The sequence below is a fragment of the Apodemus sylvaticus genome, chromosome 9 (genome assembly GCF_947179515.1).
Source record: "Apodemus sylvaticus chromosome 9, mApoSyl1.1, whole genome shotgun sequence".
Lineage (NCBI taxonomy): Eukaryota > Metazoa > Chordata > Mammalia > Rodentia > Muridae > Apodemus > Apodemus sylvaticus.
In genome coordinates this window covers 38,156,921-38,226,553 of record NC_067480.1, presented here as the reverse complement: position 1 = coordinate 38,226,553, position 69,633 = coordinate 38,156,921, and the positions used below count along the sequence as shown (strand labels likewise).

The following is a 69,633-nucleotide window of genomic DNA, read 5'->3' as shown; positions in this document are numbered from 1 at the left end:
GGCCAACAGTAGCCATGTCAGCCTTCCAGAGCTGTGTGACATCTTACAGTTTAGGCTCCTTACACATATGGTGAATTGAAAGAGAAGGACCCCACTGGTCCTTGGTGCTGTCCGTGGTGCTGATCCAGGGCTGGGTCCACAATCCCAATTTTTAGACTTTTTTTTTTTTTTTTTTTTTTTTTTTTTTTTTTTTTTTTTTGGCTCAGAAGTGATGCCACTGCCACCCACCCAAGAGTTTATTCATACATCCTGTGGCGGGGGCAGTAGGTGTTTCAAGCAACCACACTTTGGTTGGGGCTTGGAGCTAGGCGGCAGGAGATGGGGTGGGTGGGGAAGTGGGCTGTGCTCACCGCACAGAGCACTGGCCTGAAGGACAGCAATTGGTTGCTGTGGTGGCCGCTGCTTCCGCTCCAGGCACTCCAGCAAGGATAGTCTCCCTTCTCTAGAATGAACTGCTGTCCCTGGAAGTCGGGGTACTCGAAGGCCACCCATCTGAAAAAAGCGAAGAGGAACTGAGAGGCTCACTCTCCCTCTCCTCCATCATCACCTTGTTTGCTATGGTTGGAAAGACCCAGGGACCCAAACTATTTCTCCATCGCTAGACCATTCCCTAGATACACCAGCTCCTCTGGAAACTGAAAGCCCCAACCCTGGTGTCTCTGAGATTATTAGAAAGGCCCAGGATTCCCAGTTATGGCCAGCAGTTAGAAGGAATGTTTCAGGAATGTTACAAAAATCACCGGACCAAGGACTTTCTTCTGGGTTTTATGTGACTGCACACGGGAGGCAGCCAACCGTTCTCCGTCCTGCTATAGCGGTGAAGGAGCCTCCGCTATCTTCAGGACCCCAAGCTGGCTTCTAGGAAACCCAGACGGGCACAGCACAAAGGATCCAGTCTCCGCAAAGCCACCTGACTTTGCACAAAGAAAACGTTGAGGTTTCAGGGCGGGCCCCGTGATTGCTTCTTGTCTGTGTCTTGGGGAAGGTTGGGAGTACTGGAGAGGACAAGGATTTCTCTCCTTGATGAGTCTGTCTATGGCACAATGGCGTGTAGGTCGAAGTCCGGGCTAGGATGGCTAGGGTGGGAGGGAGAGAAGAAAAAAACCCCTAAATTGGCCCATCAGCCACAGGAGGATCACTCACGCGCCGTTTTCCACCTTGACTGAGCGCACCCTGCGCAGGGCTCCCCTCTCACAGACGTTGGCACAGTCGCTCAGTAGCCGGCAGCGGCGACCCTGGAAGTCCTCCTCGTCCCAGAGCGTAAGGCAAGCGGGCGCCGGGCCCGGCGCGGGGGCGCTACTCATGGTCGCTGCAGATAGGAAGGGCAGGATCACCGGATAAATTCTCGGGAACCCTCTACTTTAGCCTAACCTGTCCATCCCCAGTAGGGTATGAGAAATCTAGGGGCTGGATCCGGCCTGACTCTGGGCATAGGCTCCCTGCTGTGCGGGGCGGGCGTGAGGGGAGGTTCCCTGGTTACTCCCTCGGTCTCTCCCCAGTACTCACCGATTGAGTGAGCACCGCACCTACGGAAAATGGAGAGGCTGCGCGCGAGCCTGGTGCTAGCCGCTTTATAGCCATGTCTGGCTGCCTCTCCCTGTGGAATCCGGGCGGGGTGTGCGAGCTGAGTCAGCTGGCAGGCTTTGGTCAGCTCTGGTCTGCATAGGCAGGGGAGTCACCGATCTGGTCCCAGCCCGCATGGATGACAACGGAAAGTGCTGAGGCGCACATCGCGTGTCTGCCGGACACGCTGTCTGACTCTGCGCTTTCTTTCAATGTGGCCTAAGCCTGGTAGAGACTCCTAGCCTAGGGGCAGGACAAGCGTTCCCTGGCACAGACCCTCAGGCGTGACCCTAAGCCTAAGGTTTAGCCTTTTCTAAGACCACGTAAGCTTGGCCCAGCACAGTTCTTCCCAAAGTCAAAACTCTGTAGGTGAAGATCTTTCTTTTGGGAGACACTAGGGAGGAGGAAGAGAAGATCCTTCTCTAAGGACGCTGCACCCAGCCCCTCAGGGCCTCTGATCTGTCTGCTGCTACCCTTTTCTCTTCCTGAGCGGGGCTTCCCAACCAGAGTTCTCAGGCTCTGAGGTCGAGATCAGACCTCGCCGCTAGGTGGCACTCGACACAGAAAAGCCCCCGGGAGCACAGAGTTTGCATGGGTTTTAAGACTACAAGTGTCAAGGGGTGGGGGTGGGGGTGGGGGAGTAGGACCTGGGTAGAAGCGGCCTCTCAATCTTCCCCCACCACTCTGAGAGACTACCGAGGCTCTCTGAGCACCAGAATCCGCAGCAGTGGGCACGTGGGGAGATGGAGATGGGACAGAAAAGGCTCTGAACCTCAAAGGAGGTCTCCTTGCCCTTTTAGCTGTCATCTGGAAGGCAAGCTGATTGCAGATCCTCACTGATGAGAGAGGCTAACCCAGGAGGAGAGGGAGGGAGGTGGGTGGGAACTATTTTGTTACTCCTGTTTGCCAAGTGCCTCCTCTATAGGCTCAACGGCCTGGTGGGTTCAGTTTGCACACACACAAACATAAAAATGGAAACTCAGCCGGGTGTGGGGCCGTCTTCCAACTCATAGCTAGCCCGTTTCAGAGTTAAGAACATCCAGGAGGCTTGTTCTGTTGCCCGACCCCCACCCCGACTCCTGGAAGCTAACCCTGGCACATTCTTTCTCCCAATCCGCTAAGCCCGCTGGCAGCCGAGAGCCTTTACATTTGCCCTTCGAAATCCCTGGGGTGTTTTAAGCACAGACTCGGTGTGACTAGTTCCTCTGCCACTCTGTGGATGATATCAGTCACAAACGACCACCCATTTAGCATCTGTTACTCTCAAGATCTCCTAGTTTGTGACTTCACCGTGCCTTCTTTACTAGACTGTGAGCCCCACATAGTGGGGTGGGGATGACGGTTTACCCACCCACTAATTCCTTTTCTGATGTTTGCGGCTTCTGGGCCAGGGTTGGGGCTGGGATTTGGGAGGCAGTGTGAGTTCCTCCCTCAGGCCTCGCCCTTTACCCGTGAGACATGGCTGTTGGGATTCACATCTACAAACTTGACTAGAGTCTATAACCCAAGCTGGGGGCACAAGGGTGGAAAAATGGGACAAACCTGAGAAGGTTTGATTAAGGGAGGAGGCAGAATTAGCTTTTAGCCGCTTGACTCTATCCTAGAGAGAGCTAGCCAAAAACAAAAGGGCTGTAATTTTTCCCCCCAAAACGTAGGGGAAAGCCAAGACTCTATACAGGGCAACAGTTAATCTTGGATGCTTAGTATTCTAGCTTCTGCTGTGCCTCTCAAGTCCGGGCTGAAACAGAAGTGAGGATTATCGGTCCCCCCCCGCCCCCCCCCCAAAAAGTCCCTTCTCCCTCCATCGGACAATTATAGAGGTGGCCACTAGGGGGCAGGGCCAGTCTGCGCTAACCAGAAAGCCAGTGTCGTGTGTGTGTGTGTGTGTGTGTGTGTGTGTGTGTGTCTGTGTGTGTGTGTGTGTGTGTGTGTGTGTGAGAGAGAGAGAGAGAGAGAGAGAGAGAGAGAGAGAGAGAGAGAGAGAGAGAGAGAGAGAGAGAGAGAGAGAGAGAGGTTGATTAGGAGAGGCTGTGGTGTTGACAAGTTGACAACAAGCTGTACATCTGTGCTGTTGGTGGCTGTGGGGCTGAGCCTGAGGTAGGGAGGGGGCAACTTCCAGTCTATGTGTTGGCCAGGATTCGGCAGAGATGTGTGTTCACTCCAGGCAGAGGGAAAGTGAGAGACTCCTTAAAATTAGGTGTCCCCTGGGTTTAGGGTGGTGATTTATACAAGAAGCTTACCCTTCCCAGTTGGAAATCCTCGTGGCAGCACCCAGCCTCTCCCCTCTGTCTGCACCTGCGTTTCCTCATCAGGAAAAATATATATATAGGTCTCACTACCCATGCATGGCTTTTAGTTCTCTCTGCAACCAGCTAAAGGGCGGATATGTCTACACCTGTCTACCACTACACCTGCTGCTACCTACCACCTACAGCAACTGAGGCCCATGTCCCAACCCCACCCCACCGCACCCCGCCCCAAGCCTCAGAGATCAGGGAAGGGAAGACACTAATAAAGGGCAAAGGTCAAGAGACACGCAGGCAGCCCCTGCACCCTGATGTGCCAGAACAGGACTAAGAGATTCTTCTTCTGGGCTGGATACCCACTCCTTCCATTAGCTCCCTTCCCCACCAGGCTGGTTTGATTCCAGCCCCTGGTCTCCCCTCCTGCCCCTCCTGCCCCCTCCTGCCCCCTCCTGCCCCCAGCAGCTGTTCCTGTTTGCTTTCCCAGATCAGTTGCGCTTAGAGCTTCCTGAAGGAGGGATGCCCGCCCAGGTGGCTTTGTTTGCCCGCTTGGTACCATCCGTTTCACCTCCTCCACATCCACAGAGTTGACGTTCAGGCAACAGGCGGGGCGGGGGGGGGGCAGCAACCTCAGGCCTATACCCCCAAGTTACCTGGAGACCTCACAAGGATCGCATCATAACAATCTCCACCGTGGCCCCCCACTGAGGTAATCATCTCATCTAGGGTGATCTTTGAGAGGTACAAACCGCAGAAGTCCAAAGACCTTATCCGCATCTCTACCCCATTCGACCCTGTCAGCCCCACCCTCTGATTTTAAGAAAATACTCATTCCACGTTGACCCTTGGAGCCGCAAGAAACCCCCAGGCTTCTGTCAGGATCTCACTCTTCACCCATGTGGGGACCAGTGGAGTCTGCAGATAAATAAATGCCCAACCCTGAGTTTCCACTCACATCTCCCTCTCAGGAAAGGTCCAGAGAAGACCTAGGGAAAGGTCACATCCCCTGAATAAAGTCCCACTCTATGAAGAACTGTACTTCTCTGTACTTGCGGACAGTAATGGGAGGTCCTCTCCCCAAAGTAGTCTGACCCCACCTCTTCCCCTCATTTCACAGGGAAATTCTCCAGGGCCTTCTGGGCTGAAAATGCAAATTTGGCATGTGCCCTCATCCACCCCAGCCCCACGGCCAGCCTTTCCTGTGCAGCCCTCTGGTCCCCGCCCTATTCCAGGTCTGGAACAGGCTGGTGAGCTCCTTCCCTGGGGCTGTACAAGCCTGGTCTCCCAGGAGACAGAGATAACTCGGTTCATCACGCAGATGGGAGCCCCACCCACATAGACCCATTATCCTACCATCTTTTCTGTCCCTCAGTAAGGCTGGAGAACCGATAGATTCCCCCCATCCAGAGAGGTGAGAGGCAGCTCTCACGTGTACTCACCTAGACACAAGGCTGCTGCTGGACTCTTCTAGGGTGGTGGGGAGAGGACACACGCACACAGGTTCACAGCCAAGTGTGGGTAGAGTCATCCTCAGTAACAGGTACATGGGCACGATCCCACAGACTTGATATGTTAACTGCCCTGTCTCGGGACTCAATCGACATCTCGTTTGTGAAGAGACACTTGTCCAGTCACTTACAGTGCCAAGCATCGGGGAGGGCTCACCCTGGAGCACAGCTTCACGAGCTTTCATGTGCACACATGGCCCCTCTGCAGTTACCCAGAGAGGCATCACTTGGGTACTGCAGGCTAGGTGGGCTCTAGAGCCACACTGCTGCCTGAGAACAGATCCCTGCTTAAAAGTGGGGCTAAGTCTCCATTTTCCCTTTGCATTTTCTTCTCTATAAAATGGGAATCATTGTCTTGACTACAGCGAAGATTTAAATGTATGCAAAACACAGGACCACCCTGCCATATACACTCGACAAATGGTGGCAGTTACTGTGGGTCTTCTTTCAGGTCCTGGGTGTCTCCATCTGGGGGTTCCCTGCACTTCCTCTGCCATGGGGTGGGGTTGGCTTGGGAGGGGTCAAGGCAGAAAGCACAGCCCTGGGATCCTTAGCCTCTTTTTCTAACCTGATCCTGGTTCCCGGGAAGCCAGGAGAACACTTAGCAGGGAGCAAGTGTTCCATTTGTGGACCACTGCCTCCCAGGAGCCCCTCAGTTTGACAGGGTCAGGGGAGGTGACCCTGTCAGGGTCAGGGGTGGTTCCTCTGATTTTCTTTGCTCCAGAAATGGCCTCTGCCTGCCCTTACCTCACCCTATCTGCTGCTGCTTCGGGCCTCAGTTTTGATTGTTTGTTTTAACCTGTCAACTAAGCTGGTTGCTGGAGGAGGCCTCTCAGCCATGCGTGTCTTTGACCCTGCTGTGTCTGAGGAGGCCTCTCAGCCTCCCCAGCCTGCTGGTGTCTTGCCCCACCTGCCCTGCCACCTAGCTACCCACCCACCTGGCCTGGGTCGAGTGAGGGGGCGAGCTGCCCTGTCACCATGGGGATTAATCTCCAAGAAGGTCACCAAGGCCCTGGCACTGCCCTGGCTGCAGAGGGATTAGCACCTGCATGTGAGCCCCCACTCCCATGTCTCTCCATTCTCACACAGACCCTGAGAGGCCCAGAGGTTCCAAGGCTGAGCCAGATGCTTCGAGCAGAGCGGGTGGGGGCAGGGCAGCTGCTCAGGCGGGCAGTGACCTGACAGGGAAAGATGGCGTCAAGCCCATCCCTGTTTAGGGACTGCAGGTGTGAGCACTGTCTGTGTGAGCCCACCTTCTGACTTTTTAGGGGAGGAGAGTGTTCGCTGGGGTCTGCCATTTGTGGCCCCCTCTATCCTCCCTTGAGGTCGTTTTCCCACCCAACCCACACTTTCTTCTCCCTCCACTGCTCACTGGATCCCTAACGCCCATCTCCTGTTCTTTCACAAGGCGTCCCCCGTGCCCCGGGTGTGCGTGCGTGCGTGCGTGCGTGTGCACGTGTGTGTGTGTGTGTGTGTGTGTGTGTGTGCGCGCACGTGTGTGTCTGGTTTCTCTGTCTCTGTCTCTGGTTCTCCTAGGTCTTGCCTCTCCTCTGTCTGCCTCTTCTGTTGCTTCCTCTGCCCTCTCTGAGTGGCTCCCCTCTGCTCTGGACCTGACTGAGGAGGCTCTGAGCTACACTATCTGCCTTTTGCCGGGTTTTCCTCTTTTTCAGCCTTCCCCCTAGCCTTTTCTCCTCTGCTGTCCCCCAGCCCCCATCTCTTCCCCCAGGGCAGCACTTAACTGATCATCCTTTCTTTTCCCCCCCTACCTGTTCCCTCCCCTTACCAGGAGTGCTGACAGGGAAGACAGGAAGCAGGCTCTGGCTTGGAGCAGGAAGGGGGAGGGACAGCCCGCACACCAGCTGCTCAGTACCCCGCTTCTGTCCCAGCACCTGCAGGCTTGCCAGGCGCCTACAGACTCCACCTCAGCCTGACGGGGGAGGAGGGACCCAGAGGAGAGGCCAGATGCCCCTCGATGGCCCTGAAAAGGGAATCTTGGAAATGGTTAGGGGCTGGGGGATCTGGGGAAGGAGGCTTGAGGAAGTGGCACCAGACCAGACCCTCAGCCCACTGCATGGCCTCTCTGTTGCTACCCTACTTCCAAGGGCTGCTTTTGTATGTTCTGGGACCATTCCAAGGACAGGCTTCAGTTGTGAAGACTCAGGATCTGAACCCACAAGGCGTGCCACCTCCACACGCCATGTCTGGGGAACTGGGAGGTGTGCTGTCAAAGACACAGGAAAGGAGATCCAACTAACCGGGTTGATGCCAACAGGGGCAAAGGGGACAGACTGTGCCATAGGAAGAACCTGGTCATGGAGACCAGGATAGGAGCTACATCCATCTGAGGACACCTGGATCTAGCCTGGCCTTGGGACTAGTTCAGTCAAGAACCCACCCTCTCATCAGATCTGCTTTGCAAACATTCCTCAGGAGCTCCGCAGATCCTGGGGGGTGGCGGTGGGGGGCGGCTCCTGGGAACTAAGGGTTTGGGCAATGAGACAAGATAGCAGCTCTAGGAAAATTTGATTTATGATCGTACTTTCCGTCTCCGTGGCATTGCCCCGTCTTAGTGTGTGGGTGACTGCTCTCCACTATCGCTTCTTTACCCTAATGGGAAGCCAGCCAGGGGCTCCTTGCTGCTGTGTGAGGAGCAGTTGTCTACCCTTTGTCACGAAGGGGAATGGAAGGCACACATTAGACTCACAGGACAGACTCACTTACCCCTGGCCTAGCCTCCCAGCCAGGCCCTCAACTGAAATGGGGGTGGCCCATTCCAGATCTAGGTTGTGGCTAATGGGAACTCTGGCTGTGCTGTGTGCTACCTAGACCCCAGCTAGCCTAGCTGACTGGGCTGCAGAGGTTTTTGAGGAAGGTGGTGAGTTCTTTCCTGCGCCTGAAGACCCTGTTAGTCCTTTCTGGTGTCTGCTGATCCCAGCTATGATTGGACTGGAAGACAGCCCCGAGAGGCGGGGGGGAAATGAAAGTGGGGCAGAGAGACCCTGAGGGGTGGATTTGAGTCTGCCCAGAAGACATCAGCTCTCCACTCCCAGGTTTTCCACACCTCACAGCTCTGGCACAGAAGTTAAAGGGTTAAAGGGACTCGGCAGAGTGGCTAGGGGCCCAAGGAACCAGAAACAAGACTGACTGCCTCATTTTGCAAATGGGAGAACCAAGACGCGTTGATAACACTCCCCCCAACGCCACAGAATTCTCTGGGACAGAGCAGGCCTAGAATCCCAGTTGCCACCTTCAGGAGGGGATCTGTTCCAGACCTCAGTCCATTCCGGCCAGGCCACCCGGCTGGAGCCTGCTCAGCCCGCATTACCCTGCAGCGAGCTATGCCTGGCAGCTCAGAGTCTGCGGGCAGGGCAGGCGGGGCCTGATGGGAGCCGCTTGTCCCCCCTGGAGGGACCGTGCCCAATCTCTGCGACCCATATGGTGGCGGTGGCGACGTCGGCGGGCCGCTGTTTGCTTGGTGATCTGGCCGGCCCCGGGGCTGATGTTGAGAAGCCGCCCCTGCCTCACGCGAGCCGAACGAACAAAACGCTCAGGTCCGGTTTGTGCGAGGGGCTCGTCGCGGGGCCGGAGCGGAGGACCCGGGGCCCGGCGGCAGTCGGCGGAGTCTGCTGGTTGAGCTTCCTCGAGTGCGGCGAGCGCCGCACCGCGCTCCCGCTAGCCGCCGCTCTCACCTGCGCACCGCTGTGGCTGACACGTCGGCGGCGGCGGACGCCACAGGTGCACACCTGGCCGGCCCCTCCCTCCCGGGCCACCCGCCACAGCGGTCCTGCCCCTCCGCCCAAACCAGCCAGGCTTGGCTTCGTCCCCAGCCCACGCCCGAAGCTTGTGCCCGAGCCAGGGCTCAGAGCACTCTTATACTGCCAGTTCAGTCCCCGCCCCTACACACACACACACACACACACACACATACACCTGTCCAGGCGCCCGTTTGCTCGGGGCAAATATTGACTCATGGAGGCGGAGCCCCCGTCTCCCTCCCCCCCCCCCCAGAGCCAGCCTTTGCAAGAGGCCTTGGCAGCGGGGAGGGTGGGGAGGGGGGAGGAAAGGGACAGGGGTGCAGGGGAGGGTGCCAGGACCAGGAGCGCCTCTGGAACAACACCAGATGTCACTTTTCCACCCACCTGGCTTTGCGCTCAGGGAGGAGCAGAAGACAGGCTGCCCTGCAGGGCTTAGGGAGAAGACAGAGGCGGACGCCTAGCGAAGGCAGACCATCTCTGGGTCTCAGGAGTGGTTTGTAATGAATGTTATTTAGTAACATCGCAGCCTTTGAAGAGAACCCAGATCATAATTCTGGCCTCTATGGTGTGCCTTTTTTTTTTTTTTTACTTATTTGTTTGTTTTGGTTTTTTGGGTTTGGTTTTTTTTCGAGACAGGGCTTCTCTGTATAGCCCTGGCTGTCCTGGAACTCACTCTGTAGACCAGACTGGCCTCCAACTCAGAAATCCTCCTGCCTCTGCCTCCCAGAGTGCTGGGATTACAGGCGTGCACCACCGCTGCCAGGCTTGTTTGCTTGTTTCGAGACCGGGGTTTCCTTTTGTAGCTATGATGGCCTACAACTAGGTGTAGACCAGGCTGGACTCAACAGAGATATGCTTGCCTCTGCCTCCTGGGGTGCTGAGATTAAAAGTTTGCTTGCGCCACCACTGCCCAGGTCGTTTTAACCTGTTAGTATAGTTGGGGAACCAGTTTGGCCCTGGAGGTGCTGGTGAATACATGTGGGAAGATTCCATTTCCATGGCCACCTATTCAGCCCACCAGGCCTAGGGATCCTTTTTTTTCCCAACCAGGTTACACTGTAGCAAAGATCAGCTATGCCTCTCCTGAAGCGCCCTCCACTGGCCAGGCTAAGAACAACACCTCACTGCAAGTATAAAGAACTCTCCTGTCAGGAGGAAATGAACCTTTCCATTTCTAAATGGATGGGTCTCTGCGGTCCGCACCAACAGCTCTCACCTTCCACATGTCTAAACATATTTCTTTCTCCAGGCAGGAGGAAATAAAATCCAGGTAGATTGGGGGTGTGGAACTAAATGGTTTACTTGCAGAACAGTAAAAAAGGGACCAGGGGCAATTTAGGCAGTCATGTAAGAGGGGCTGGATGCTGACACCAGCAAACAGTCAGGATGCTGCATCCCAGAGCAGAGCACTTCCCCTTGTGACATCTGCAAGAGGGTGTCTGTCCTGCAAAAGAGAGAGCCGAGAGGAGGAAGGAGGGTGAGGCTTCTTTCAACCATCGCGTCTGAAGGCCTCTCCTGGCTTTCACTACTCCGACCAATGAGGGTAACCCCAAGCGCCCCCCGACCTGTGCATGCTGACTGGTGGTAGGGCAATGATGCGGGGCCTCGAGGTGAGCACCACCTCTCCACGGCTCGCCTCTACCAATATGTTCTGGATCATGTTCTCGAGTATGGCTTCCTGCAGGTTGGCGAAAGCCGGGAGCCTGGGAGGGAGGACCAAGGTTACAGACCTGCATGTCACCTCCCCACGTGGCTGTGTGCAAGTGTACCATGCAGCAGGCATTTCCATGGAAATGCAGATTCCCATGGAAGACTCTGGGGTGGGGGGCATCCTGTGGCGACTTCACGGGTGCCAGGTGTGTGGCTAAGGTTCAAACCTAGGTGATGGAGTTGCAATCCCAGAGCTAGGTTTGGAGGATGGGAGGATCAAGAAGCAGCTATGTGGGGCCAATGAATCCCAAAAGGACAGAATGCATGCCCCCCCCCCCGCCCCAAAGAGGCCCCAGGGGACAGTGGTATCAGAAGAAGTGGTACTTGTTCTCTGGTCCTAATTGTCCACTGAAGAGACTTTGAAGCCGACCACTGCACGCCCCGTGGTGCTGTGCTGGTAAACGCTATCAATAAGGAACCACACACTACCCAAAGCTGGGTTCTGCTCTTCTGAAAATCCCCCCACCCAAATCTTGCACTACACCAAGAGTTTGCCACTAGAACCCGAGTTAAGAAGAGAGTCACGCACAAGTCGGGGCCAGCCTCGGTGTCAGCTCCTCGGCAGGTCCCCTCTGCTCACCTCCCAATGGCTTCCTTCTCATCATTTTCCATCTCTTCCTTTACTATGGTTTTCAGGTCCTGCTGCCATTGCCACTGCAGAGACTGCTGGGAGGGCTCGGTGGCCTTTATCCCCGACCAGGTCAGCTTTGCCTCCTTGTCTATGTCTTCCTCCTCCTTGCTCATCTCCTCGTCTATCTCCTCCTCTTCCTCTTCTGCCTCCTCCTCCTCCTCTTCCTCTTCGTCATCCTCTTGGCCCCCTGCCATCTTCCCATAAAGGTCCTCCTCTTGCTCTTTGCCCTTGCCGTCCGCATAGCTGGACGGCAGGGACAGGATCGGTACTAAGTACAAGCTGCTCTTCTGGGCTAGGAACCTGGCTGACTGCTCGTTCCAGAACTGGCAGAAGTAAGGCACCTGTTCCACCAGGCTCTGGTCCACAGCGTCATGGAAATTCTTGTCTTCCAGCAGACCCCTGGGCAGGAACAAAGAAAGATGAAATCTAATGAAAGGGCCTACAGCCAGGCCAACTTTGGTCTCCCTGTTGCCGCCGGGAGACAGTTCTGGCTCCTGTTTTTTACTGTCAAGTGCTGAGTCAGGGAGTACAGTCCTTGGAACAAGGAAGGCGTCTTTGAGCCCTGTGGCACCTTAGAGGTGAACGGGATGGGATGCAGGCAGGGCCAGCGTGCCAGAACCACCCAGATAAAGGGCAAGTCTCCTGTAGACATCCTCAAGCCTGCCTCAGAAAGTGATAGGAATCAGGATTCAGGCCTGAAGGCCTCCCTAACCAGGTCTATTAGACCTGGTCTGTCCCAAGTGTCTCCCAGTCAAGGGATCTTGCAAAGGAATTCTCTTTTTTTTTCTCCCTCAGGGAGAGAAGTGCCAGGGCTTCTGAAACTTGGGCTAGCGCAGCTGGAGAAATGGGACAGTGAGAAGGAAGATGCGTGGAACAGTAGGTACCTGATGATGGTGGTGAGGCAGTCAACCAGAAGCTGCTTCTTCTGCCTAGAGACAGGGCCCTCTATGTCAGGCAGTTCCTCCTGAGACGATTTTGGCTCTTCCTTGGAGGGTTTCTTTTTTGGCAGTTCCCTGGGACAGAACATTGATATCCTGAGTGAACTTGGAAAACTGCTAGGCTGTGGCAATGGGGGTACACGACATGATGGTGGGTGCCGGGGCATAAGGGCATAAATAGGTCAGGTGCACTCTCAGTCTTAACCGAATGTAGTTACTGTACCCAGAGAGCCACACCCAACTCTTAGGTGAGAGCAGGACCCAGTGGCTCCAAGTTGGCAGAAGGAGACAATGGGAAGCCATGGTGGGTTCCTCAGGGGCCTCTCTGTTACTCTCTTCAAAAGGACCTGAGCAGTAATGGTGATCCCGTGGGCCCAGAGTGCCCAATGACTCTCATCGGGCCTGTTCTAGTTTCAACCCTACTTCCTAAAGGCTGAGTGCGGACATCTGCTGCTCTGCAGAGTGATGGGGGGGGGGACTAAGAGGAGAGGAAGGTGGCCCGAGCCTCCCCAGGCGGTCACCGGTACAGGAAGTGGCAGGGAAACTCAGAGAAGAAGTTGGCCAGGTAGTGATCGGTGGCATGGGCCCTTGCGGTGAGGCCTAGACAGAGCAGGCCTGGCACAGGGGGTTGAGGACACGGCCACGATGTCTCCTTCTTTGCCAACTTCAGGTTCCAGGTGGCGGGGCGGCTGGGAGATGCTTGGTTTGTGATGGGAGGCAGCGTCTTTGGGAAGACGGAGGCATGGTGGTAGGCTAGACGACTATAATCCCACTGTCAGTGGGTCCCCCCCCGGCCCAGCTCTTTAGGGTTGTGGACCTAGTGGTGTTTTCCTCCCTTCCATCTAGGAGGCTGGCTCAGGGCTTGGGGGTATCTCTGGGGACATGCGAGAACCTTCTCAGGTATCCTGAGGGTGTCCTGGGGCGTTCCGGCTCACCTTGTACTTCTTTGCCGGTTCACGGGCTGCACAGTGTGCTCTCCTCTGTAAGAGAGAGTCCAGCTTAGGACGTGACGGCCCCAGCCATGTCCCTTTCCATCTCTCTGAATAACCAGACCTGGCCTTCCCCTCTTGGCTTTGCCCCACCTCCCAGTGCTACCCTCTTCTAGAACCTTCCCTAGGTAAGTGCCGCTTGGCAAGAGACAAGGAAAATCTGCTCAGTCAAGTGAAGGATGGAGAGGGGAAGGCGGTCAAATGTAGGGAGGCTGGCCTCAGAGTTGCTTCCCCTTGGGACCCTGAGTCTTTGGGATCAGAGAGACAAGGGGACGGCCTGAGTTCTGAGAGCAGCTAGAAAGCCGCCCCTAGATGATGCTCTACCAATCAGATCGGTAGATCTGATCTACCCACAGAGGGCCAAGCATCAGGGAGAGCAGACCCTCTGGGAGTGCACTGTGTGGTGGCTGCAGGCAAGACCGAGGGATAAAGCCGTGCATGTTGGTTGGCAGGCGGTGGAACGAGGAGCAGGCATGTTTTGTGATTACCATTTTGTCTCCCTGCAGATAGACAGCAGGCCTGTGTTTCAGAAGCGGCCGCTGGAGACTGGGCTTAGCTATAGGCACACTGTGGTGTATCCTAATGCTCAGAGCAGTAACTCCCAAGTGGAGAGTTCACAAGCACTAGGACGTTTTTCAAAACATTTATTGGTGACTGGCTATAGGGCCCCATGCCCAGAACTTTGAAGAGGCTAAGACAAGAAGAGTTTGACTCTGTTAAAAAAAAAATAACTGAACCCCACCCCCACCCCATATTATGTATATGAAATGGGAGCAAATTCTGCGAAGTCCCATTGTTCGGTCACTATTAATAACTCATGGCTAGTCCTGTCACATCTCCTGCGGATTATCTTGAAGAAAATCCCTTGTTTATGATATGCTCATTTTATAGTCGAGGGATTAAGAGAGTAGGTCCCATACTTAGCAAAGGTTGAAAGTAAAAATCAAATCTAAGGCTCTCTCCAGATCTTGGCCAATGCCCTTCATCAGGTGGTGAGCCCTGTGTTGTTCCCTTGTGTTTTCAATGCTTGGCACATGCCAGGCACCCATGAACCCCTCCTGTGTGGAACAGGGAGTTGCCAGCCAGCCCTGCTCACACTGGATGGTTCAGGACGGCTGTGAAGCCTCCCCGCCAAGTCTGGTGAGTAGAATCTAATCTCTAAGCGCAGGTTGGCCAGTTTCACGTGGAAGGCTATCTCAGGGCATCACATCTGTCTCCTCGGGTAAAGCCAGTGGGGTCTGGGAATGCGAGGTCCACTCAGTCTTTCTCACCTTTACTTTCCGATCTGTGATGGTGAACTCCACCTCCTGCCGAGCCTTCTCCTCATCCCATTCCTGTAGCTCCTTGTGATACTGCCGCATGAGTTCCTGCTGGTATACCTGGGCCCAGCACAAGACGAGAGAGGGCCTAGGTCTGGAGGGTCTTAGCTGGCTCCTGCCTTTCTCTGAGGGTTTGGAGGCCTCAGAATCCTCCCCTGTCCTGCTAACTGGGAGCTGTGTCTCGGGCCCATGTGTTTCTCTGTAGCCCGGCCTCACCTTGCATATCAGGTCTATGCTGTAGAAGCTGGCGTGAACCGAGGCCTTCAGGGTCACTAGGATCGGGGCTCCCTCTTCAGGACCCACTTCTCCTTCCATGGGACTCACAGATACCTGGTGATTTAGGGAAAGAGCCTGTGGGTTTGGGAGGAAGGATGCCAGAGGATAGGATGAGGCAAGGTGGTCCAGATGAGGATGCAATGGACAGGACAGGATGGGATGGGGTGGGAGGGCACAGGGAAGGAGAGGATGGGATTGGATAGTATGGGTAAGATAGGGCAAGACGGGATGTGATCGGATAGGCTGGGCTGGGTGGGACAGGATATGATGGGGTGAGACGGGGCTGTTCAGAATGAGGCTGGGGCCTAGCCCTAAGTTCTGGTTCTGGGAGCAGATGTGGACCCTCACCTCTCCAAAGTCTAGGGGCCTTGGCTGCCAGGTGAAGACAATTGTCTCGTTCTTGGAGATGTTGTTGAGAAAGAGCAGGCGGCTACACTTACTCTGCACCGGGATGTTTCCCAGGGAGATGTGAGACTGGGACAGGAAGACATTCTGTTGGAGAAGACAACATAGCATCAGCTTTGGGGTCATGAAGAGGAAGCCATGGAAGCACTGCCGGCTCCAACCGGCCAATTATTACGTTAGGAGATGTCCACCCATCTGACCTTTACATTGGCCCTCTACAGCAAGCCTAGTTGTTCTCTTGTGCTGGGTATACTGATAAGGTTCAGGGGGCACAGGCAAGTTTTCCAAATTCTTCTCACATTCAGAGTTAGGATAACTCCCTAAAGCCTTACCCCAAAGCCTATTGTGCTTTGACTGTTCATCTTGAATTAGGGATCTAGTGGAAAAAGTATGTAGTGTAGTGATTGTGCGTGGGTCCATGGGTAGATAGTTGTACAGATGAATGCATAGATTAATAAGTGATGTGTGGTTCAGTGGGTGTATGGGAAATTGCATATTTGAGTAGCTGAACAGACGGATGGCTAGCTGAATGGACCAGATCTCTCGACAATAAGCAATGTATGGACTAAAGGTAGTATTGGTGACCACTAATATCTTGAGCAAAATCTACTGGAACCCAGGAGAGGACTGTTCCATATGCAGACAGTACCTAGAATAGGATGATTTCTTTATAAAATTTGCATTATCCCTTAGCCCTATACTCCCAGAGAAAGCTGGGATCAAGTCACCTGAAATGGGTGGATTTCCATTTCAGTGTCCCGAGCAGGGATGCTAGGCATTAGGTGACAGGGTAAGCCTCTTACAGAGCTGGTGCTCTTTGAAGTTGGAGCCAGACTAATTCCCTCTACCTCCTTAACTGATCTCCTCTGCTCCGCAGCGCCCCTAGCCCTTGGTACTGGCCACCCTTGACTCTAAGGCCCTTCACTGCCTCTGGCTGCCCCAGTTCCCTTTCTCCCACCTGCCCAGGAACCATCAGCCTAGAAGATATGGAACTGCTGTCCCACGAAGAGATGCTGTGGAAAGGGGCGGTGTCCCCCATGATGTAGGGGTCATAGCCCACTCCTTGAAAGCAGATGACAGCAGAGTTCCATCCGATGATGTGTATGGGCACCTCCACCTGGGAAGTCACAGAGGTGGGAAAGGAACTGGTGAAATCAGCAGCAAGGAAGTCACAGCTCTGAGTCTCCCCCCTCACCCCCCATATTCTCTAGGCCTCTGCTCACTGTGTAGGTCTTGGCCTCGATGGGCGAGAAGACCCACAGGATCCGAGCAGTAGTACCCGGCTCAATCTCCCCTTTGGGGTTCAGGCAGCAGAAAATAGGATGGTCAAAATTTTTTTCTTGAACCTTTGACAGAACGCTGACCTGGACCTCGTATATCACAGGTACAGAGCCACCATTGTATAGCTCATAAATCTGCAAGGGTAGGGATGGGGAAATCGTTAATTGTAGAGCAGACAGCCTAGGACTCTGTCCATTTGGGAGGGTAGGCCATCCCCACTAGAACTCTGAAGGTCTCTGAGCCCCTGGCCCCATCCCTATGACTCAGCGCATGGATATTCCCCTTGTAACCCGTTAGGATAATCAACGACCCTGTAAAGCAGCAGCCTGCTTTGCTGGCTCTCAGTTGACACTTGTCAGGCTTATAAAAGACCCTAGTGTAAGTATCCTTCACACTGGGATTTGGGGAACTGCCTATATACCATTCAGACCCTTTATCACCCAAGACTTTCAATCTAGTCCACCATGAAGACACCGTCACATGTTATTAGAAAAAATTCTCTTTAAGGAGAGTACAGAAGGAACATACCGAAGACTGCCTCCAAAGGATGTCTTGGGGGAAAAAAGGAGATCTGTTCTGGTCTAACACTTCTTTGCAGAACTAAGAATACTAAAACCAGGGCTGGAGAGATTGTTCAGTGGGTAAGAGCAGTGACTGCAGTGGTTAAGAGCAGTGGTTAAGTCCAGAGGTCCCGGGTTCAATACCCAGCAACCACATGGTGGCTCACAACCATCTGTAATGGGATCTGATGCCCTCTTCTGGTGTGTCTGAAGACAGCCACAGTGTACTCATAAATGAAATAAATAAATCTTAGAAAAAAAAAGAGAAAAGAATACTAAAACCAGAGAGAAACAAAGAATTCACTTAGGTTTGTTCCTGGGCCTTTCCTCTTTCTTGGCCGGGCCCATCACACTGATCTCCAGGTCTGGTGCTGAAGGGAGAGTGTTTGTATCCACTCTGTACCCAGTTCCAAAGGCTGAAACCTAATCCAATCAAGTTGGTACTGACTGGAGGCTCCCTCTTTGCTGGCTAGCTCTCACAGTGAGAGGATTGTAATATAGGCTGCTTGGGGGTTGGGATGGGGGTTAGGAATCAACTCTGTTGCTCAACTGTGAACTATAGTAACAACCAGCAAGGCAAAGATGTATCCACAGCTGCAATAATGACTTGAATGTTCTGGGGCCAACCAAATACTTTCTGATTAGATTTAGGGCCCTCTCCACAGGAGCAAATGGACGTCTGGTGTGTGTGGTTTACATCCTACAGGCAGGCCCCAGAGGTGAACCTGCTGCTATTATCGTGCTAAATGACATAAAACTGCCCCCTAACTTTGCATCTCTACACCTGGAAATTAGTCCAGTTCTCAAACCTCATCTGAGAAACTGTCCTCACTCCCCCAACCCCCCTGAGGAGCCACTGATGGCTGGCCAAGATCCTCAGATGGGACCACACCCATGACAACATGGACATCACAAAATGGACTTAAAAAAAAAAAAAGAAGTCCAGGAAGTTGGGAGGAGGTGGAGAGGTGAGAGATGTCGGGTGAAAATACACTGCATAGAAAATACACTATGCAACGTATATAGAAAATTCTCAAATACACTATGCAATGTATATAGAAAATTCTCAAAGAGTTAATGAAAATATAGATAAAGAGGTGGGGTCTTTTAGGAGGTGCTTAGGTCATAAGTGTGGAGACTTCAAGAATGAGATTCACACAGGCCTAAGGAAACCTGTTAGCCTTCTCTACTGCACGGACACACATGGAGAAGGCATGGTGTATAAGCCAGGAGTGCAAGCATGTACCGGATACTATCAAATCACGGCCTTTGCCTGGACTTCATCTTGGACTTCCCAGCCCTCAGAGCTGTAAGAACCCTCTCCCTGCCTCTCTCTTTCACATACGCTCTCACACACGTGTGTGTATATACACACGTTTGCACATGCATGTGGAGGCCAGATTAACATGGGTATACTCTCCTCAATCAGTCTCTTCCTGAAACTCACAGATCGGCTAGACTGATTGGTCAAGGATGATTAAAAAAATGTTGATGCCCAACTCTGGCCTACATGTACATAAACACACACAAACATGTACATATATGTGCACATACAAACATGTACATATATGTGCACACATGCACACCAACATGTGCACACCAACTGTACACACCCACACACACAAGCATACATGCACATACACACATACATAAACATATACACACGTGTACATGATTATGTACGTACACACAAAAACATGTATGTAGCAGGAATTAATTAAAAAAGTACTGCCCCGCCAGGCCTCTTTGCCACTCCTTCCAAGTGTCCGGTAAAGCATGACTCTTAAACTTGAATAGTTAACCAAATATATTTATGTATAAGAAACTCCCAATTTCATAAAGCCAATTTAGAATGCTAAGATCTTACCCCAATATTTCTAACGTCTCCAAAACACCAGAAATACGTCTGAAGCCATCTGGATATTTATGTCTCCTTCCCTGCTCACTCATCTAGTTTGATCTGGTCCACCGAGAGCCTCCCTCTCCTCCTCCCCCCTCTCTTCTCTTAGCTCCTCCTCCTCTCTCCCCTCCAATCACTGGCTTCTCACTGCTTCAATGTGAATGGATAGGAAATATCTTGCAACACGTGTATACACACATACACACAAAAGAAAGAAAAGCGTGCAGGTTCTAAAGATTCCCATCCCTGTCCTCTGCTCCCTGAAAAGATGAACTTGTCTGAGAGCAATGATTTGCAACCTGTGGCTGAGACCTCTTAGCAAACAGATCTAGATGAGCCAAGTGGGTCCTAACTAGCATGCACAGGGCAGGATAAAATAAAAAGAGATACTGTGTACTCCGTATGTAAGAGACTACGTACAGATTCACAGTAAGTCTGGCCGACTGTATATGTAAACACCGCAGTGAAGCACAAATGATATACGATATATTCTTAGTGTGGTCTGTGGTCAAGAAGTTGGAAGAACCTTGAGCTAATGGGGGAAAATACTTCTGCATGGGAATGGAGCATGGTCCTTACATCTCCCCATTGTCCCATGTGGGGTAGTGTCTGCCACCCTGTGAGGACTGACACAGACACACAGAGATCAATACTTAGACCTCTCGGGGACAGACACACAGACCACTCACCTGGCGTGGGGGCAATGAGTCACCGATGGGGACAGGAATGAACTGGTGGATGGTAGAGGTGAAGTGCACATACTTCTGCTCCAGCCTCACAGTCACTCCGATGAAGTGTAGCTGTAGATAAAGAGCCCATGGGTGCTTTGCTGCCCTGTGAGATATGGATACCCAACAGAGACACAAGCCCCAGGTTCCCAGGGGGCCACCACTCCAAGTGTCTCTCTTGGATATGCAAAAGCTCCTGTGCCCAGCAGGACTTGGGCGTGAGGTCTCACCAGGATCTCCCGTCCATGGGACACCTTGAAGAGCACAGAGAGGCGATCGGTGCCAACAAACAGGTGTCTTCGAGGGAGGAGACAAGTTAGACAGTGAGTTCTAGAATCTTCATTGAGTGGGAAAACAAATGTGGCTTTGAGCCGGACAGCCACCTCTGAGTTAGGATGAGGCAGAAATGATGTGGACCTTCCCTGCAGGAGATGGCTCCCTGCAGGGTGGGCATTGCCCAGGGTACCCCAGAGTCATACAGAGAAAACCCAGGACTAGGGACCTCTTGGGAGGAAGGGCGTAGTAGGGGTGCAGGAGCACCTGTATTTGAACTCCACCATCTGCTCCTGCCCAGGGTTCAGGCTTCCAGTCTTGGGGTTGATGGAGAAGAGACAGTTGTCCTCTGCACGCATTTGGTGGAGCTCAGCGCTGCTGAGGTCAGCTTGCTCTGTCCACAGATCCAGGTCCAGCTGCTGGTCACTTGGAAAGAGGAAAGACCTGGAGAAGGCAAACAAGAGGAGTGAAGCCAAGCAAAGGATAGGCCAGTTGGAAAGATGGGCACACGTAGAGGCCTTCACCACATTTGACCCATGTTCTGGTGAGCAATTGCAGCCAGGGACATTTTCCTTTCATAAATGTCCCCAAACATAGGATCCGCCAGCGTGGTGGCTCATACCTGTAATAGTAGTACTCAGGTGACTGGGCAGGACGACAGCAGAAAGTGAAGGTCAATTCGGGCTACAGAGTGGGTTACAGACTAGCCAGGGTTAAACAATGAGATCCTGTGTGGTGATTTGACTGAGGATGGCCCCTCATAGGTTTGAATGCTTGATCCTGAGTTAGTGGAATGGTTTGGGAAGGACTAAGGGGCGTGGCCATGTTGGAGGGGGTGTGGCCATGTTGGAGGAAGTATGTCTCTTTGGGTGGGTTTTAAGGTTTCAAAAGCCAGTGCCAGGCCCAGTCTCACTCCTTCCCTGCCTGCTGCCAGCAAGTCAGGATGTGAGCTCTTAGCTACTCCAGCATCATGGCCATCTGCTCCCCACCAGGATGATCATGGACTAACCCTCTGAAACTGTAAGCAAGTGCCCAGTTAAATGCTTCTTTTTATAATAGCTGTTTCGGACTTGCTATTTCACCAGAGCAATAGAATAATGATAAGACACTGTCGTTAAAGAAATAAACAAAAACAAAGACACAAGAAGATCCAGAAAGAATAAAGAAAACAGAAGAGCGGGGCTCTGTCTTAGGCCCTGGGAGCCAAGGGTGTCACTTATATGTGTGTGTCACTTAGAGCTGTGTGAGTCACTTAGGACTGGCCACTCATCTTTCCTTCACAAGCTCTCAGGAAGGGGCCATTTGCAAGTCCTGGGAATGCTGGCTGGTAATGTCACCCAGAGACCCCTCAGAAGGAGGGTGTTGAACACCTCCTGCTTGGACACAGGGTGGAGAACAGGTACCCAGAGGACCGGTGACCTTGAAGTAAGCAGGAGTTTTAAGAGCACCCTCACAAAGCCTCACACTATAGAAAAGTAGATATTGTCCCCCAACCAGCTGGCAAAATTAAAAAGAAGGGAGAAAGGGTCCCAAGTCCACCATTCAATGGAACTCCCTCTCAGAGAGATGGGAAGGACTTGGCCCCAGCAGCAAACAGGGCCAACGACTGAAGACAGGACACCCAGAAATGGAAGCCAAAGGAGCCAACAAGCCTCACAGGAATCAGGGGACAGCACCCCAAACTCACAGGGGGAGCTTGTCTTTGTTCCCCTCACATAGGAAATTTGAAAAATGGATGCATAGAGTGGTGATAAAGTTCAGAAAGAGCAGACAGTATCACACACAGAGGAAGAGGCAAGTCCTGCTGGCTTTTGGAAAGAACTTGACAACATCTGCTAAGATAAAACACATATGTGTCCTTTGGTCCTGAAGCCCTACTTTCAGGGATCTGCCCGTGTGATGAAAATATACCGACACATTCTAAATATCCAAAAAGTCTCTCTCTCTCTGTGTGTGTGTGTGTGTGTGTGTGTGTGTGTGTGTGTGTTTGTGTGTGTGTGTATGATGAATGTGCACACATGTGCAAGCCTGGCTGCAGAGGTGGCATAGCATGCATGTGGTCAGAGGGCAGCTCTGGTGTCGGCCCTTGCCTTCTGTCTTGTTTGAGACAGGGTTCGTTTACCACTGCGGGTGCCAGACTAGCTGGCCCACAAGATGCTGGGAATGACTGTCTCCACTTCCCACCTTGCCACAGCAACACTGGCATTGCAGACATGTGCAACTGTGTGTAACAGGCCTTACACAGCTCTGGGACTCCAAACCCAGGGTCTTATGCTTACGCAGCAAAGCCTTTGGCCCACCGTAACTGTTAGGGTTTCTATTCCTGTGAAGAGACACCGTGACCATGACAACTCTCATAAAGGCAAACATCACGATCGTCATGGTGAGAAGCATGGTGCCATCCTGGAGAAGGAGCTGAGAGCTCTCTCTATGGAGATCTGCAGGCAGGCAGCACTAGTGACTGCCCCACTATGGCCTAGCTTGAGCATAGGAGACTTCAAAGCCTACCACCACAGTGACTCACTTCCTCCAGCAAGGCCACACCTACTCCAATAAGGCCACACCTCCTCATGGTGCCAGGCTCTAAAGCCTATGGGGCCACTGTCACACAAACTACTGCACCCATCAAACCATCTCCTCAGTCCTGCAGACTTTTATCTTATCTTATATACATCCATATACAAAATTTTCTTTGTGGTGGCAAAAAAAACCCCCAAAAATATTTTTTCTTCCTTTTATTGGGAACAAAAATCTTCCAATAAAGGAGTAGCCTAATAACTTAAATCCCTTTCTGTTGCAGAATATCATGCAACTGATAAAAAGGATGCACTAGATCTATATGTACTCTACCATGTGTGTTCTTCCTTCGCGGCTCACATTCTAGATGGAATCACTCTGCAAAGCGCCCAGCTGTCTGTGTGTGGTGCAAATGCTGAGAGTGGGGCATGCTCCCAAGCTCTGGCCACCCCAGCAGTGGCTATGAGGCTGAGGCTGGGGGGGGGGGGTGTTCTGGCTCTTCCCCCATCAGCTGCATGGACTGGCCTCCTGCAGCTGAGCGCTGTGTCTCTCGTGTTATATGGGGGATGCTGGCCAGTGGCTGAGTGGCTCTTGCTATCTCAGGAATCTCTGGGAAGTTTCTGCATCTCCTTTACACACCTGTAACTCAACTGGTCTCCTGGTGAAAGCATCCCACTGCCTGTGCCCTGACTTATTCTAATGTGCATGCTCCCCTCGCCCCCCCAATCTGGAGGACAACAGCACCTTCCTGAACCACCATTCCCTGGAGATCAGAGTGACAGGTCATGGAATGTTAACTGGGCCTTTGTCCCCTCTGCACCTCACATGCCATGAGTCCCCTAACGACTTCAAACTCTTTGGAAGAAGATTCTCGGCCCTTTGTGCCCTGCCCTTGCCTGGACCTCCAGATGTATTTGAGGCCCTCATTTTCTTGCTTTCTTCAAAAAAAATTTCCTCCTCCTCCCTCTTCCCCCTTCTCCTCCTCCTCCTCCTCCTCCTCTTCTCCTTTTAACCATGCTAGGGATTGAACCCAGGGCTCTGTATATGCACTCAGGAAAGCACTCTATCTCCTGAAACACCACACACTCGGCCCTCCAGAAAGTCTTTTTGATCTCACCATTACCCTGCCAAAAGTGTCACACCTTCCTCCTTTACCAACCTGGGAGGCTGTTCTACTCTGGGGTCCTGTTACCCAGGAGGGCAGGGGGAGTAGGGACAGCCTGGTCTATAGTTCTATTTTGAGGACCAGCCTGCAGCTTGCTTTTAGAGAGCGCCCAGGAGAAATGCAGCCAATGAAATAAAACCGGCATTAGTGAACAAGTGGTACTAAGCGGTATATTTGATGTCTCTGAGGCTGTCCACTTGAATGTAAGGTTTGACCCATATGCTTGGGTCAAACAGAGCAGCGGTGTCAGGAGGAGAAGGGCTGAGGGGAGAAGGCAGCTTCACGGCTCTCTGACCCCCTCCCAGACCCGGGACCACCCTTCATCCTACCTCCTGCCATCTCAAACCCGACTCCTCACCCTCCTTACACCATTCGTCCTGGTTCCCTCTACTCTTTATGAGCTCAGCAGAGAAATGTTAGCGTTTGGGGATAGCCTTGTGTACCTGTCAGTGCAACCTGCCCAGGCCAGCAGGTTCCTACCACAGATGCCCCTGCTTCTCTCTCTCTCTCTCTCTCTCTCTCTCTCTCTCTCTCACACACACACACACACACACACAGACACACACAGCTTCCCAGCACCCACCAGGCAGGTTGGGCCTTGACCCAGAACTGAAAGTCCATAAACAGACATTTACTCTACCTGTGTTCACACTGGGAACTTAAACAAACCTGGCACGGAAATGGGTGGCTTGCTGGGCATGCATTCTGGGCCCTGATGAGAGGGCAGGACAACAGGACAATGGCTTGGCAGGTTCAGGGCCTTAAGCCTGGCTTCCTGTGGCCTATGAGGTGACTGTTTTTTTTTTTTTGTGGCCAGCTTCCACTCACCCTTCAGCAGCACAGCAGTTTTGCTCAAGCATGCCCTCCAGTGGTAGGATCCTCTGCGGCAGCAGATGTCTGTCCTCCATGATAATCTAACCTATACTTGCCTCCATTTGACCCCAGTCCCTGAATTGCAGTCTGTCAGGAAGCAGAGCGGTGTGGGGCCTAGGCGGCCCTGATATGCAGAAGCAACTTAAAGCCTTCTTGCTGACTGACTAGTGTAGGCTTTCTGGAGCTGGCACATCTGGAATTGAACCTAGATCTGCTTCTAACAGCTGTGTAAGCTATGGGGGCTTTGCCTGAGCTCGTAGTCCCTTGACCCCCAGGCCCTGTCTTTTTAACAGGAGAGGTCTTTCTCACAGGGCCACTGTAAAGATCAAGAATTGAAAGCTCGAGAAACATAGCATCTGGGTCTGTAGCATTCAGAGCCTGGGTCTGATATGGCTGTGACCAGTTTCCAGGAATTGCACATTGCCCAGAACTTAGCTGCAGCCAATCCCATCTCCTGAGTGCTGCAGGCAATCACAGTCTCCTCCCAGCCTTCTTACCCTGTCAGTGAGAGACCCACCTCCGCAGACCACATGTGGGTTTTCCAGGAAGACCCGGGAAATGGCTGTTCCCGACTCCTGGCATTTAGGGCTCTGTCCCTAGACCCCTGTAGCATCACCCCACCCCCTTGCTGCTGCGTAGCCATACCAGTCCAAGGGCACCAGCCCGCTGTTCTTCAGTACGAGGAGTACCACTGAAGGTGGGGCATTGTGCGGTGCTGCTCCAAAATTGAAGTCCAGCTTCAGAGGAGTGAAAACGGGGGGTGTACGGCTCATGCTGTGTGAAGTGGAGAAACGGCTCAGTTAGAGCCGGAGACAACTCAGGACTCTAACCCAGGATGCCCATCCCCCAGGCACAAAGTGAAAAATGTGGAACCCGGGGTGAGTGAGATAATGCCTTGACCCTGAAGTCAATCCTTGTCTTCCTCTAAGAATTTAGAGCCTCCCTCCTCAGACTCAGCTCCTTGGGAAAGGCCTGGCTTTGGGGCGTAGATGGTTTGTGAACATCCAGTGTTCGTTGCCCTGCCCCCAAGCCTGACTTACCTGTGCCGGGTGGGCACCTTGTACGTGAGCTCCTTGGCAGTTGGGTCCCGTGACAAGTAACTATTGAGTGCGTCCAGGGAGAAGAGGTGCCACAGGTGCTTGCGAGTGATGCCCTCAGCGCTGCCCATGGAACAGATATCCAGGATGGAGAGCAAAGGGTACACAGCCGCCAGGGAGACGTGGCACAGCTCCTGTGTCTTGCTGTCCGTGTGATCTGGGGGAGGGACTGTCGGAGAGAGCAGGGAGCTCAGCTCCCATGGGGCTAGGCGCAAACCCTGCTCAGAAACAGTGGCTGAGTTTCAATCTTGAGCGTATTTTCAGGGGCAGCCAGTTTCTGTCTAAGACTTTCTATGTGCTGGGCACTGTCCTGTTTTAATGTAGATCCTGGCATTTAACTTACACCACTATTTTCAAACTCATTGCAGTACAGCATGATTCAAAGACTGTAAAAACACTCTTTTAACACAGACAATTGAAACTGAATAGGCCTTACATAGTCACAGATGCCATGCGACCACCACCACTAATTTTAAGAAGTTCCCATTGTCTGCCCCCAAAACTCAGTACCAACTAGTAAACATCTTCCCATCTACTGACCCATGCGCGCTCGCAAACACACACACACACACACACACACACACACACACACACACACACACCCGCCTCCCAGTGACCACTAATCTAGTCTCCACCTGTATGTTTTATTTTTTCTGAATGTTTTGGACACTTGGTTGCTTGGCTTTTTCTGATTGGCTTCTTTCACTTAGCATCTCTCTCTCTCTCTCTCTCTCTCTCTCTCTCTCTCTCTCTCTCAAGATTTATTATATGTAAGTACACTGTCGCTGTCTTCAGATACTCCAGAAGAGGGAGTCAGATCTTGTTAGGGATGGTTGCGAGCCACCATGTGGTTGCTGGGCTTTGAACTCAGGACTTTCAAAAGAGCAGTCAGTGCCCTTAACCTCTGAGCCATCTCTCTAGGCCCTCACTTAGCGTCTTGCTTTCAATATCTATCATTATGGTAGCATATGCTATTTCATGTGTGTGTGTGTGTGTGTAGCCTATAGTCTGTGACCATCTCCCTTTTAATGATGGTGAAGCTGAGGCATGTTTAGGTGAAGCAGCCAGCTAGGCCCACACTGCCAGTAAGTGTGGGAGAGCCCGGATTCAATCCCAACGTTGGCATGGGGGGAAATAGCAACTCCATCTTGTGGAGGAGAGAGCTGGAACTATACTGGGGATTTGCCTGAGATTCTGACAGGAGGCAGCACATTCGCTAGCATGACACATATGTAGACATCACAAGGACAGATGACACCTGTCAGATCCCGAAGGCACCGTGGACCCTGCTCTCGCTGCCTGTGCCTCCAGCTCTGCATCTCGCAATTCACCTCTCCCCTTCTCCCCTGGCAGGCACTGAATCTCTACCGAGTCCCCACGCACCTCTTTGGGACAGGAGGATGTAGCTAATGGTCCAGGAATACTTGGCACGGAGTTTTGGACGGGCAGTCAGATAGATGGTATCCTGGGAATGAGGCGGCATAGTCCCTTCCGAGTGATCGAATTCTAGAGCTGGGGTGTTGGGGGGGAGGGGGAAGGGATGGTGATGCAGGGGTCATCAGTAGTATCTGGGCAGAGATGTCCTCCTCAGGTAAACCCTCCCCTGGGTCACCACAGCACTCCCGGGTGGCAGAGCAGGCCAGGGCAGAAAGAGCCACGCATCTTGAGGTCACTGGCATTGCCACAGTTAAAAGGTGGAAGTGCTAGGTTTTCAGCTGTCTTGTCTGAACCATTGCATGTACAGGCCATCTATCTTAAGCACACACACACAGACATACAGACACATGCACACGCCCCTCCCTGGCCCCAGACCCAGTGCAGACCTCAGTACCGTACCACAGGGGTCACTCTTGAGGCCCTTGGGCCCGTGCTGCTCCAGGACCAGGCGGTAATAGAGGGTGCAGTTGCCGTCATTCAGAAGTACCAAAGGCTTGACCTCCTGGCTGTTCACCAGTACGTTCCCAAAGTCCAGCTCCTTTGGGTTTGCCTGAGATCACAGCCAGCTAGCTTCTGGGTGTGCCCCCAACCCCTAGTCCTCAGACCATTCCCCAAGGAAAAGCAGATCTGAGGTTGTGTGCAAGGATCTGAATAGTGTCCTCCACCTTGTCCGCCTGCCTCCTCAGGGCTGGGTGCCTGCCACTTTCCCTCCCACCACGGTCCTGGCTCCTCCCCCAACAGGGCTGCTACTCACAGAGAGGCATCCAGTAACACCCATGCCCACCAGCCGGATCCTGTAGTGCACGGTGGCTTGGGGCTTGGTCTTTTGTGATTGTCTGGCTTCCCAGACCCATATCCCCACTCGGAACAGGTACTTGGTCTCCTCCAAAGGACTGAAGATCCACGTTAGTGTCTGGGTCACAGAGACGGCTCTTTCTTGCATGTGTGTGTCCAGGACACACACACACACACATACACACACACACACACACCAGCTGGGGGAGGTCCTGTTATAAACGCTTACACCACTCTCGCATCTGCCTGCTTATGGAACTTTGCACACACCATATAATCTCATCTCCAGAAGCCCCTTCATTCTATAGCTCCACAGCAGGGATGTAGTGGTATTTTCCAGACTCATTTTAATAGAAACTGGAGCCTCAGAGAAGTGGAATCTCTGAACCAGGGTCAGAAACCTGGTGTCCAGAGACTGGGTCCAGAACTCAAGTGGATTTCTACATCTGTGTGCTGCCCTGGGCAACTTTCTCCTGATCCCAGGGTATTTATGGGAACCATATATTGGTAGTTACTGCTATGAGTCTGTCCTACCTCAGAACAGGGACAAAGTCTGTTATTTTAGTGACAACAGGGTCCCCCTTTTGTATTGACCCGAGACCTCTGGGTGTCTCCTTTCTCTCCCCTTCCTGAGAGAGAGTCACCCATTTGGCCCCTACCCAGCTGACTCAAACTACCTGCCAGGAATCTTGTTGCTTGGGTATCCTGAATGGTGAAGTTTAGACATTTCCTGGGCACTAGCATCACTAATGTTGCCTTCAGTCCCAACTCTGCACCCCTAATCTTGATCTTTTAAATACTCTTTCCCCTAGGTCTCAATTCCCTGTAAGATGCAGGTGAGGAAGGTGTGGTTAGAACCCACTCACAGGCTAGGGAAGGTGACTACAGATGGTTTAGGTAGGTGCCCATTATAGCCCACAGTACTGGCAGGACGGGTAAAAGTAAAGGTGACGGGTGCCCTCTTATCTACCCTTGGCAATGAGCCCAGGCACTCACGATGTTCTCATTAGGGTGGATGATACCCCTGGAGGGCTGGACAGCCAGCATCTTTTGGTGCTGCTGGGAGACTCTCCACTCGAACTGCAAGGGCAGCCGTGAAGGGTTGTGAAAGGTAAAGTTGCTGGTGGAGGAGCAGCCCACCCATGTAGGCTTAAAGAAGATGCTTTTGAAGGTATCCAGCTTCAGCTCCAGTGGCTCCTCTCTGCTCTGCATGCTCACTTCCTGAGTCAGAGGGGGGAGGGACGGAGGGGGAGGAGGGAAGGAGGGGGAGGGAGGACAATGCCATGACCCCCTGGCTCTCCCTCCACTTTTAGGAAGCAGCTATACAGATTTTCACACTTGAGAGGAGGCAGTCAAAGCTGTCTTCCAGCTTAGACATAGCAGCGTCTCTCAAAGGTAGATTAGAAAGAACCCAGAGCTAGGTGTGCTGGAAACTAGAGTAGGTGAGGCAGGAGGATTGCCTTGAGTCTAAGACCAAGAGTCAGGGCTCTATAGTGATATATTGTCTTCTTTTTTGTTGTTTTGTTTTGTTTTGTTTTTCAAGACAAGAGTTTCCCTGTGCAGCTCTGACTGCCCTGGAACTCGCAATGTAGACCTGGCTAGCCTCAAACTCACAGAGATCACCTGCCTCTGTCTTCTGAGTGTGCCACCACCCCCTGGTAGATATGTTGTCATAAAAACACAAACAAACTTTGAACCAACTGAGAAAGGTTATGTCAGTTTTTCATGGGGTCAGATCTGGGTCTAACCATCCATTCCTGCCCCTGCGCTGGCTGCAGGACACCCTCTGCTACTTCAGATGTGAGTCCGGAGTCTTTGCAGCTTTTTTTCCTAGCCCCAAACTCCATGAAGCAGACAACTCACTGAGAGGCAGCTGGGTTGTCCGGGACAGAGCCCAGGGCTCCCTCCCTACCATTCCTCCTTATTAAAGGAATGTTCCCCAACCCCATCCCACCATATGTTGACCCTAAAAATGTGGTTTTGAAAAGAACAAGTGGGCTGGAGAGATGGCTCAGCGGTTAAGAGCACTGACTGCTCTTCCAAAGGTTCTGAGTTCAAATCCCAGCAACCACATGGTGGCTCACAACCATCCGTAATGAGATCTGATGCCCTCTTCTGGTGTGTCTGAAGACAGCTATTGTGTACTTACATATAATAATAAATAAACCTTTAAAAAAAAGATTTTTTAAAAAAAAAAGAAAGAAAGAAAAGAAAAGAACCAGTGCCAGATTGTGGCCTAAAGACCCAGTAAAGACCCAGTTTCTCTATCCCTGCCTCCTACCTTGAGATACTGAGGATAAAAGTTGAAGTTCAGGTAGAAAATGTGCTGCTTCCATGTGGTGCCCTTGGGGTATGTGCTGATGAGGAGGACCTGGTGGGCTCCAGGAGCGATGAGACCCGAGGAGGGCTTCAGGGTGACGTCCACGCTGCTATTGGGGGCCAGACTGAAGGTCAACAGCATGGAGCCTTTGTTGACCAGAAACAGACTTCGGTAGGAGGGTTTTCCAGAAGACACTGCTGGGAACGTCTGGGAGTTGGGGGAGAATAAGGGGGAAAGGGATCCCTTCTCAGATCTCCATCTCTAGGTACATGTTTGGGGGCCACTCAGGTTGGATAATGCTGTCTCCAAGGAGAGCCAAGATCTCTGCATACAGACCAGCCAGCAAAGACTTCCTGGAAATTAAGGGAGGCCACAGCCTACCACCAAAGACCTTCAGACATAGGGATGTGGTAGTCCCAGGTCCCGGGGAAAGTCAGGCCTCTGTCCTTGAGGTTAGAGGTGAGGTTAGGTTTTAGTAGTGTCTTCCAGTTACTTTTTAGAGAATCAGACATCCTGGTTCAGAAGTCTGGCATCTTTTGAGATGATTGTCACTCAGATGTCACATGGTGTCTAGCCCCAATAGTTCCAGCTCCTAAACACTTCTTGGCCATTTTGGATTTGGCCAGAACTAGGCTAAAAACTAGACAGGCTACACAACGCAAGGCCTACTATAATCTCTGGTCCAAGTTCCCAACCAGTTGTACCAACAAGTTTATGTGAGTCAGGGCAGAAGCAACACAGACTGCCACTTCACTGTAGACAGGCATCAGGTCACACTGAGGGGAGCTGCCAAGGGGCCAAGGGGCCAAGTGCAGACACTCAGAGTGTCAGGGAGAGCTTCATTTTAGGAAGGCCTGACCTTGGGATGGCTATCAAGGGTGCATAGACTTGGGATGAGAGAGCAGAAGTGCAGCTGGTGGAGGAGATGGGATTGTGTCAAGTCATTGTCTCAAAGTGATACCTTCCCAATAACAAAATGACTAGTGAAAAAAAAATGACCATAGAGGCAATCTGGGAAGGAAAAGTAAAATTGGATTCTGGGGACTTGGCCCCAAGCCATGCACATTTTAGCCCTTGTGTCATCCTCTGTCCCAGGACAGACAAGACCTCCAAGGACCTAGGGAAGAGGTCTGGGAGTTCTGACCCTTAGAAAGGTGACAGGGATCATGCTTTGGGTTTATTCATCCCCAGGGTCCATCCTAGGGCTTGGGAGCCAGCAGGCACCCAACAAAGGAAGGCGTTGGAGAGTAGTATGGGTCCCAGATGGAGGGGGAAGCGCTGATGCCCACACTCTAGGCTGTTCTTATGCTGGGACGCACATGATCCAAGAACAAGCTGGTCACCGGCCTAGATCCCTAGGATAGCCAGGAAAGACATGGAGATGTATCACTGAGGCCCTTAGAAAGAGAGACAGGGCAGTGCAGGCTGAGGCCTCTCCTTCATCTTGCTCTGGCTAGTGTTGGGGCCATGCTCACCTTGGGGGCATCCAGGGAATATTGGGGGATGTGGTGCTCTAAGGCAGGGTAATAGCTGTGGCCTCGAGCCCGAACCTTCAGACACCAGGACGGGACCACTGTGCAGTCCTCTTCAATATTGCTGTAGCACTGAAGGACCTGCAGAGGCCAGCCCACGAGGAAATTCAGAGTCCAGGGACTGACCCTAGAAGACAGCCACCTTGCCCCTCCCTAGCCCTGTACTGCAGGCATCTTATAATGGGCATAAGAGAGGAGGGTTTGAGGGAGACTGCCTAGGACAGATGTGCAGAATCCCTCCCTCTGCTCCTGGGGCCTCTGAAGGAGGAGAGTGGGTGAGAAGCTAAAGCAAGTTTGTCCTATAGGAAAGAACCCAGAACGTGCAGCACTGGCCAATGGCAGCATAACGTGAGTCACAGGTTTTGGCTTAAAACGCAATTTTAAATGTTTCAGTGGCCACATTCTGTAAAAAGTGAAATTTCAATAATATATTTTACTTAACTCAATAGTTCCAAAACTCCAATCTGCAAACCTCAGCATGCAATCATTATGAAGGCTATTCATGAGATGTTTTACACCGTTTCCATACTCAGCCTTTGGAACCTGGGTACACTTATACTCACAGCACATATTCTCTACCCGGGTCACTTCATTTCAGGTGTTCACTGGTCACGTATGACTGGCTGGTGCCTGCCTGTCTTATGGGTCAGCACAAGGCTAGAGCCTATAATCTGGCGTGCTCAGAACTGGCCAGCAGAAGTTAGCATCATATTTCTACCTGTCTCCCATATCCCTGCTAATATATGAGAATAGAACAGTTAAAGATTCTACTTTGTCTGGGTCCACATAGTGGCATATAGGGAGTTCCAGGCTGACTGAGGCTACACAGTGAGACCCTGTCTTAAGAAAGAAAGAAAGAAAGAAAGAAAGAAAGAAAGAAAGAAAGAAAGAAAGAAAGAAAGAAAGAAAGAAAGAAAAGAAAGAAGAGAACGAAGAGAACGAAGAGAAGGGAGAGAGGGAGGGAGGGGGAGAAAGAGAGAGAGAGAGAGAGAGAGAGAGAGAGAGAGAGAGAGAGAGAGAGAGAGAGAAAACCAAGGGTAGAGTTAAGTTGGTAGAGCTATTGGTAGAGTTCTTGTGTAGTATGCTTCGAGCCCTAGGTTTGGCCCCCAGCACAAAATTAACTGAGGGTGGTATTTCGTCTCTGCAATTTCAGTGCTCAGAAAACAAAGGCATAAAGACCAGGAGTTCAAGACTGTCCTGACTATGCAGCAAATTCAAGACTAGCCTACACTGGACAAGATCTTCTCTACAAAAACAAAAAACCCATTACCATGCTTTGACCAAGTTGCGAGTTTGCATCTGTAATCTCAGAATTGGGAGGCTGAAGCGGAAAGATTACAAGGAGTTGAGGCTAATCCTGGCTGTGTAGTGAAAGAAACCCTGTCTTGAAAAACAAAACAAAATACAGAAAACAAAACAACAACAACAACAAAACCCCACAAACTACAAAATAAAAGCAATTTTTTTGCTTTGGGTACCTTCTTTAAGGACTAGTAGCCAGGGACCCTACCTGACACCCCCAAAGAGCTCCCCCCAGACACTACATTTTTCCCAAAGTGCTTGACCTCAGCTGAGTTCTTCCCTGGGGAAGGGGAGGTAGAGAGACCATACAGAAGTGAGACTCAGAAGGGCCAAGTCAGACCATAAGCCGGGAGGATAAAACCAGAAGAGGGCACTGTCCAGCTAAGGAAAAAAACAGAAGCGGCTGGGAGCTACCGGTCACTCTTGTGAGCAGACTTTGCCCTTCAGGCTCTAGGGAGAGACCTGACTGCCACGGTTGTTTCGGTCTGTATCGGTCTGTATGCACACACCTTATAAACGGCGAAGGCTTCTAGCTCCACAGCGTAGAGGCAGTTGGGGGAGGGTGGCTGGAAGTGCAGACGCAGGGCTATGGACTTGAGTGGGGGGACGTCACTAGTGACTGGGGTCACCCAGAAAGGGCAGTCAGATCTGCGAGTCCAGACCACGGTGATCTTGCCTTTGGTATAGTTCCTCAGGCACAGGGGAACAGGGTTGGGGGCCTCAGGCCCAGGACAGGCACCAAAGTCCACATCAATAGGCTCTAGACAGACCGCCGGGGGGAAGATAGCCAGGTCCCTGGTGCCATCAAAAAAGTACTCCGTCATGGGGGGGATATCAGGGTACTTTTGGTCTGATAAGTCCTCCAGATCCTGCAGAGGGAGAGACTGGGACAGGGTTCAAATGTCATTCTTCTTGCTGCTGGCTTTCTTTGGTTCCCTCCTTTCCAGAAAAGACTTCAAGTGCTCCATGCAGGTCATCCCCAGCTACGGTAGTGTAGGGCACAGGCTTGCTAGGGAGGGACCGGGATCCTGGAGAGAAGAGCCTGCCTCTGCCTCTGTGTGGGGCTGGAATGTCTGGCACCTCACATACCTCAATGGGCAACATGAGGGCCCCGTTCTCATCCCGATCCAGCCTTTTCTCCTTTAACATGGCAGCCAAGATGTCAGGAGGGTAGAGGGTCAGACCCCGGGCCAGGTGTGTCCGGTACCAGGTGAGGTGCTGAGGCCTCAGGATAGCTGGCTTGGTATTGTCTGAATGGCAGGTCCCAATCATGTCCAGAAACAGTGGGTCCTGTGACATTTGTCCATGCAAGACAGAACCCAGGGCAGGTGGTCAGGCAAGGGTAGGTAACGGCCAGACAGAGGAGAGTTGGGAGCAGAGGCTGAGGGATCGCCATCAGGGCAACATCCTGAGGGCTGCCTGCTAGTTGAGGAGATAGTGGCTCAGGCCAAGGGGAGAGCAGCCTAGACCTAGAGGTAGAATGCTCAGCTGTTGCCATTCTCCCACTACCCATGATTCCTGGGCATTCTCCTGACAACCAGTGACAACTCGGAGCCTATCAGACCCAGCATTTAGCCCCACCCATGGGAGAAATGGCCGAAAACCTCATCTGTCCTGTCTCTTCACTCCAAGGCCTCCCAGAGCTCAGGCTGCACTTGTGAGAACTGGGCAAAGAACCCCTTCCCCAGGTAGAGGGGTTAAGCCCAGAGCCCAGGTAATGGGGCATCCTAGGCTACATTCCAGCCTCAATTGTGTTACTCTGTCCAGATACTGCACATCACATGCCCACGGGGGTTGAGTTTCTAGCTTCAGAGATCTTCCCTCCTGCACACTCAGTGAGATGATGTCTAAAGCTCCCCCCTCCCAGCTCACTGACTGGCCGCAGTGACGTCAAAAGCAGCAGAGCCGATGGCCGGCGGCAGTGGAGGAGAACTTGGCAAACCCACCTGGACCCATGAGTTTTCACGCACCCTGGCTATGCCCCGCCCCTAAGCCATGGCAGATGTTCTAAAGCGTCTGGGAGAGGACCCAGCCAGATCCCTTAGACGTTCTGCAAAGAGGAGATTGCCCACCAAACCTTGCCTTCATCTCTGAGTCTCAGGGCCTCCTCCCCACATCTTGGTCCCTTCCCCATCACTCACCTGGTGGTGGATGAGACAGGCCACCCTCCGGAAACAGAGGATAGGGTGAGTGGGCTGGAAGGCACAGTGCAGGGTCGTACGGGTCTTGCCTGCCAGCGTTCCAAAGGCAGGCCTGATGCTGAAGACACTCTCCTGGCAGTCGATGTCGAACTGGAAGTGAGCCTGGCAGTCCGACTGGTTCTCGATCCACAGAGTCTGCTCCGGGTGCTCCCCGAGCTTGACCCAGTTGAAGCTGACACAGTAATGCTGCAGTACCACATTAGGACCTGGGCAGAGGAGACGGGTCCCTGTGAGAGGGCCTTGCCCTCTGGATGGGCTGGGGTGCCAGCCTCAAAAGATATCTCATATGAGGTCCCACTGCTTGGATGGAGTGCTCCCTAGAGCCAGATAGCCAGGCTGGACCCCTGAAAAACTCTCAGTTCTATCATTTAAAGTGTGGCAAGATGGGATCACCAGGTATCCACAATGCTTCCCCACAAATGGCCACCAGGGGACAGCAGACACCCAGGCTCAGGGGCCAGAAAGCAATGGGTCTTTCTGGAGCAAAGAGCTCAAGGGAATGAATGACTCCCTGGTGGGCTGCACGCGTTCTGGGGGAGCGCAGCAACCTGGGATGGCTATTACCTCTACAGAAGCCGACAACCTGGAGCAGAGTTTGGGTGGCACAGCCAGAGGGCACAATGGAGAAGTAGTCGATGGCTCTGCTGTCCAAGGTCTTGGGGTGAAAGAGCAGGGACAGGGATTTCTTCTCCCCTGGGGGCACAATGCCTTGGTTCGTGGGACATGAGAAGCTTTGGTCTTTGGTCAGCATGTCTTCGGCCATTTCAATCTTGAAGGGGGCGTTAACCTGTAGAGCCAGGGGTTGGGGGAAAGAAAGGTTCCAGTCACAGATTTGGGAGGACTGTGCACCACCCTGAGGAAGCCACATCAGGGAATCAGGGATAGGTGGCATCCGGGCCACTCAAGTGTCAGGTAACACTAGGAGAAAGGGTGACCCATCTCAAGGCAGCCCAGAGTGGGGGCATTTCTACTTCTCCCAAAGCTAGCCTGAGGCCTGGGGTCAGGACGCTTAATGGGCTGCAGGACTCACGAACTCAGCGTCCGCTGAGAGGAGACAGCTCTTGACGTGTGTGTGTGTGTGTGTGTGTGTGTGTGTGTGTGTGTGCGCGCGCGTGCATGTGCATTTGTGTCAGAGAGGCAGGAACGTGCGAGGCTTTGGGTCTGAGGGTGGGGAGGGTGGGGGATCTGTGAGTCTACCCAGGCTTGGGGGCCCAGAGTCTTGCCCATTCCCGCGTGCCTATCCCTTCCCAGTGCATGCACACCGCAGATGGGTTATACAGCCTGATTTGCCGCTCTGAGACGCTGCCCACGGAGACATAGCCGAAATGTAACACTTTCTGGAAGCCTTCCTGATCCTGGTCCTCCAGCTGTTTGTGCTTTATGCTCACCAGCAGCTGTGCACATTTAGCTGGGGCAGAGAAGGGGGATTCTCTTGGGGAGAAGTAATGGGGGGAGTGCGGGGGGTCTATAGCTAGAGCTGAACAGTCCCTACAAGGTGTGTGTTGTATGTCCCTGCCCCCCGCCCCCAGCCCCGGCCCGGCCCCGCCCCCAGGAGGGATAGCCTGTGATTTAGTAGAAGATAAAGCCTAGGGCAGGTGGAAGGGCAAGAGGTAGGTGGGGTCCTGTTGGGGGCTGCGCTGAGATCTAAAAGCTCAGGGAGGGCGGAGAAGGGTCTCTGGCGGGAAGGCAGCTTCACCTGCAGCCTGTATGTGGGTGCTGTTCTTCTGTTTGCCTCCCTTTCCATACCAGCATAACGCCTCGACTTCATGGATGACAGCTATGAGGGGCTCAAAGGTCACTTTGATCTTACAACCCAGGCCTGGCTCCAGTAACCCCGTAGTGGGAAGTATCTGAAATGGGGCTGGGACTTCCCAGGAGAAGAAGGTGGGCAGGTCCCTAAGAGTGAGGGGGTAGGTCAGGTCTTGGGGTTCTGCTGGCAGGAGCCTGTCTCCCCTGCTCGCTACAGTTCTCCCCTGGGGGGCTGTAATCTCCACTTCAGGGCCTTCTCACCCCACGTTGTTCAGACAGAACCAAGTCTCCACTGTGTCCCCAATGGCACACATGGGCAGTTGCAGAGATGATGGGCAGACCAGCTTGTAGCAAGGCAAGGTGGCCTTCAGGGTCACACAGAACACCCCCTCTTCTTTTTCAAACCACAACTGATCTGTGTATTCCTTCTGCAGGACAGGAGGCGGAGGAAGAGAGTTACCAGTGAGTGGTGTTCAGGTCAGAGTCAGAGATCAGACAGTCTGCTCCTGTTAAGCCACCCCTTCAATGCACCCCTGGCAGGAGAGCTGGGCTGTAACCTCCATGTCAGAACCTCATGAATGCTTACATTGTCTTGGCCTCTGAGGAAAAGAAGCCACTTTTGTGGGAAACAAGAAATTCTGAGGAGCCAGATGCAATGGCAAACCCCTGTGACCGCATCTGCTCAAGAACCTGAGGCAGGAGGATGCCTTGAACCTATAAGTTCCAGGTTAACCTCAGTAACATAGTGAGGCTATAACTCAATATAATGAGCCTCAAAGACAAAAAAAAAATTACCAAGGAACCTTGCAGGGTGTAAGTGCCTAATGAATCAAGAACTTTCTGGTGATTCCAGCCTTTCTGACCCCATGCCCAGTGGGAAACACCCCTTTATTGAACAAGATCAAGGTCTGGGCCCCTTTTGTGGGTCTTCCTAAGCTGTGGATTTATTTTTATTTCTATTTAGTTTTGCTTCTTGGTTGGTTGATTATTTTTCTAAGACAGGGTCTCACTTTGTAGCCTTGGCTGGCTTGAACTTATGCAGACCAGGATGGCCTTAAATTCAGAGAGATCCCCCTGCTCCTGCCTTCCAAATGCAGGATGTACAGGTGTGTGTGGAAATCTCTGCTGTTCAGACATCCTTCCCATTCTGAGGTCTCTGCTCTCTTGCCCTTCCCCACACTGCTTTGCTTGTCTGGCAGACCTTACCGCTTCTAGAGGTCGGAAGACAATGGGGAGTGTGAGCGCTATGCCTGGGCTCAGGAAGATGGGCTGTGGAATGATGGTGAAGAAGTACTTGGTCTTGGGAGGCCTGCAGGGAAAAGCCAGGTGATGAGCACGTCGGAGCCAGGCTCAGAACCACCAGAGGAAGCTGGAAGACTGATGTCGCTCATTAAGGGGCCAGATTGTAAGGCGACTTATGTCTTCCTCCTCCTTGTAATTTTATTTTTTTGAGATATGGTCTCATGTAGCCCAGGCTGGCCTTGAACTCGATATGTAGCCAAAATGTGACCCCTGCCTTCTAATCTGTATCGAGCCCCCTAGGGCTGGGATTACAGGCATGTTCCACCATGTCCAGTTTATACAGTGTTGGAGGTCAAATCTAGGCTTTGTACATGCTAGGCAGTCTACCAAATAGACTATCCTCAGGTCCTTTCCCATCATACACACAGGCATGTATACACATGTACACATATTCATATACACAATTCATTTTTTGCTTGGAGTCTCACATAGCACAGGCTGGCCCCAAACTTGCTGTACGAAGCCTTGAACTCCTCCTGATCCTGCAAGCGTGTGCCACCATACCTAAGTCTCCACTCCTCAACTCCTACAGTTATTCATAGCAAGATCTGTGTTTCTGCTGAGGGGGATGATCGTAGGACGAATTGTCCTGACTTAGGAGGGACCCAGCAGGGGAACGCAGGAGCAGCAGACTTTGAAGGTGTTAGAAAGAGCATGATGTTGACAATGACCGTATCATGGTGGAACAAATACATTTACAGAAAATGCAACATACAAAGCCAACCCTAGAATTAGCCAATCAACTTCATGGTCACGCCACCCAAAACCATTGGGGAAATGGAAAAGGTAGGCAAGAATGTTCCCATAAAGAAAACACTAGAACAGGCAGATCATAGCAAATGCTGCCTAGCACTGGAGGGAAGAGAGTCCAGTCTTTCCTCTTCAGGATAATACAGAAACACTCCCTAACAATGTCTTTGAAACAACCATATATTATTACCAAAACCTAACAGAGGCAGAACAAAACTAGAGCCAACTTACTCAGAAACAAATATTAGGAGGAGGAGGTATGATGAAGGAAGGAAGGAAAGAAGGAGGAGGAAGAAGAGGATGAGGATGAGGATGAGGAGGAGGAGGAGGAGGAGGAGGAGGAGGAGGAAGAAGAAGAAGAAGAAGAAGAAGAAGAAGAAGAAGAAGAAGAAGAAGAAGAAGAAGAAGAAGAAGAAGTCAGAAAAAGAACATAACAATGTTGGAATTATCCTGATATTCATGATGAATTTAATGCAGAAAGTCAGTTGATTTTTAATTTACCATATGAAAAAATAGGGAAATGATACCTCATTTCAAAAATGTTAGGGACTGGAGAGATGACTCACTAGTTGAGGTCACTTGCTGCTCCTTCAGAGGACCCAAGTTTGGTTCCCAGAACCCACATGCTATCTCACAACTGCCTGTAACTTCAGCTCTAGGAGATCCAACCCCCCTCTCTGGCCTCAAGGTCACCCACATACATACATACACCCACATATACATGTGCAGGTGTACACACATATGCGGATAAATAAAAATAAGTCTTAAAAAACTTTTAAAAACCTAGCCAGTCATAGTGGTTCATATTTGTAATTCCATCACCTGGGAGTCTGAGGCAATAGTATTGCCACAGATCTGAGGCCAGCCTGGTCTATAAAGTGAGTTCTTGGCCAGGCAGGCCTATATTATAAGATCCTATCACAAAACAAACAAAAAAGTCAACAACCTTCAAAAACAAACAAAAAACCCTATCAACCAACAAATGATGAAGACAACTTTAAAGCACATCACATATAGCCAGGCACAGTGTCACACACCTAGAATGCCAGCACTGAGACCCAGATGTAAGAGAACTCAATACCGTAATGTGTGATTTTCCAAGTTCATTCATTCATTTGTTTAGCCAAATCCCAATATCACACAAAAATGGCTATATGTGTATTGAGCTAATTTTAAGTTTTTATGAAAGTTCAAAGAGATAAGAACAACAGGTAATCTTGAGAAGATGGAGGAGTTACATGACAAAGTTTACTACAAATTTGACTAATTAACTCCAGGATTCTACTGGTAGATCAGGAGCATGGATAATATTCCAGCAGGAGATCTATACAGTTTGGCAGTCAGTACAATCGGGGAGACCTCAACTGGAGCGCTCCGGCACCAATAACGGTGCTGAGAAAACTGCACACTCAGTTGAGGAAATATATCATCAAACCGTTCACAAAAAGCTATTACATATAGATAAAAGAACATTTTGAAAGACTTTAGAAAAGCAGGAATACTGGAGGTGTATACAGAGAGACAAATTGCATTTGAAATGAAAAGTTTACAAAAAAGCAAATCATATTCTTTCCTTTAAAGTTCATAAGGTAAATTGGACTGTATTGTTTAAAGAAGCCAACACACATGGCAAATTCATCTGGGAAAAGCAAGAGAGTCATTAGAACAGGAGGCAGGATAGTTTGTTCTCTGCATAGGAAGGTCCCACGATGTGGGCTTCAGTTAGTCCTTATTTCTAGAATTCTTCATGCTGCACGTGTTTTGAATGTTCTTCTGACTTGGAGACCTTTTAAAGGTTGTTTTGTGTTCTTTTTAAGAGGAACCCACTTTGGGAGCCTGAGGGCTCAGGCGCTAGGTACCCGGTCCCTCATTCTGGTACCTGTACTTTATCTTCTGGGTTTTCAGGGAGAGGTTTTTCAGAACCAAGGTCCTTGTGGTCTCCTTCCCCAGCTCCCAGCCTCTCCAGTGCAGCTCCTCGGCGACCTCGATGCCCCACATCACCCTCTTCTTCACATCATTTTGCCTCCTCATGATGCAGACTTTCCTGGCCAGGGGATCTACAAGCTGTTCGGGTAGCAAAAAGGAGAAGAAGCTGAGACTCGGGGAACGGACGAAGTTCTCCCAGTTCCATCCGGCTTTAGCACTTAAGGGATGATGAAGTTCCTCATCCCTGGGCATGGCATTGCAGGATATGTAATCACAAATGGGAACCCCAAGATTGTGTTGTTTACTGGACAAACCTGTTTCTAGTTGTGGTGTGGCTCAGCCTTAACACACACCTTTAATCCCTCTGGCTGGAATACAGACACACCCTTAGTACACATCTTTAATCCCAAACAATGGAGGTCAAGTTTGTAGAAGGAAACACTCATGTTTAAAAGTGATGTCTAATTCGGTGGCAGGCAAAGCGACAAATCAGAGAAAGATCTGATGGGCTAGGATATGCCCAACTCTAAGGAAAAGAGAGAGAGAGAGGAAAGAGAAGCCCTTTGAGGGACAGGGCAGAAGGTGGGGGCAGTTTTATCAGGACAGTCCTCACAGGTTGTAGAGAGCAAACAAGCCAGATATGGATGAAGACAGAACGAGCCAGAGAAGGAGAAGGAGCCAGAAGTTTAGAGCAAATTGCCAGAGTTAGTTTGAGGTCAAGTAGTGTAATTCAGGAGAGACAGAGAGAATCCAGTTTGAATCAGGAGAGGAGTTTGAGCCAGAACAGCTGAGTTGAACCAGCCAGCCAGAGGTCAGAAAGAACAAGAAAGGGCGGGCATAGTCTTATTAAAGTCTCAGAGGCTGAAAACATTCTAGGCTTGGGTAAGATTGTCCAGAGGCGACAAACTTCCAGGGCTAGGCCCGGGTTAGCAAATGAGGCAGTAAGCCTCTAAGATGACAATTGATTGCATTAGGCGAATAAAAGTTACCTTTGCAGCACTATGAATTAGTGCGCGCGCGCGCGCGCACACACACACACACACACACACACACACACACACACACACACCCTACACTCAAGTCTGCCCAGGGCTCCATCTAGGGAGGGCGAGTGCCAGAGTATATATGGGAAAGACACTTCCCCAGACTTTCGCCCGCCCGTTGCACCCTTACCATACCCCTACTTGGTCTTGTCACACATGACCCACCACCCCAGCTGTCCCCTCACCTGGGTAGTGACACTGCTACTTCCCAGTGTGCTGGCACTCAGGCACGAGTCCTCGTTCATGGTGTTCACAGTACAGTCTCCGCTCTCTCTGGTCCTCATGATGTGGCCTTGGCTTATCTGGATGAGCATCTAGCAAAGCCAAAAATTCCTACCAGATCCGCTTATGAGCCTGGAGCTGAATGAGGAGCAGAGGAGGAAGTGAAAAGGGCGTTGGTTTGCTCTTTATTTTTGACAAGTGCTATAGCTCTGAGGCAGCACCGCGCGGGCACCAAGGCTGAACACAAGGCCCAGAGCATTGCTCCGTGGCCTACAGTAGCACTCCAGCAACCACGTGGAGGAGGGGTTTGGGAATAAGGCTTGTGTAGCCCTCTCTCTTCCATGGCTACACTTGTTTTAGTTTTCTTTTCATTGCTGTAACAGACACTATGACCAAAAGCAACTTGGAAGAGCAAAGGGTTAATCTTATCTTACAACTCTCAGGAAAGTCAGGGCAGGAATTCAAGACCAGAACCTGGAGGCGAACCGTGGAGAGACGTGGCTTGGCTTACAGGCTTGTTCTCTTCAGTTTGCTCAGCTTGCTTGTTTGTTTGTCTTTGTTTTTTAGACATGGCCTCACTATGTAGCTTTGGCTAGCTAGGAACTTGCTCTGTGAACCAGGCTGGACTTGAATTCTCAGAGATCCGATTGCCTCTGCCTCCCAAGTGCTGGGACTAAAGGAGTACGCCACCACACCCAGCAGTGCATCTCTGTGTGTGTGTGTGTGTGTGTGTGTGTGTGTGTGTGTGTGTGTGTGTGCCACATGCAAGTGGTACTGGTGGAAGCCAGAGGGGTATTTAATCAACTGGCTCTGGAGTTAGAGGCTGTTGTGAGCCACCCAATATGTATGTGTTGAGAGGCTGTTGTGAGCCACCCAATATGTATGTGTTGAGAGGCTGTTGTGAGCAACCCAATATGTGTGTGTTGAGAACAAATACCCTAAGCACTAAATCCTCTCTCCAGTCCAGCGCATCTTACATTCACAGTTTGTCTCAATTCAGACCACCCAAATTTCAAGTGCTCAATAGTTAAGGTTGTCTAGTAGCTACCACACTGGACAGCAAAGCTGGAATACTTATTTTGAAATATATATACATATATATGCATATGCATTATATATATATACACACACACACACACTGTTTAGTATTCTTTTCACTTCTTTAAGTAAGATTATCCATATCCAAAATAGTATGAATTTGAGAACTAACAAGGCAGACAGTATTGTGAGATTTTTGGCAGATATTTTAATCCCTGCAATTGTTTATGATTACATGTGACTTGCTTTCTTTTCCCCAGTTTTTGAGACAAGGTTCCTCCGTGCAACCCTGGCTGTCCTGGAACTAGCTCTATCTGAGATCTGCCTGCCTCTGCCTCCCTAGGACTGGGATTAAAGGCCTGCACCATGATGCTTGGCTGTGGCTTGCTTTTTATTTAACCTAAAAATCTCCTCCTTCAAGTTGGTGGCTAATTAAGCTGCCCGTGTTATAATGTAACACTCTCGTGATCTCCTTTAGGAGTTTACACATTTCCTGCAGATAATTTCATTCTGTCTCCACCAACCAGAGAAACCCTCTATGGACTCATTTGTTCCTAGAGGAAATACTGAAAATAACACTGGAAGAAACCATCTCAGGTTCCTGCCTTCATCCCATCCATTACTTCACAGAACATTTACCAAACACATCCAATACTCTGCACAATCCAGGCACTCTGTGCAAAACAAGCCAAGCTCCTGCCTCCAGGTGTAAAGTGGGTGTTCAGACAGAACCCAAGAAATGCAAGCTTGGGTGGGAGGAGAGCTGTTACTTTTCTGTCCTTGGATAGCTTTTAGGTCCTGCCCCTAGTCCCTGATCTCTCAGACATCAGGGAATTTAACAGACAGTTCCTGGCTCGCCCCTCTGAAAAAGTCGCCACTCAACACACCAATCTATCTCTGAAAGGCCAGAGAAGAGACGAAATAAGGTAGAAAAGTGGTCCAGCCCAGACTTAAGGCAGTAAGCATGAAGCCTTTCCGGGAACAAATGAGGTCATTTCCAACATCTCGCTGTGAAAAACCGTTGTTTTTTTTTTTTGGGGGGGGGGGCTATTTTTAAACCAATTTTCTAGTTTCATAGGTGGGGGAATTTTACCAGCTTCTTTTATTTGCCTAATTTCCGATCTTAAAATTTTACAAATGACCGGTGAAAAAACCCGGTGTAAGGGCGAGGGTAGGGAGTGGTCAAGTAGACCCGAGGAAGGAAGCCCTAAAACCAAGGAAACAAAATGTACCTAGGGGCTTCTCAAGGTCTCCGGGATCCCGCATCTAATTAATCCCGCCCATGATGAAAGGGCTTTCTGAGGACCCACCACGATTTCCTGTAAACGGGGGTTTTGGTACAGATACCTTCCTTGGCACTTGTTCCTCTAGCTGGGCTCCAACGTTCAGAACTCAGGCAAACGCCGGGCTGACGTCTCCATAGATACTGGACGCTCGGGACACGGCGTCTCTTGGTATCCCATGGCAACGACGGCAACCCAAAAGAGCCAAGCTTCAGTGAAAGCGAATGAGTCCGTGTCTTTCTTTTGTTTTGTTTTTCTTTTTCATTTCATTTCTTTTCCTTTATTTTCTCTCTTTTTTCTTCTTTCCTTTTCTTTTTCTTCTTTTTTCTTTATCCTTCTTTATATTTTTTTTCTTTTTGTGCTAAGGACTAAAGCTTTGAGCATCACTAAGCCACACACCCAGATGCCTGCTCAGATTTAGTCTCCTTTGTATTAAGTCTTGAGTCCAAGACTGTCCCTGCTGTATCAACTGTGGTCTTCCATTCCAGACAAGGTAAACACGGTTTCCCCAGTTTTCATGATGTCCTGGCAATTACTTTAGTTGACAACCTTATTCATGGATGAGTGTTGGGCTCAGTATTCATAGATTACCTGAATGGGAGTCATTCCTAATCTCTTGAAGTACACATAGATCTAGACTGAGAGCCTCGGACCCTATGATCGCAATGGTTCACTGAAAACATCCTCTGGTTATTTCTTACTGCATAGGATTTATAAATGTGTTCCTTCTGCTGTGGAAAGAGAATGTCTTTGGCATTTTCTTCCAGGGGTCCGAGACCAAGGAAAAATTAACTTGTTTGAAGAGAGACAAAAGTTAATGTGTGAAGAAATTATTTTTTTGTCTGTGCATTGGTGTGCATGCTTTGAGACAGGCATCACTGAATGAAGACGATGTAGGCCAAGCCAGGAATCTCAAAGTTCATTCTCTGGCTCTTAGAGGGTTTTACTGCTTGAACCGCCAGCCGCCGTTTCTCCTCAGAATGAAGGGGTGTGGCATGGTTGTGGAGGAAGAGTTTAGAGAGCTGGGAGCAGACCCAAAAAATAACCGAGCAGTTTGGGGTTCACTTAGGTGAGATGGGTGATGGACTGAAGACAAAGTACCCTGAGTTGGCTTGAGGGATCTCATGACTGGGGGAGGGAGGGCAGGCTGCTGCAGGGGAGGGAGGGAAGGGCCAGGAGTCAGTTAAGTCTGGCCAGTCGGAGTAAGCCTGGAATTCTCTCTGGGGATTAAGGAATGTGGAACTCAGTGAGTGTTTCGCTGGTTTCTCAGAATGTGAAGGCTGTACTTTGAACGTGATGACATTTATGCTATTTGGAGTTCCTATAATGATTTCTCCTTTTTTTTGTCTTCCTTCCAGTTCTTTTTTAAACAGTCTGACTTAGCTGGACTTTATGGATAAAAAAAAGTAGGGTGTGAATGGCAATAAGTGAATGAACGATAATCAATAGAATGGAATAATGAGTGATGGAATAATGAATGGAAATGAGCAAACGAAATTTTCTTTTCATACTTACGCCAAAAAAGATCGCGAACACTGACCCTTGATGAAGGATTTGGTGGGGACCTCAGAGATCCCAATAAGAAAAAAACTATGATAAAGAAGTCAGACTTTTTGAACCATGTGTTCTTCAGTCTCCTCCCCAGAGGAACTTCTCCCCACCGTCTTTTGATTATATATTGGTGAATTCTGGGTGAGGACAATGGAAGGGCAGTTTTTTGTTGTTGTTATCAGGTGCTGTGACCTGTGCGTCTATGAAATTATAACTGGAAGCTCTGAGGAGTAACTTCAGCTGGTGTGGGGACTTCCCAGGAGAGGTCCCCACAGACTGGACTTTGCTCAGGAAGGAGAGTACCCAGGAAGGCATGGCTGGGTGCTGGGTGTGAGGAGAGGGAAGCAGACGCTGGGCCTGCCTTGGAAGTCCCCTTCTCAGTGCCTCAGACAGCTTACTAGAAGATACTGTGCATTGGATCTGAGAGGCCATGTCCTCTTTAGGCCCATAGACACAGGTGCCATTCGCTTCAAAGCTGTGTGTGAAAGTGGATGATTCAGGAAACTTATCAAGGCCACTGTACTGGGAAAAGCAAGAATAGATGGGAGACCTGGGGTCCCTGTCTGAAGCCTGGGGCTGAGGGATAATGCACGTTTAGCAATTCGGGCTTTACTGCTTACATACAAAGTATCCATGCTTCCTTCCCAGGGTCTTCTCACCGGCTTCCCCTGGAATACAGAAGATTCTGGACTAGAAAATCAGACAGGCCTGGGATTAACCTTTGTTAATTTCTGGCTGGCTGTAAGGCTTTGAAAATGTCACAGTCAGCCGGGCAGTGGTGGTGCACGCCTGGGAGGCAGACAAAGGCAGATTTCTGAGTTTGAAGCCAGCCTGGTCTACAGAGTGAGTTCCAGGACAGCCAGGGCTATACAGAGAAACCCTGTCTCGGAAAAAAAACCAAATCCAAAAAAAAAAAAAAAAAAAAAGTCATGGTCTCTCTGACCCTTGATTTCCTTATCTATTTGTTGTGGATATTTTTTTTCTCTTTTGTTCCTCTGTTGATACAGGCCCTCTTTTTGTAGACCAGGCTGGCCTTACACTTGAAATCCCCCTGCCTCAGCCTCTAGGGCTATAGACCTTCAACACAAAGGCTTTATTGACTAATTTCCAAAAGGTAATGTTTCATTAAGCATATGAAAGGGTGTGAACAAACACTTTCTCCCTCTGATCTCATACATAAGCCATGCGGCTGTCTGTGCTCCTTGGGAAGGAGTTTCTTCTCCTTTCCACACCCCTCTCCTCTGTTTCTCCAGGGATGGAGGCTGCTTTTGCTATGCTGAGATTTAGAAAGCCAAGCACAGTGTACCTAAGTGCCAGGGATGCTCTGCTGACCAGTCAACAGTCCACCCATCGTAGGTGACAAAACACCCATCAGAAGCAATTTAGGGAAGAAGGATTTGTTTGGGCTCAAGATGTGAGAGGATCTAGTCAGCAGGGTGGAGAAGGCACGGCAGAGTTCAGGGCAGTGGGAGCTTGTGTCTGGGACTCCTCACATCTTGACATACCAGGAAGCAAAGAAAGAGCAGCAGACACTCTTCACTCTTCGGAGTTCCTTCTTTCTCTCCTTTTATTCAGCCTGGGGCCTCCAGACCACAGAAGAATGCCACCCACATTCACAGTAAATCTTCCCTACTCAGTTAATCTCTGTCCACACCCTTGTATACATGGCCAGAGGTATGTCCTTTGAAGAAATCAGTCAAGCTGTCAATGGAGATTAACCATTACAGCTGTCATATGACAGGAGAATTCAAAGGAAAGGCTTTCTGCTTGTTCAGGACCAACTTGTGGGCTCCTACCCTTCCTATGCAAGCCTCCCTCCTGGACAATTTTCCCCCTCCACCTACTCCCTAAGCTACCACAGAGTAGAAATCTATGTAGGCCAAAAGTAAGGGGATGGAGAAAAACCTATATGATATTTCATCTTCTTAAAAAATTCAAGTTCAGATCCTGGTTCCATATTTCTGTTTTGGTTTTGTTTGTTTGTTTGTTTGTTTGGTTGGTTGGTTGGTTGGTTGGTTGATGCATGGGTTGGTTGGATGGATGGATGGGTTTTTGTTTTTGTTTTTGAGACATGGCTTCTCTCTGTAGCCCTGGCTGTCATGGAACTTGCTCTGTAGATCAGACTGCCTTTGAACCCAGAGGTCTGTCTGGCTCTGCCTCCTGAGTGCATGCAGATTAAAGGCATGTGGTTCCATCTTTCAATAGCTGGAAAATGTGAGACAAATTATAAAGCCTCCCTTTACTCATCTTTAAAATTGGAACAAATGGGAGTTGTGTTTTTTCTTTACAAAAAAAAAAAAAAAGCACTTAGCAAATGGTCAAGTATGGGCACTGGATTTCTTAGAGCAGACACCCTTGGGCCAAAGCAGTGTCCTGGATTCTACATTTTGCCAGGTATTGACTCTTTAGTTCTTTGGCCATGGAATAGAGCCTGAGTATGTAGGGGGAAAACTGAGAAACCAAACTTGACAACATGTGGGGCTGTGAGGGGTCAGTCAATGGCCAGTAAAGTAATGCTACACTAGTTTCAACTCAGGGTTGAGGACAAAGTAAGTCTTACCTTACTTAGCAACTGTACACCCAGGTCTTTGTTTCAACATGAAGTCCTTCAAATCTGATGTCTTCACTTACTGATCCTGATCCTCCTCTTTGGCAGAAAGCCTGCCACATTTAACTGTCCTTCCCTTTCTGCCCACGTGCTCTTCTCCTGGCTCTCCAGTTCCATACTTACTTGAGGTACCAGCACCACGGACAGCTCCAGAAGTCCTGGCTATCCCCCTTCCTCTCTCCTTGATAGCCTCTTTTCCCTAACCTCTCCAGAGTGCAAAATGAAGTGAGAGAGGGTTCCCCTGAGAGGACAGGAGAGTGGGGTGCTTAGGAAAGAACCTGGGTTCATCAAACTAAACATGAATTCAACCCTGGCACTTATTTACGGTAAGACCCTGCTCCTTCACTTTTTAAGATCCAGGCTCCTCCTCAGTTGGGATGGCTAGCACTAACTATCAGCTTGTCAGGATCTAGCATCACTTAGGAGACAAGACACACCCATGAGGGACTATCTAGATGAAGCTGAGGATCTGTCCACTGTGTGTGGCGACACTCCACAGACAGATGTTTGTTACTATCTCCTCCAAACTTCTCCTGTTCTGACTCATCATACTGGTCACCGTGCTAGACTGTTCCCTTGAACTGTGCACTTTACCATTACACTATTTTTGTTAGGTTATGTTGTCACAGCAACAGGAAAAGAAACTAAGACATCTGCCAACAGAGAGAACTAAACAGCTGTTTCAAACCTCATGAAGTATGAGATATAGGACTTCTAAAAAGAGGGCTTGGAAAGATGGCTTGGTGGGTAAGAGCACGAGCTGCTCTTCCAAAGGACTCAGGTTCAATCCCCAGAAACTACCTGGTGGCTTATAGCTATCTATGACTCAGTCCCAGGGGATCTGACACCATCTTTTTGGTCTCTATACGTGGAGGTCACACATCCATATACACCCATGCATATCAAATTTTAAAAATAAAATTTAAAAAAAAGACAAAAAAAAAGAACCATTTCTGATCAAGACCCTTCCTAAAGCAAAGACATCTTAACATGACTGCAGGCTTCTTTGGGATGGGAAAGACCTTCTAGACCAAGGTGTCAAAAAAGCTCACTTCTGGTTTATGCACAAGGCTCTGTCTTCATTAGAATTCCTTTTTTTTATCTTGCCAGTTTGCACTATCGGTGCTATCAACCTCGATCTCTTTGCTAAAGCGTATCTGCCAATTCTTTTCAGTATAAACTTGCCACTTTATCTATTCCTTATTAGATTTTAATCCTGTCCACTGTTTGCTCCTTTTAAGATTAAGAGATTAAAACTTTGGGGGCAAGATGGCTCAGCAGATAAAATGCTCACTGGGCAAGCCTGACTATGAGATTCTGATACCCAGAATCACCTTAGAATGATGTCCAGGAGGCACACTCCCACACTGACAGTTGTGCCATCTGCTGTTAGGCCATAGACAGAACACCCGGTCTAGGTGGAACCAGACAGAAGCCATACAGCTTACTTGTTAGATGTTACTTAGCTTCAGACCAGATCTTACCTTTCCTGAGGACAGGGAATAGCAGAGAACTCATGGATATGTTTTACACACTACATACTTAACCTCATAGCATTTAAGATGTTCCTCCCCAAGGACCACCTTTTTCTAACAGAGTTATGGTCACTCCTGGACTCCTGGTCCTTTAGTTCGTGGGTAAGAATGTCTTCTTTCTGTACTCCTGAGATGGAGTCACCAGTTTTGATCCAGGCTCTGCTATTGCATTTAGGAAATCAACTTCACCTCTCCAGGCCTTAGTTTCTTCGTGTGCAAATGAGGAAGTAATGCTATCCTCACTTGTGTTTAGGACTTGAAGCCCTGGTGTGAATAGTGTGTGTAACACACCTGATCTATAGAAAGAGCTCCCGACGGGAAGAAACGAACACGCACAAGGTACTTTCTCCCTGGGAAGGTAATTTATTAATCTCTGAAACGGTCATACTCATTCTATTTTGTCTCTCCGTGGGGTGAGAGGGTTTTTCAGGGGGCTGCGGATGGGATTACACCAGAGAGAAACGTGGCCCTACTGGGATAGGAAGGCCCCAGAGTCTCTGCCCGAGCTTGCAGCGTGAGGCAGTGGGCGTGGCTAAGGGCTGTGCCGCACCGGGCAGGGCTGCTATCTACCCATAGAGGCCTTATCAGATCGGGGCTGGCCTGGTTCAGCTTGAGAAACAAAGAGGCTTTGAGAAGCTGACTGGGGTGTGGGACACAGGGGCTGAGCCTCAGCAGGTGCAGCCATCCAGAGGCCAGAGGGCACGGGCAGTGGGAGGTTAGGAGGTTTATGTGCACAGAGGAGCCCTCTGGAGTGAAAAACAGGACTAGCGCTCCCCATCCACGGCCTCCATCGCTAGACTGTCCTCCTTGGGCAGTTGTGCTGGGCAGGTCACATAGGCTGTTTGCCCTGCCGCCGCCATGGTTTCTAGTTCCCACTCCACATCCTAGTCTCCCTCTGACCCCGTAGCTCCAGTCATTATGTCCTTTTGCCCCTCGGGGTGCCCTGAACCTCCCTTGCACACACTAGCTCCTGATGATCCACTCGGCTACCTTTGCCCAAGTAATGTAGGCCATAAAGGCCCAGCCTTATTTCTTTATAATGGAAGGCGCCTATTTCTGTTTCCCAGGTGCTATATCACCGCGTTAAGAGCCGTCGCCTGGGTTTAGCTCTGATAAATACAGGGTCTGCCCACTGTCAAAAGCCCTCAATGAGTGCAAGAGGAGAGGAGCGAAGCCCACTTGACTTCCAATGAACCGTGCCCAGACTGATTTCTAAACAAGAGAGCAGGCTTCAGGAATAGCTTGGGGTGGGGACATTCAGAGAGGCCCTGACACGGACAGGAGGAGGTACCTAATTGCACTGGGTCTCCCATTGAGGGCAGTCTTCCCAGGCAGCTCCAGAAACCATGCAACTAGGAAGTTCTTTCATTTTGTTTCCTGAACTCCCCAACCCTCCAGTTCTCACTATCTCCAAGTCTCACTCCTTCTTCCCTCAGGACATGTGGACAGAGGCATAGCCTGGGTTCCTTCTCCATCCATTTTCAAGGTATGGGGGTGTGTGTGTGCAAGGGTTCAGTTTAAAAATCCACGTGTTATAAAAGTAATCCTCAATCAATCATTGCCAAGAGTGTAAGATGCCTGTAAGCGTAATTCTATTAGGAGGACTCTTCCTGTGCATTCATAAATGCCTACTTCCTGGGGATAGGTTACTATTGCACATGAGGTCCCAATGACAGAACGTGTTTGCCCCCTTCTCTTAGCCCTCTTGCCATCTGGCATTCGGCTGGCACAGTACGGAAGCCCTCCTCAGACACCAGCACCTTGAGAGTGGACAGTCAGCCTCAATGACTTTCCTTTGCTAACTATTCTACCTGTAATAGTTTCTCAAGGTGGCACTAAATAAAGTACGATGGTGGGTGTGTACAGGCAGAGAGAGCAGGAGCCTGGGCTGGGAGGTCTCAAGTACTCGGGAAACAAGGAGGTAGAACATCTGCATCTCCAAACCCTCTGGGGCAGCCACTAAGGCCAGTGGCACTTGTGGGTGGGAGAGGTGAAACCCACAATTGAAAGCCCCACACTTCACGTTGGTCCTTTCCTGAACACCATGGCTCCCCGATCTTGCCTTCAGTCCTTGAGGTTGGTGCTTGAATATCTACCATCTATCACCATTTTTCTAACCCCACGGCCAGTTCCCCAGTCCGGGTCACCCGCTCTTCCTGCCGCTAATGGACGCCCTCCATCCATGCTGCTCTGTTAATGTCTCTTCCATACAGAAGCCAGGGGACCTTTTAGAAATTCAGATCACGAGGCCCACCCTGCTTTAAGCCCTCTGGTCCCTTGCGTTAACTCCAGGCCCTGTTCTCTAACTCCTACCAGCTACCTTGGTGATGAAGATGATGGTCACCATTATTATTAATTTAATTTTAATTTTTGTTTTATTTTATTTTGTTTTCTTTCCTTTTCCATGATCTGTGTCCTCCTCCTCCTCCTCTTCCTTCTCTCTTCCCCCTCTCCGTCTCCCTTTGTCCACCATGACCTGGAGGGCCTTCCATAGTCTCCATCTGTCATGATTACCTGATCTACCAGACAGAAAGTCTACCGGGAAAGAATGAGAAAGAAAGCAGACAAGAACATCATTACCATCACCTCATATTTCTCATTATACAAGAGCTTTGGACATTTTAGCCTGGAGAGAAGAATCTGCCGGAGAGAGATGACCCATTCTAGATGTGTCAACACGACAGACTTCTGAAGAAACCCCGTGACAATGGAGGGCCAGAGAAGGATACAAATCCCTTGCTGTGTTGCCTCCAGTGCATTGTCATTTGGAAAACAACACACGGTGTTGTAATAAGCATTAAAAAGGCTGCAGGTGTAAAGTCTAGGAAAATGCTTAACTATGTCTTCATGAGATGACACCCTGTGGGGACATATGTCACAGACTCCCAGAGCAATGATTATTTGTTGGTTTGCTTGCTTGTTTATTTTGTGTCAAGTCCTTGCTATGTAGCCCTGCCTGGACTGGAACTTGTAACAATCCTCCTGCCTTTGCCTCCTGAGTGCTAGAATTATGGCTATATGTTACCATACCCAACCAAAGATGTTTTGTCTTGAAACAGGGTTTCATAACATAGCCCAGACCAACATCCAATTCATGATCCTCCTGCCTCAGCCTCGCTGGGACTATAGGTATGTGACACCTTATCTGACTAAGAAGCATTGATTTGTATTGTTTTTCTGATCTCCCTGCTTCTTCCTGGACACCATTGCCTAATGCTCAGCTGATCTAGGTTGGAGGAACTGGAAATGAAGGGTGCTATTCTATCTTGGCAACAAACTGGGTCTTCTCTAAACATAGCAACACTAGTGTGATTTGAATAGGAAATGCCCGCCCCTTGAAAGCTTGGTCCCAGATAGTGGCACTAACATCTTCAATGAAGAGTTTATAACTGAACAGGCTGTAGGAAGTAGGTGGTCGGAAGCATGCTTCTGAAGGGTAAATATTGACCTTCTGTCTCTGTTTCCCAGATATCATGAGGGGATCCGTGGGGCTGTCAGGCCACAGAATGGAACCTCAAAGACCATGAGATAAGATAAACCATTTCTCTTGTTTTTCTCAAGTAGTTTTTTTTCTGGTGACCAAAAGCCAAGTGGCATCCAGGAACTTTTCACCATGTTTCGGATATTCATAAAAATTAATTCCTGGGCCTCCCTTCAGAACTATGAAGACAAAAACCTTTAAGTGAGGAACAACCTCACTTAAACAAGCTTCCCTGGGAATTCTGATGTCTGGCAGTTGCTAGGTTATGGACCTCTGGCATACCCAAGAAGTCAGAATGGGCCACTGAGAGACATGAATTCCATGGAATCTTTTCTTTTTCATAAGTCAGATCATTACCAATAGAAAAGAGTCTACAACCCAGGCCCTGAGAGGGCTCAGAGGAACAGGAGAGCCAACTCTCACTAGGGCACCATACCATGGTTTTGGGTGTGTGAAGTGACGATGGGTCAGCTACCTCTGTCCTATCGCTGGCACAGCCATGCTGAGAGAGAATTGTGCGATAGTCCCACCCCATTCTCATCTGCCAGGTGAGGAAGGGTCTGTAGGGACACTTGCCTCGTGGCTGTAGCACCCTGTATGTTGGTCCTGCTCAGCAGGGGTGGATTCCATGGCTCTACCAACTTAAATAATTTTTATTACAAAAGAAAGACCAAAACATTCCCAAAATTCTCCCATTGGTTTCCCCCTCCATGCAAATAAATAAGGTGAAGGAGACAGACTGGAGGAGGAGGAGGTGAGTGGAGGTGAGGTTCAGCAGAAGGAGCTTAGCCTGGACAGGGGTGGCAACAACATCCAGGCTCCTTCCCCAGTCCCAGGTAGAAGGGTCACATTGCCTGGATCAGAGACTCTGCCCATGGACAGCGAAGACTCAGGAGTCTGGAGGAGTGTGGCCTGCAGGGAAGGTCGAGTCTCAGGATGTCCAGGCTGGTTGGTGGTCTTTCAGTTCTAGGAGGCAATGAGTCCAGCCAGCTCCCTGCTGGCTCCTAGGAAATCTAGCAGCATCAACTGAGGTGCCAGCCCACCGACGGGCAGCCTCTCTTCATATTGGGATCAATTGCCAACTGTAAAGTCACAAACCCAGGCCCCGAGAAACACTGGAGTAAGCAGTCCAAAGACAGATGGGAGGGGCGTGAAGAATCGCAGTCAGAGCTAGCTGGGTCTCACGGTCTCTAGGAAAAGAGAGCCTACCACCCCCTTGTCAGCTCAGTTCACAGCTCTACACCAAGATGAAGGTTTGGGGCCCAGCACTACCTGGTCAAGTCTCAATGGTGTCTCCACTCTGGAGCAGAGGACGGAGACACCCTCAGGTCAGGTGCCTTCCAGGGCCAGAGCCTTCCTGGTGAGGAGGCCTTTGGATCCGGCATAGCAGTTCCAGGAGGGCAGTGGTGAGAGTCCCTTCAGCTTCCTGCCCCAGACATGCCCAGTGGATGGAAGGTGCTCTCTTCTAGCAAGAGACGCCCCAGGCGGTAGAGAAGCTGAGGGTACCAGTGAACACCCTCACTTGGGGTCCAGCTGCCCCATGCCAAGCTGGGGAACAGTCGCAGGGGCCAGAAGGCCAGCTGAGCCAGATGGTGGTCAGCCACAGCTGCAAAGCAGGAGGCTACCACGTCCTCCACCACGAGAGTCCCGTGCCTTGTGAGAGGAGCATAGGCCCCCAGGGCCACGTGCGTGGAGACGGCTGCCACCCGTGCAGGCTGGAGGCCGGGGAGCCCTGCTACCAGCACGTATTGGCCTGGTTGCACGTGGCTGGCGAATGTGGCCCGGAAGTGCGCTGCTGCCTCTGTTCGATTGTCCGCGATGAAGAGCAGGTGGGCAGGTGTGAGCGCCAGCCGACGCGGAGGATCCTGGGTCTCGATAACCTGGAAAGCTCGCAGCCTGTCCGGCTCACGGTCCAGGAAAATGAGCACATCGCTGAAGGTGGGGTTCCCATCCTCCCCCATGGCCAGCACCCGGTCTCCTGGCTTCACGGCTGACAGGGCCACACGCTCCCCATTCTCCAGGCGCACCTGGGCTCCAGCAGGAAAGCAGCCGCCTGTCTTAGCAGCAGCCGAATGCTCTGTAGGTAGAAGGGACATGAGGGTGTTACTGCCGGAAGCTCACGTTCTCAGACACAATGTCCTGCCCCAGCACCCTAGCCCAGGAGAGCTTCTCTTGGTTTTCAGATACCCTCCCCACCCCCATCACGATACCTCAGCCTGTGATAACCCACCACCAACCCATAGTTTGATTCTCTGTCCTTCCTCTCCCTAGCCCAAACCCTAGCCAATGAGAGGAACACAGGGGGCTGGAACACCAGAGGATGTCCCCACTAGATTCTGCCACGAAGCTCAGAGGCTGGAGGTCAGCAGAGGCGCTGGCTACTTGTGACCTGAACCCAAGAAAGCTGCAGACTTGTGGAAATGGGGAAGCCGACTTAGCTTTGCTGGGGTCTAGATAGTCTGTTCTACCACTTGATCAAATACATCCAAGAAATGGCCCTCCCAGACTGACATTCCAAGTGCTGTGACAGAGCTGACCATCTGAGCCTACGGAAATTACGGGAACACCAGTCCATGGAGAAAACAGGTCCCCTAAGCATCCGCAGAGACTGCTCAGGGGTGGGTCAAGGGCAAGGACCAAGCCGGTTGTTTTCTGTTCATGTGTTGGTCCTTTATGCAGGGGCTGGGCAGAGTGGCGTCAGATGGTGGGATGGAGGTCAGTGTTTGGAGTCAGGAGTCATGAACAGAAGGGGCTGACGTCTGGACCGGTGTTTATAGATGAAGTGGGTATGATTTTAGGTACACACAGTTGGAAGGATCAGGTTGTGGGTAGCAGGAGGTAGGATCCGCCTCATGAACCCCGGTGAAACAAAAATACCAAAACCTGTCTAGTGTGCCAGTCTGTGAGTGTACCTACTATACAGTTCCACGGAGAGGGGCGTGTGCAGCCGAGTGGGACCCACAGAAGAACCGTGTGAAGCATTCATGAGCGGGTTAAGTGTGAGTGACAGGGACACTGGTGAGCCTGCGGATGAGGGACAAGGCTCCAGTGCCTGCCAGTTTTGATCAACAAGGCGGCCAATCTGGGAAAATCCACTTTATTGAGTCCATTTACCTCCAAAATGTCCAGCTTTGGGGCTCTGGGGAGGAGATTGGGGACGCCTGCACCCCACTGGGAGGCCTGACCTGTACTTGGATGGTAGGTTCTGAACCTCTGGGCTTCTGATCGGGCACTCTGATGTCTAGACACACTCTGGCCCCCTAGCCCCATCACGCCTTGTTCTGCATGGGCCTGGGTGGGGACAGTGGTGCCTGCTAACCTGGCTTCCTCCATCTCTTCAACTCGTTCTGTCTTGCACTTCCTGTGGCAGTCTCTGGGCTGTGGACCACCAGGTCAGCACTTAGTGGTTGGGGGAGAAATAGGCCCTGTCTCTCTAGGCTCCTGCTGTGACACTACCGGACGTGGGAGGAGCAAGCAGTCCGAAGCAGCTGCAGGGAGCGCTGCTGCCGCCTCCGCCGCCTCGGAAGTCCTCTTCCCTCGGGTCCCCGCCTCCATCCCCTAGAGGACATCTTCTCCTTCTTGGCCCTAGGGGGCCTGGCGCTGCCTGCCCACTCCCTGCGGCCCCGGCCCCGGGCCCAGCCCCCCGGCAGCAGCGGCTCACCAGACTTGACAGAGCAATGCACGTGGGCCTTGGACTCGTAATACACCCAGTCGAAGCCGGCCTCCACCGCTAAGCGCGCCAGCAGTCCGTACTTATTCCGGTCGCGGTCTGAGGTGGTGATATCCACCGCGCGGCCCTCATAGTGTAAAGACTCCTCCGAGTGATGGCCGTCTTCATCCCAGCCTTCTGTCACCCGCAGCTTCACACCCGGCCACTGGTTCATGACAGAGATGGCCAGTGAGTTCAGACGGTCCTTGCAGCGCTGTGGAGGGGAACCGAGCTTGAAGTTAGAGAAAGGAACCCAGTGCAGGTGACAGAAGATTCGACCGACTCTCCCACAGCACTCAAGGGACTTGGAAACCTTGGGAGGCCCTCTGTCCTTTTCCCTTAGGAATAGAGGACTCTAAATGTGTTCTCCCAGTCTAGCAGCCAGGAGTCCCCAGGGAACGGGGCCACACAGTGGCGCCAGGGATCTGGAAGACGCATGGAGTCACGCACTCTCAGGGGACTCCTTCAGTCTGTGGAGATCCGCTTGGCTCTCTCTCGCTTGCTTGGCGTTTGGATTCGCCACAAATGCAGCTGTGCGTTTCCAGAGCCCGCTTGCGGTTGCTCGGTTTTACCTAGGCATCAAGGTGGGTCATCGGCCGCGGGGGAGGACATTTTAACAGTTCACTCTGCACTGCCTGCGGGCTGGCCTGCTGGGCATGCAAGGCCAAAGGTGCCCAGTAGGTGTCACCGCAGCCCCAAAGCTGAGGCCACCAGACACGGAGCCCTGACAGCTCGGCAGGTGCAGACCCAACAGCAGCACGGGTCTGGGGTGGGGGTGGGGGGGCTGTGGAGAAAAATTCCAGTTCTATTTAGATCCTGCCAGCAAGTGACAGGAAACATTTTCGTTGGAACCTTCTTTTGAACCCACATCTCCCCCTTGCTTAGCTAGAGACACCTAGGGCAGAGAACCAGTACCACTCCTATCTGACTTGGACACGAGGGGACCCCCCCCCACACACACACACACACACAAGGGACCAGGGAGCTCTCACACCTCCACCAGGGTGCAGTGTCCCTATTCAGGAAAGAATCGAGAAGAAACTGAGCTTCTGATCTCAAGAAACCGATTCCTCGGGTGTTCCTTGAACGGTGTTTAGTACAGAACTGCACCCTAGGGACCTTCAGTGGTGGCTGCCTGTTCATGAATCCCTGTCCTTTGCCCAGGGGACCGTACACTTGACTGAGGAAAGAGGGTGGAGTTTCCACCTACGAGGAGAGGGCCCTCCACCAGTCTGTAACTCCTAGGTAAGGTGTGAGCTCCCGCCAAGTCTCTATCAACCTACCTCTGCCCCTACAGAGCTCAGGCCCTACACACCCTTGGACTTAACCTCAAGAGCCAACAGGGACTGCAGTCCAAGGCCTGGGCCGACTTCCATACTATGCAGCCTGGCTTGAGGGTGCTCACTGCCATGCTCCCCGGCCGAGTGTAGCTCGGCTCGGCTCCGTTAGCTCCTTCTAGATCCCTGTGATCCAGTTCTTAGAGCTCACATACATCTCTGTCTGCCTTACTAGCCAGCTGCCGCTTGCCTCTTCCCCTCTACCCCCTCCTTCGGGTACAGAGCCTGGGCGCTCGCTGTCAATGATTGCCCAGCCTGTGGCCCGGATCCTTATCTGCATTCCTCGGCGCCCAGCCCGGCCCGGCCACCGGCCAACCTTCGGCCCCGACATCGGCCTGCCGGCCCGGGCGCCAGGGTGCATGCTGAAGGCCGTGGTTAAGCTGTTCTTCCTTCCTAAAGGCAGCCTGCTAGCAAGGGGAAGAGCCGATAGACCCTAGCGGAAAGGAGTGTGTATCTTTCCCAAGGCACACCAGGTTTCGGAGAAAGAAGTCTGTGACCTTGCTGTCTGGCAGAGTCGGGTCCTGCTCTGTGCGTGCAGAGATAAGTTAGTGTCAGCCCTACTCTCTGCCTTCCTGGGCATCCCTACTCCTATTTCCAATCCTTCTGGTCCGTGCCACCAAGCACAGGGATCCCCCAAGCCTGGTCTCGGAGCCTGAAGGCTCCAGCACTCCACCCTTTACCGCAACCGCGCCGCTCAGCCCTCGCGACAGACACGTGGGCTCCCTCGGCTGCTTCCCTTTCCTACCTCTGTCTCCACACTCAACTTTTCCCTGCTATTCCTTAAGCCCAGAACCAGCCAAGTCGCCGCTCCAGGAGAGGGCAGCGCAGCTAACCAAGGGCACAAGGGGAGGAAAGGCCACAGGGTCCCTGGTGTCCTGAGCTTCTTCGCCTCAGGGATGCCAAATGGCTTCGAAATGACCAGGGGCTGGGCTGTGAGAAATGTTAAGCCGAGAACGAGTTCGTGGTCCCCAGAGGCACAAGAGGCAGCCAGGTCCAGGTACCTTCAAGTGCCAGATCTGACCTGAGCTGCCAGCACTCGCGGGCAGAGGGGCCGCCCGCCAACCTGCTGAGCTGTGGGGCTTGGCAGCGGCAGAGAACTCCTCTCAAAGACACCGGGCGAGATCCCGGACGCCAGCACTCCCGCGGGGTCCCTTGGCCAGCCCGTCTTGGGCAAAAAGACACCCGGGATTCACGAGAAGGGCAGGTGCCAGGGGGCGTGCCAGGCAGTCGAGAAAAAGGTGCCAGGCGAGAGGCTAGGGCCGGGCAGGTGGCGATGCTTCGATGGCGCGCTGGGAGGACCGATCGCGCTCACCTGGGTCATGAGGCGGTCGGCACCCGTGTTCTCCTCGTCCTTGAAGATGATGTCGGGGTTGTAGTTGGGGGTGAGCTCTTTGAAGCGCTCAGAGCTGCGCGCGATCTTGCCTTCGTAGCGCCCGCTGGCGCCCAGGGTCTTCTCCGGCACGTTGGGGCTGAACTGCTTGTAGGCAAGAGGCACGAGTTTGCGAGGCGGCCTCCGGCGGCTGCCCACCACCCGGCCCGGCCCGCAGCCCCGCGCCGCCGGCACCAGAAGCAGCAGCAGCAGGAGCAGACAGAACCGCAGTCGGGGCCGGAGCCAGGCGGGAGACATGGCCGGGTAGCCCGGGAGAGCGGCGGGCGAGGGCGCCTGGTGGGCTGATGGGTGGGCGCGTGGCTGGGACGGCTTCGGGGACTCAGGCGTCTGGGTGGCTCTTGGGGACTCCAGGCGGGGGCGCCATGGGCAGCGCGACACGGCTCAAGGCCGACGGGACTCAGGTGCGGGGCGGGGGCCCGGGGCCCTGGCTGGTGGCGGCGTGCTGTCCCCCTCGGCGCCTCGACTCTGAGCTGCCCGGCTCGCCGGCCGCCAATAAATAGGCCGGCCCGTTTGTTTTGGCAACGCGGCGACGGCGGGGGGCGGCGGGCGGCGGGGCTGCGGGCCGGCGGGCTGGGCTGGGCTGGCCGGGCCGGCGGACTGGAGGGACCCGCGGTTAGCACCCCGGCCCGGCGGTCAGGCGGCTCGGGCAGAGCGGGAGCTGCTGCCGTCTGCGGCGCAGCCCGGGGTCGAGTGAGAGGGGAAATGGAAGAGATCCGGGCTCGGGACCCGCGCAGACCGCACCCTATCCATGTCCCTGCCTCCTGCGCGCTCGACAGCGAACCTGCAGCAAGGGCGGCACAGCCTCCTCCCCCTCAGGCGGGCGGCCCCAAGGCTAGCCAGCCCTGTCCCGCGCGCTCCTCGGCCGCGCGTCCACCCGCCCGCTGCCCTTTGCGCCCCCTGCGCTGCCTGCGATTGTCCTCCTGACGGGCCTCACCCCACCCTGTCTCGCCTTCCCGGTCCTCTCGGCTCCCGGGAACCCCACCAGGCGCAAACCTCTTGGACAGGAGATGCCACCCCCACGGAGACCGCAACCCACGTCGCAGCCGGACGCAAGAGGCGGGGGGATGGGGGGCAGTGGCCGGACAGCACAACCGCCTACGGTGTCCCCTGCGGAGAAGCAAACCCCAAAGCTGGAGGTCATTCATAACCTGGTGCCCCACCCTGGCCCTGGCAACACTCCCTTTCTCAGCGTGGAGGAGCAGGGTTCTGTATTGACCCAGCGCACAGCTCAGGACCCTACATTGCGGGGCACTCAACTAGGGGTTGGGGGTGGAGGCAAGGGAGTCTTGTCAGGGTTCAAATACGGATTCAAACAACTGTTAAAACAAACAAGGGAGATGAAGGTGAAAAGGGAAAGGCCAAGTCAGAAGAACAGCTAAAGTTGGGACATCTACAGAGATGGAAGAGCGCTGAGAGAGTATTGCATTAACAACAACAAAAAAGGCCAAAAGGATCCCACACCACCTGCAGCCAGGCGCTGCACTGTAATCACTTCCTAAGTGTTAGAAGCCACGGACTCGACAGAGGCCGCCAGAGAAGCGAATGAAGGTTGTGCACTTTAATAGAACATCCAGGAAGGCAGAATGGATTATAATCTATACTGCCCAAACCAGAAGAGGCAAGGGTGTTGACGGCACAGATCACCACCACAGTGCCAAATCGTGTGCCGTTTGCGACGGCTTCCACAAATTCAACGAAGTTATAATTAGAAAGCTGAAGCTTCCTCCCTCACCCACAATCCCCTCCCTTTCTTTACAGATGGAATCTCACTTATGTACCCCAGGCTAGCCTTTAGCTCTGGATTCTCTTGCTTCCACTTCTGGAGTGCTGGGATTACAGGGGAGTACCACCATGCTAGAGAAATCATGAACACACACACACACACACACATGCACACACGCACATGCACGCACGCGCACACCCACCTTCTTCTACCAAAGAAGACCCGTAATGATCTATTTTTGTGGATCTGAGGTAGCTAGGCTGATCCCTTGCCACGTAGTCGAGGATGACCTTGAACTACGGATCTTCCTAACTCTGCTTCCCAAGTGCAGGGTTTACAGCACTGACAAGGGGCCACTACTGCCTTGCTCAGGATTCAGATCTCAAAGCATCGCTGTGTCCTGAGAAGAGGAGAGCTTTGGGGGAGAAACTGGAAGGAAGCCTTCTCCAGCCCTCACCTCCACCTCCTAGACAGAGTCTCACTCTGTAGATGGCCTGGAACTGCTTCTGCCTCTCAAGTCCTAGGAACACAGGGATGTCCCACCAAATGAAACTCCAGATCCTTTGAGCTCAAACTTTAGCTGTAGCCTAACATGTACAGGGTTATTTTTCAGAGTTTGCAGTTGTAAGACGTGGTAAAAGAAAAAAGGAGAGAAATAATCGCTGGGCATGGGATTAAGCAGGTATGTCAGACATAAACAGATACCTCACATGCATGAGGACCTAGGTTCAATCCTCACTGTGCTCATGCATGTGCGTGTGTGCACGCGCGCACACACACACATACACGCACAACCACTGCCACTACCACCCACAACCTATGCTCAGAGGAATAGAGAGGTAACTGTGGAGATTTTGCTAATTAGATAAAGCGCCTATTACAAATAGGTTTGCAACAGGTAAACCTCCACTGTGTGCCTCTTGAAGTGCGGTGCACACATCTTCAATACCTGCATCTAAGCGATCAGCCTGGCTGAGGTTTGGGTAATTAGAGAAGCCCATCCCAGCTCAGGAGGCTGTGCTCTGCAGAGGCGCACGCGGTGCCTGGCGGAGCAGCTCCACTGCCTAAGCAGCCGCCTTATTTGACATGTGTCAGATCTTTAGAAACTTACATTAAAAAGGAGAAGAATCACAGTTTGAAAGAGGAGACAGGGCAAAGCTTACAGATGGCCAGATATCAGAACCCCAAAATAGTCCTTTAAAAAGGGCATTCTTTAAAAGTTTCACGAATGTGTACAATAGTATATGATCTGCCTGCTCCCATTTCATCCAAGAAAAGAGTGCTGGGGTGCTTGGGGAAGTCGCAAGGCCTTGGGTTCAATAACCAGTACGTGGGGGAAAGAGGCGGGGTTCCCTAGAAGTTACCTGGAACTCCGTTTGATTATGTGTTTGGAGACAAGATCTCGCCTGACCTTGAACTGGCAACCCTGTCTCTTCTATTTTGAAATTCTAGGCATGCAGCATTATACCCTACAGCCTGGAGCACTTCAGGTCAGGGCTTTCGGAACTTAGATGATTGGAGCTGAAGGTGTGGCTCAGCACTGAAGAGCACTTGCTGCTTCTGTGGAGGAGCTCGGTTTAAGTTCCAGCACCCACAGCTCAGAACTAACTCTGGTCCCAGGGTATCCAACACCCTCTTCTGACTTCTGTGGGCACTGCATACTTCTGGTGCATAGACACATGTACAGGAAAAAACACATACACAAATGATGATGATGATGATGATGATGATGATGATGATATTTTAAAGAATTTAGACAAACTTTTGGCTACCGGTGTTCTTAGCCACTCAGACATTGGGTGGCTTCTGAAGTAAGCCAGTCCCTGAATAATATCAAAAGGCCTAAAGCTTTTTCTGATTATCACCAAGCTGTTAGCATTATAATAAGAGATCTGAGACGTCTCATTCCGAGGCACTGATGGTCTGGGATACCTTTTTTCCTTCACACTTAGATCTCATCCACACCTCAGTCATCTCTATCTTGAAACACAAAGGAAAATCTATTTCTTTAGTAATACAATTTATTTTGTGTCTATGAGAGCAAAGGTTAGAAAAATGGGTTGTAAAGGACTGGAAGGGTTCCCAAGATGGCTGGGCAGGTAAAGGTAGTTGCTGTCAAGCTTAAAAGCCTGAGTCTGAGTCCCAGGACCCACATGGTGAGTGGTGACACAGAGTCCCACAAGTTGTTCTCTGCCCACACAAACACATCCCCTCTTTTTCTCCCCCCATCTCTGTGTATGCGCATCTCTCTGTCTCTCTGTTGCTTTTTGTCTCTGTCTGTCTGTCTGTCTGTCTGTCTGTCTCTTCTCTTCTCTCTAAATTTAATAAAAATGTTTTTAAGGCCCAGTATGGTAATACACACCTTTCATCCCAGCACTCGGGAGTCAGAGGCAGACAGATCTCTATGTGTTCTTGGCTAGCCTGGTCTACACAGTGAGTCCAGGACAGCCAGGGTTTTGTAAAAAGACCTTGTCTCAAATAAAACCAACCAACCAACCAACAACAACCAAAAAAATTTTTAAAACAAATTTGAAATACATCATAGGACCCAATAACAAACATCTGTTTGGTAAGCAACCATTTGACATTTTTAGTAAATTTTATTTTAATGGTATAGAAGTGCAGTATATTTATGGTATATAATTATATTTGTGTACACTATATACTAATGTACACATAAGAACTACATAGGATCCACACTGCTAAAATGCCATCCCCCACACACAGTTATGCCATTTGACCAGGTTAATTCAGCTCTAACCCCTAGTGGTGTTGGGCCACAACCAGAGAAGTGCCAGGAATAGTTAGTCAAATGCCTCAGTGGCTCAGGCAGCAGCTCTAACCCAGCAGGAACAGCACTAGACCTGAAAGGAGCAGAGCATTGTCTCTGTAACTTCTGCTCACATGACCTTTCAGAGTTTCAGCCTTCTCATTCATAAAATGAGAATAATGTCGGGCGTGGTGCTACCTGCCTGTAATGTCAGCACCCGGGACGCTGAACAGGAGGACCAAGAATTCCCAGCTAGTGACAGAGCATGAGCCTAGTGCAAAAAACGAAAAACACAAACAAAAACAACTCCTGCCTCATTGAGTCGTTGAGACAGCGGAAAAACATGAACAACCAAGGCTGCCCTCAACTGTTGCTATCATGTGTGTGTGTGTGTGTGTGTGTGTGTGTGTGTGTGTAAGTTGTGTTCTCTCTCTCCTTCATTCACTAGAAATGGCGGAGCTCCTGCGACTTGTAAAATCTTTCTACTGGGAATAAAGACAATGGGTTTCTGTGACCTGACAGCAGTAGCCATTAGTAGGTCCTGCAACTAATTTAATCTCTTTTTCTTCCTTCCTTTCTTCCTTTCTTCCTTCCTTCCTTCCTTCCTTCCTTCCTTCCTTCCTTCTTTCCTTCCTTCCTTCCTTCCTTTCTTTCTTTCTTTCTTTCTTTCTTTCTTTCTTTCTTTCTTTCTTTCTTTCTTTCTTTCTTTCTCTCTCTCTTTCTCCTTTCTTTCTCTTTCTTTTCTTCCTTCCTTCTTTCCTTCTTTTTCTTTCTCTCTCTGTCTCTGTCTCTTTCTTTCTCTCTCTCTTTTCTTTCTTTCTTTCTTTCTTTCTTTCTTTCTTTCTTTCTTTCTCTCTCTTTTTTTTAAAATCAGTTATGTTAGCCAGTTGGTGTCACACAACTTTAATCCCATTGTTCTGGAGACAGAGGCAGGCAGATCTCTGAGTCTGAAGCCAGACTAATCTACAAAGTGAGTTCCAGGACAGCCAGGGCCACATAGCGAAATGGTGTCTCAAAAAAACCACCACCACCACCACCAACAACAACAACAACAAACTAGTTGTGTGTGTGTAATGTGTACACATATGCAAGCATATATATGTGTTCATATGCGTTCATTCACATGTGAGGGTGGGGCGAGCCACTGTGTACATGTCAGAGGGAAAGCTTGAGTGTTAGTCTTGGCACTGCACATTGCTCAAGATAGGGCCTCTGGGCCTTTGCTGGTGGCACAGCAGGCTAGTTAGCCTGTGAGCATTCAGAAAATGTCCTGGTTTTGCTTCTCATCTCCTGGTGGGAGCATCAACCAGAACTGTGGATACTTGCCGCCAAGAGCAACTGTATGTGGAGTCTACAGATTCAAAATCAGATCTTCACTTGTGTGCTTTACAAACCTGCCCATCCCCAGGTCCTGCATCTTCCTGTCAGGGAACATCCACCTGGACATAATAATGTAAGAGGCATGGAGGGAAACAGAAGACGTAGTTTCATCCGCAGGAACTTACTATTCCATTCATTGCAATCAAAGACAATTATAAAGCCACAAATGAACATAGAGACGTGCATCATAGACCAGATAGGTTAATAGAGAAAATGAATTTCACCTAGGATATGGAATCAAGAAACATTTTGCTTGGGGCTAGAAACCTCCTGAGCAGGACCAGTTTTGAGAGCAGACAAGGAAGATTGCAGTGAATGAGAAGGCGACTCAAAGGTGTGGGACAAACACAATGACAGCCCTAGCAATGAAGCGTCAAGTGGCGCCAACTAGTCACAGAGACCTTCGCAAAACCCTTAGGAAAGCTGGCACCGCGTCCATTGTATAGATTTGGAAACCAGTAACCAAGGGCACAAGTGTGGCCCAGACCTTGCACGTGAGGGAGTGGGAGTCGGAACTTAGACCCGTGTGCCTCTGCAATAGCATGCTTTCTTGGTGAGTGACTCCTTGGGCAAGCATGCTGGGTTGATGACCTTTATTCAAGTCAGTTATTTTTTTCTGTGTAATGCAGAGAACTGTTTTTTTTTTCCTTTCAAGAGTTGTTATCTTGGGCTTTTAAGCCCTCATACTTTAATTCTACAACTGGTTGAGGTCATTTTGACTTCTATTTTGATTTTTGGGGGGATTGAGGGTTGAGAAGAGGTTAGAAACTCTCAACACATTTGTCGTAGCTGAAGAAGTGTGCCTCTCTTTCATCCCTCAGATCAGTTCAGAACACATTTAGAGACCCAATTAGAGCCACTCAAATCTAACAATGCTTTGAAAGCTAGCTATTGATTAGAAATGAGAATGTCAAGGTACCTTTGGCCAAACAATAAGCTCATTACAAGGCACTTCAGAGAGATTTGGGCATTCAAGACTTTGCTTTGATGACTTTGAACCAGTAAGGAAAGGCAGAATTAGTCACAGAGTTTTTACCCCTCAGGTCAGAGACAAAGATGGTGAGAAAGCCATCCTAAAGACCAACATTTGTAGATAAATAATCATACAAATGCGTTTCTTGGGCCACAGGCCTTCAACCCTACCTCCTTAGGAAGCTGAGGCAGGGAAAGTCAAGGTCATCTTGGACTACACAATGATACCCTATGTCAAAAGAAATGGGGAGGAGCTGGAGAGGTGGCTCAGTGCTCAAGAGCACTGACTGCTCTTCCAGAGGTCCTGAGTTCAATTGCCAGCAACCACATGTTGGCTCATAACCATCTGTAATGGGATCTGATGCCCTCTTCTGGTGTGTCTAAAGACAGCTTACACTGAACTCATATAAATAAAAATTAATTTAAAAAAAATTTAAAAAGAAAGAAAAATGGAAAGAGAGATTGATAAAGGCTCGTGGCGGAGTGCAAGCCTGAAGCTCAATGTCCAGTATCACAAATATAAAATAAATGGAGGATGAAGGGGGGAAAGAGAGGGTAACAGGATGCATGTGACATAAAAGCAAGGGTGCGAAGGTGCGGGGAGATATGAGCACTACTGGGGGGGGGGGGAAGGGACCAGGAGATAGAAAGGCGGGGCAGTGGGAAAAGGGTGACTAAGAAAGAACTTAAAAATGTTATAGGCATATGAAGATGTCGTGACAAAATCTATTATTCTGTATTCTAACTCTCAAAAAAGACAGATTTCTTGTGTGCGCAGACGCCTATGGAAGCCAGAAGGCAGCATCACATCCCCCCGGGAGGGGAGTTAAAGGTGGGCGTCACCTGCCTGATGTGGGTGCTGACACCCAAACTCACGTCCGCTGCAAGAAGAACAGCATTGGTTCTTCCCACGGAGTCATCTCTCCAGCTCTTGAAGAACTGATTTAAAATGTATTTCTGCACAGGATGATGGTGTGTTTACTGGTGGGCTTTATTTGTGTCCTAGTGGTTCTATTTGAAATTATTTGCTCAGGTGGAAATCTTGGAAAACACTGGTTTGGTGAATGTCCAACCACGGGCACCGCCCCACACTAGGGTGATGCTCTTCCATGCCTGCCAGCGCTTTATTTTTGATTTGTATTTTTCCATTCCCATTCCTACCCAGCCCCTCTTAGGAGGTATCACCCAAAGGATGCAGAAGACCCAAGCAGTGATTTTCAACCTTCCTGACACTTTAACACCCTTTAATACACTTCCCCCAACCATAAACGTATTTTAATTGCTGCTTCATAACTGTAATTTTGCTACTGTAATGAATCATAACGTAAATATCTGTGTTTTCCAAAGGACTGAGGTGACCCCCATGAAAGGGTCACCACAAAAGGGTCGAGAGGCAGAGGTTGAGAACTGCTGATCTGAAGTAACAAAAGCAACTAGGAACATCCATACTTGTTTCTACTTGCTGATAGTTTTTACAAACCAAACCTCGTTCTACCATAGTAACAGCTGATAAGACATATTTAGCCCCCACTACATCAGTTTGCCCCAATACAAATGATATTGTTTATACCTACAATCTTAAGTTTCTAAGACAATCTTAAATCCTGCATGTGAACCTTTTTCATTCATTAATTCAATGAAAAGACATTTGCTTAACGCATAATCCTCCTTGGTCGCTTGGATATGAGAAGATTAAAATTAGTGTGTGCATGAGCATGTCTGTGTGTGTGTGTGTGTGTGTGTGTGTGCGTGCATGAGTACGTCTGTGTATGTGTGTGTGATAAAAATTAGTGTGTGCATGAGCATGTCTGTGTATGTGTGTGATAAAAATTAGTGTGTGCATGAGCATGTCTGTGTATGTGTGTATGATAAAAATTAGTGTGTGTGTTTGTGGTCTACTATGAGGATCCTAGAGAACAAACTCAGGCCTCAAAGCTCGGTGGTAAGGGCAAATCACCGACTGAGCAGGGCCAAATAAAAAATTTTTAAACCTAGATTCTGGTTCTCATGAAACTTTATTCTCGTGGGAAGAATTGGGGCGACAAACAATTAAAAACAAACATGGATCAAGTAAAATATACATTGTGTCAGAAAGAACTTAGGGTGGACAATGAATAAAGCACACGGACAAGGCAAGGGCTCATGGATTGGCCCTCTTGTAGGCCGCAGCCGTTTGTAGGGTCCGGATGTCAGCGATGTCGACTTCGACGAGCAGACCTCAGTGGGAGGGGCCCTCTGCAAGGACCTGAAAGAATCAGAGGTTTAACACAGGCACAAAACTGGGGAAGGAGCAGTCTCAGTAGACAGCACAGCCTAGAGCGGGGGCCCTGAGAAGCCCGACAAGCCCCTGACAGAGCAAAGAGAGGCGTGTTGATTGAGGAAGATAAGACAGCTCAGCCCAGGGAACTTGACTTTCTACTCTCTGAGCAAGGGTGGTTTCCTTTCTGGCTCCCGCTGCTGTTCGCCCTCCTTTTACAATGTGTTGTTTTTAGATCTAACTTATTTTACGTGTACAGTGTCTTGCCTGTACGTACATTTGGATGTGT

At 50.8% G+C, this 69,633-nt stretch overlaps 3 protein-coding genes across 3 annotated transcripts in view; all 3 read right to left on the bottom strand.

Moving 5' to 3' along the window:
• The window catches only part of Cryba2 (crystallin beta A2), a 3,016-nt gene extending 1,712 nt beyond the window's left edge, over nt 1–1,304 (bottom strand). The window contains exons 1-2 of the mRNA XM_052193577.1: nt 1,144–1,304; nt 351–492 (exon numbers count right to left, since the gene is read on the bottom strand). Coding sequence (XP_052049537.1) covers nt 351–492; nt 1,144–1,304 — 303 coding nt within the window. The remainder of the gene's footprint in view (nt 1–350; nt 493–1,143) is intronic.
• Nucleotides 1,305–10,404: 9,100 nt separating this feature from the next.
• On the bottom strand, nt 10,405–42,402 carry Cfap65 (cilia and flagella associated protein 65). The gene is made up of 32 exons (XM_052191821.1): nt 42,274–42,402; nt 40,999–41,183; nt 38,274–38,376; nt 37,329–37,495; nt 37,015–37,214; nt 36,581–36,726; nt 35,883–36,105; nt 35,259–35,524; nt 34,207–34,407; nt 33,627–34,001; nt 31,759–31,896; nt 30,245–30,490; nt 28,960–29,184; nt 27,923–28,081; nt 27,568–27,718; nt 27,115–27,243; nt 25,675–25,900; nt 25,280–25,408; nt 20,347–20,523; nt 20,037–20,103; nt 19,768–19,878; nt 16,561–16,752; nt 16,296–16,454; nt 15,281–15,424; nt 14,873–14,986; nt 14,609–14,716; nt 13,284–13,328; nt 12,870–13,072; nt 12,295–12,423; nt 11,360–11,809; nt 10,635–10,772; nt 10,405–10,513 (listed from the first exon to the last, which is right to left on the bottom strand). Exons 1-32 carry the CDS (start codon nt 42,400–42,402, stop codon nt 10,405–10,407), a joined length of 5,544 nt encoding a protein of 1,847 aa, XP_052047781.1.
• Nucleotides 42,403–54,493: 12,091 nt separating this feature from the next.
• On the bottom strand, nt 54,494–60,921 carry Ihh (Indian hedgehog signaling molecule). The gene is made up of 3 exons (XM_052192658.1): nt 60,165–60,921; nt 57,468–57,729; nt 54,494–55,883 (listed from the first exon to the last, which is right to left on the bottom strand). Exons 1-3 carry the CDS (start codon nt 60,477–60,479, stop codon nt 55,225–55,227), a joined length of 1,236 nt encoding a protein of 411 aa, XP_052048618.1. The 5' UTR covers nt 60,480–60,921; the 3' UTR covers nt 54,494–55,224.
• Between the last annotated feature and the right edge of the window lie 8,712 nt (nt 60,922–69,633).

Bases quoted from the DNA above. Each gene is read 5' to 3' on its own strand.
- Cfap65 (XM_052191821.1), bottom strand. From the start codon at position 42,402: ATGCTCATCCAGATAAGCCAAGGCCACATCATGAGGACCAGAGAGAGC. The intron at 37,215-37,328 runs GTGAGAAGGCCC...CCTCACTCTTAG, and splicing joins TTCTGTCTGAACAACGTGGG to GGACCTGCCCACCTTCTTCT. The intron at 25,409-25,674 runs GTAAGTCAGGCT...CACTTCACACAG, and splicing joins AAGGTGCCCACCCGGCACAG to CATGAGCCGTACACCCCCCG.
- Ihh (XM_052192658.1), bottom strand. From the start codon at position 60,479: ATGTCTCCCGCCTGGCTCCGGCCCCGACTGCGGTTCTGTCTGCTCCTG. The intron at 57,730-60,164 runs GTGAGCGCGATC...TCCCCTCCACAG, and splicing joins CCGACCGCCTCATGACCCAG to CGCTGCAAGGACCGTCTGAA. The intron at 55,884-57,467 runs GTGAGCCGCTGC...TTCTACCTACAG, and splicing joins GCATTGCTCTGTCAAGTCTG to AGCATTCGGCTGCTGCTAAG.